General features: G+C 37.5%; 1 long non-coding RNA gene across 1 annotated transcript; it reads left to right on the top strand.

The window, feature by feature from the left end:
- The first annotated feature begins 16,276 nt into the window (after positions 1–16,276).
- On the top strand, positions 16,277–54,630 carry LOC123334245. The gene is made up of 3 exons (XR_006552075.2): positions 16,277–16,543; positions 52,289–52,388; positions 53,999–54,630. It is a non-coding gene; the product is annotated as an uncharacterized LOC123334245 (long non-coding RNA).
- The last annotated feature ends 17,459 nt before the right edge of the window (positions 54,631–72,089 follow it).

The following is a 72,089-nucleotide window of genomic DNA, read 5'->3' as shown; positions in this document are numbered from 1 at the left end:
ATCTATACATCAGTGTCTCTTTTGCTGTCTCATACACAGGGTTATTGTTACCATCTTTCTAAATTCCATATATATGCGTTAGTATACTGTATTGGTGTTTTTCTTTCTGGCTTACTTCACTCTGTATAATAGGCTCCAGTTTCATCCACCTCATTAGAACTGATTCAAATGTATTCTTTTTAATGGCAGAGTAATACTCCATTGTGTATATGTACCACAGCTTTCTTATGCATTCATCTGCTGATGGGCATCTAGGTTGCTTCCATGTCCTGGCTATTATAAACAGTGCTGCGACGAACATTGGGGTACATGTGTCTCTTTCCCTTCTGGTTTCCTCAGTGTGTATGCCCAGCAGTGGGATTGCTGGATCATAAGGCAGTTCTATTTCCAGTTTTTTAAGGAATCTCCACACTGTTCTCCATAGTGGCTGTACTAGTTTGCATTCCCACCAACAGTGTAAGAGGGTTCCCTTTTCTCCACACCCTCTCCAGCATTTATTACTTGTAGACTTTTGGATCGCAGCCATTCTGACTGGTGTGAAATGGTACCTCATAGTGGTTTTGATTTGCATTTCTCTGATAATGAGTGATGTTGAGCATCTTTTCATGTGTTTGTTAGCCATCTGTATGTCTTCTTTGGAGAAATGTCTATTTAGTTCTTTGGCCCATTTTTTGATTGGGTCATTGATTTTTCTGGAGTTGAGCTGTAGGAGTTGCTTGTATATTTTTGATTAGTTGTTTGTCAGTTGCTTCATTTGCTATTATTTTCTCCCATTCTGAAGGCTGCCTTTTCACCTTGCTAATAGTTTCCTTTGATGTGCAGAAGCTTTTAAGTATAATTAGGTCCCATTTGTTTATTTTTGCTTTTATTTCCAATATTCTGGGATTTTGATGTTTGGAAAAACTAATACAATATTGTAAAGTTTAAAAATAAAATAAAAAAAATGAATTAGCACAATGATTTCCTTAACTGATGGGGTGGAATAATTTCTCCATTATTGCCAGACTATATTAGAGGAAAAAAGTTTTTTTGTCTCAGAAATATGCCTAAAAGTAAAGTTTAAAAATAAAAAAAATAAATAAAATAAAAGCATTGCACAGATGGCATCAGATAAGAAATTTGTTTTCCCTAAATTACATATTTTGGGGGGAATTTTGACTTCATATCTCCATTATAAAATAATAATTTGTTCAATGTGCTTTCTTGTCTAATTTGAAAAAAAAAGTGTCAGTAAAAATATTTGTCTCACAGTCTGTTATAACTAAAGAGTCAATCTACTTTGTAAGCTCTGAATAGAATACAAATTGGCCCCAAAGAGTGTGTACAACATAAGACTTTGTATTTATTACTCAGGACTACACTTGTAATTTGTACTTGTGCACAATTTTATATTTGCAACTAAAGAATATTTTCCAAAAAAAAAGAAAAAAAAAGAAAATAGAAATTGAGAGTAACTATTTAAACAATCAGTTCAGTTTAGTTGAGTTCAGTCGCTCAGTCATGTCCGACTCTTTGCAACCCCATGAATCGCAGCACGCCAGGCCTCCCTGTCCACCACTAACACCTGGAGTTCACTCAGACTCACATCCACTGAGTCAGTGATACCATCCAGCCATCTCATCCTCTGTCGTCCCCTTCTCCTCCTGCCCCCAATCCCTCCCAGCGTCAGAATCTTTTCCAGTGAGTCAACTCTTCGCATGAGGTGGCCAAAGTACTGGAGTTTCAGCTTTAGCATCATTCCTTCCAAAGAAATCTCAGGGCTGATCTCCTTCAGAATGGACTGGTTGGATCTCCTTGCAGTCCAAGGGACTCTCAAGAGTCTTCTCCAACACCACAGTTCAAAAAATAGGAGAAAACATAAAAGTAAAAAAAAAAAAAAGATTAAAAAAAATGAGATCATATTTTAAAAGTGAAAAATAAAGATGATAAAATTAGGAAAGATAAATGAAAATCAGTGAAATAAAACATTAATAAAAATGAAACTTTAAAAATATTTAAAAGTAATTAGAACATTATAAAATTGTGAAAATACATACAGAAGATAACATAAAATGAGTCAAATGTGAGGGGGGAAAAGGAAATTGGATGTTAAAATTAAACAGAGTACAAACAATAGGTATATTAAATCATTGTTATGTATAAATAGAACATAGAGTTGTTTAAGATTTATATATTTTATATATAATTGTAGCAATAGCACAAGTTTGCTGAAGTCTAACTCATACACATAATTGATCCTAGTAGACTTCATAGTTTAGAGATACCAGTAGACATGGTCTTCTAAGGCAGAATCATAAAGGAGAAGAGCAGGAAACACCTTCCAATTGTATCCATATTTCAACTTGTTAAATTAAGAGAGGCAGAAATTAACAGACCACCAGGGATGATCACAATTTCAAACGTCCTGCCTGTTTGGAATGCAAATTCTATTGAAGATTCCCCCCAAAGGGATTCTGTGATACATGTTGTTTTGATAAATATCCATGTACAAGGGACCTGAATATGAAAGCTTAAGAATTACAGCGCTCCTGATAGAAAGAGTAGAGGTAAATGCAGATCAGTCAGTCAGTTCAGTCACTCAGTCGTGTCCGACTCTTTACGACCCAATGCACTGCGGCACTCCAGGCCTCCCTGTCCATCACCAACTCCCAGAGTTTACTAAAACTCATGTCCATTGACTCGGTGATGTCATCCAAAAATCTCATTCTCTGTCGTCCCTTCTTCTCCCACCTTCAATCATTCCCATCATCAGGGTTTTTTCCAAGGAGTCAGTTCTTCGTATCAGGTCTTGTACATCCAAATGTTGATTCATGATTCATGTATTATTTAAAGTTATAGGTAAGATTTGAAGGGAGTGCAGCAAGGTCATGCTGGACATTGGCTTGACCATCCTGTTCTATTTCGTACTGTAATGGCGTTAGCATCTAGGATGATGGATTAAAACACATTCTTATTGAATTTTTAGATGACATCAAGGTTGTGAAGAGACACTTATTACATTAAAAAAACAGTGAATTTGATCTTATTCTAAAAGAACTTGGCAATCTTGTGGTATAAAGAGGAGCTTTGTAGGCAAAGTTTAACAGAAATAAACCTGCTGTTTTTAAAATAGTTGTACAATGAAGACATAAAATGTCATATATTTAAGAGAGTTTCTATAGAAACAAATATGTGCCAACTGATTATCTATATTTTAGCTAAAATTTTATTTTAACTTTAAAATTCTGAAAATAAAATTACCTTAGTATTAAGACTAAAGAGACGTTATCAGAATTAACTTATTTATTCATTGTTTCAAATAATAATTGAATGCTTTATATGAACAAGATACTGGACAGGAAATGGTGCAAATAAATAATCCTGTTGTCAAGGGACAAGTGATCCCTTGGAGCAAACCTCAGGGAAAAAGACTAATTACAATATATGACTGAAAGTGCTATTAAAAAGATAACTGTAGACTCTTAGAAATGCCCAAAGTAGGAGAACCCATTAGTGAAGGTTCAGAAAAATTATTTAAAACAAAATTTCATGTAAGCTGATATTATATAAGATGGTTTTCATGCAGAGAGGAAAAAAATGTGAAAACGAAGTGGGAAATGAGCTTACTATGAAAACTACTAGCAGTATGTTCAGTAAAAAATGAATACGGAAAAAAAATGAATACGGATAATTAGATAGAAGAATTACTATCCTGTGTGGTTTCCTGTGGCTCCTGCAACTTCCTTGATTCTAGAAAAGGTAACAAAAATCCTAGTAGTTAGGAAAAAAATTTCCCAGATCTTTCTACTTTTGTCATTGCAAAATTTTTGTTGAACATCCAACTCCCAATATTAAACTATTTTATACTTGAAATACCTAAAATGATGTCTAATTTCCATTTTCTTTACCAAAAGTTTGATGTGATCAGTCAGTTCAGTTCAGTCGCATAGTCGTGTCTGACTTTTGCAACCCACAGACCCGCAGCATGCCAGCCTCCCTGTCCATCACCAACTCCCTGAGTTTACACAAACCCATATCCATTGAGTCGGTGATGGCATCCAACCATCTCATCCTCTGTTGTCCCCTTTTCCTCCTGCCCTCAATCTTTCCCAGCACTGGGGGCTTTTCCAATGAGTCTGCTCTTTGCATCAGGTGCCCAAAGTATTGGAGTTTCAGCTTCAACATCAGTCCTTCCAATGAATACCCAGGACTGACCTCCTTTAGGATGGACTGGTTGGATCTCCTTGCAGTCCAAGGGACTCTCAAGAGTCTTCTCCAACACCACAGTTCAAAGCTTCAATTCTTTGGCCCTCAGCTTTCTTTATATTCCAACTCACACATCCATACATGACTGCTGGAAAAACCATAGCATTGACTAGTTGGACCTTTGTTGGCAAAGTAATGTCTCTGCTTTTTAATATGCTGTCTAGTTTCATCATAACTTTTCTTCCTAGGAGTAAGCATCTTTTAATTTCATGGCTGCAAACACCACCTGCAGTGATTTTTGAGCCAGAAAAATAAAGTCAGCCACCTTTTCAACTGTTTCCCCATCTATTTGTCGTGAAGTGATGGGACCGGATGCCATTATCTTAGTTTTTTCTGAAAGTTGAGCTTTAAGCCAACTTTTTCACTCCTCTCTTTCACTTTCATCAAGAGGTTTTTAGTTCTTCTTCACTTTCTGCCGTAAGGGTAATGTCATATACATATCTGAGGTTATTGATATTTATCCCAACAATCTTGATTCCAGCTTGTGCTTCTTCCAGCCCAGCATTTCTCATGATGTACTCTGCATATACGTTAAATAAGCAGGGTGACAATATACAGCCTTGACATACTCCTTTTCCTGTTTGCAACCAGTCTGTCATTCCATGTTCAGTTCCAACTGTTGCTTGCTGATCTGCATAGTTTTCTCAAGAGGCATATCAGGTGGTCTGGTATTCCCATCTCTTTCAGGATTTTCCACAGTTTATTGTGATCCACACAGTCAAAGGCTTTGGCATAGTCAATAAAGCAGAAATAGATGTTTTTCTGGAACTCTCTTGCTCTCTCGATCATCCAACGAATGTTGGCAATTTGATCTCTGGTTTCTCTGCCTTTTCTAAAACCAGCTTGAACATCTGCAAGTTCACAGTTCACATATTGCTGAAGCCTGGCTTGGAGAATTTTGAGCATTTCTTTAGTAGCGTGTGAGATAAGTACAATTTTGTGATAGTTTGAACATTCTTTGGCATTGCCTTTCTTTGGGATTGGAATGGAAACTGACTTTTACCAGTCCTGTGGCCACTGCTGAGTTTTCCAAATTTGCTGATATATTAAGTGAAGCACTTTCACAGCATCATATTTTAGGATTTGAAATAGCTCAACTGGAATTCCATCACCTCCACTGGCTTTTTTTCGTAGTCATGCTTCTTAAGGCTCACTTGACTTCACATTCCAGGATGTCTGGCTGTAGGTGAGTGTGAGTGATCACACCATCACACCATTCAGATGCTTATATCTTTCCTTTTTTCCTTTGCTTTTCACTTCTCTTCTTTTCACAACTATTTGAAAGGCCTCCTCAAAGAGCCATTTAGCTTTTTTGCATTTCTTTTTCTTGGGGATGGTCTTGATTCCTGTCTCCTGTACAATGTCATGAACCTCCATCCATAGTTCATCAGGCACTCTGTCTATCAGATCTAGTCCCTTAAATCTATTTCTCACTTTTTCTGCATAATCATAAGGGATTTGATTTAGGTCATACCTGAATGGTCTAGTGGTTTTCTCCACTTTTTTCAATTTAAGTCTGAATTTGGCAATAAGGAGTTCATGATATGAGCCACAGTCAGCTCTCGGTCTTGTTTTTGCTAACTATATATATTTTCTCTGTCTTTGTTTGCAAAGAATATAATCAATCTGATTTTGGTATTGTCCATCTGGTGATGTCCATGTGTAGAGTCTTCTCTTGTGTTGTTGGAAGAGGGTGTTTGCTATGACCAGTGCGTTCTCTTGGCAAAACTCTATGAGCCTTTGCCCTGCTTCATTCTGTACTCCAAGGCCAAGTTTGCCTGTTACTCCAGGTGTTTCTTGACTTCCTACTTTTTTATTCCAGTCCTATAATTAAAAGGACATCTTTTTTTGGGTGCTAGTTCTAGAAGGTCTTGTAGATTGTCATAGAACCGTTCAACTTCCACTTCTTCAGGGTTACTGGTCAGAACATAAACTTGGATTACCATGATATTGAATCGTTTGCCTTGGAAGTGAACAGAGATCATTCCGTCATTTTTGAGTTGCATCCAAGTACTTCATTTCAGACTTTTGTTGACCATGATGGCTACTCCATTTTTTCTAAGGGATTCCTGCCCACAGTGGTAGATATAATGGTCACCTGAGTTAAATTCACTCATTCTAGTCCATTTTAATTTGCTGATTCCTAAAATGTCGACGGTCACTCTTGCCATCTTCTGTTTGACCACTTCCAATTTGCCTTGATTCATGGACCTAACATTCCAGGTTCCTATGCAATATTACTCTTTACAGCATCAGATCTTGCTTCTATCACCAGTCTCATCCACAACAGGGTGTTGTTTTTGCTTTGGCTCCATTCCTTCATCATTTATGGAGTTATTTCTCCACTGATCTCTGGTAGTATATTGGGTACCTACCGACTTGGGGAGTCCATCTTTCAGTGTCCTATCTTTTTGCCTTTTCATACTGTTCATAGGGTTCTCAAGGCAAGACTACTAAAGTGATTTGCCATTCCCTTCTCCAGTGGACCACATTCTGTCAGACCTGTCCAACATAATGTGATAGATGGAATTAAATAATTGAATCTAAATAAAATCTTTCAAAAAGTAGGGTGGCTAAAAAAATGGAATGTTGAAAATTGGAGTTAAAGGGATCAATGATTTAATTGAGACAGGACTATGACCTGAGAAGATAATGGAAGCTTTTATTGTTGTTTGTTGTTTTTAAGGGACTAAAGGAACAAAGAAGTGTTAAGGATTATTGCCATGTTTCTCTCAAAGATAGCTGAATGAGTGGTGTGTACATTTGCTGGGCTAGGAACTTGAAAGAAACTACTGCTTTGGACAAAATGTAAAGTGGCAGACAGAAGCTATTGCCATCAGTCTGGAAAAACAATGAATTTAAGGTGTCCTTGGACCAAATATATCTTTAAAACACAGAGAGCTATTCAGGATCCAAAATTCAATAGGAAGGCCAAGGATTAGAGAAATGGAAGAATCATACATAGTTAGAAATTAATGCAACAATGACTGTAAAGCACTCAACAAAAGTATAGAGAGTAAGAATGAAATGGAAATCAGAATTTGAGAGAACTCCAGTAAGAAGAAAAAGCAGAGTTTAGTAGGTGACCTGAAACAAAATGGAGAGAACATAGGAAGAAAATAAGCAAGTATGCTTTCCTAGAGAGGGAATATAGAGTTTAAAGAAGAGGATTTTACAAAGTATAGACTGCTAGTAAGAGAAAAGTGAGTTACAAATTCTCCTTTGGATGGTTAATGGCAAGAAGTTATTGGTGTCTGTGTAGAGTAAAATTTCAGAGATTTTTGTGGGTAGAGGTCAGATTGTTGTAGGGCTGAGAGTGACTGGAAGATGTAGTAGAGGCAGTGATATGTAAAATATATTTAAGAAGTTCAGGTGTGACTTGAAGAGGGAGGGAGAGAGAAGAGAAGTGAAGGGGAAATAACAGGTTGATAGGATGATTTTTATTTCTGATTTTAATTGCATTATTACTAAAATTTTTGAATCATATGAAAAATAAGTATAAGAAGTATAGACAAATCACATTCTCTATATGAAAAACATAAAAATATTTTAATATCAATATGTATAAAACTATTTCAGTTCTTGTATAATAAGCCTTTATGTAAAATTGCAATGATTTACTTACTCAAAGCTTTGTTTTGAAAGACAGATTTTTTTTGCCATTTTTAAGTTGGAAATATGTCACTGGTTGTTCACTTCATTTGAGAGGAGCAATAGCCAGATGTAAAATTGTATACTGTTTCATTGACTGTAGCTAATGATTTGGCTGGATGGTTAGGGACTTGGAAGGGACATGATTGCAAAATTTTTGAGAAGGAAATTTGGGAAAGAGAAATGTTAGTAGACCTCTATGAATGAGTAAGAAATTGGACATAATTGTGTCCCATGTGAGTGTTCACCAAAGGGTGAATTCAAGAGGACAATTATAATAAAGTGGATGGGATGATCAGTCAGTCTCTTTCCCTATCCATCCCTGTCATCACTCAATGAACTCATGAACAAAGTGCCAAGGTGGCAGGGGTGGAGGTTTTTCATGGGCTCACCAACATGGATTTCCACTCACCAAGTGAGTATAGCATTGTTGAGTGCCAATCTGCCAGTAGCAGAGATCAATACTGAATCTCCAATATGGCATCATTCTTTAGACTGGTGAGCCAGCTACCTGGTGGAAGATTTATTGCACTGAATCACTTGTACTTTGGAGGGGGCAGGGTTTTGCTCTTACTGGAATTGACATTTACTCTGTATACAGATTTACCTTCCATACACACAGTGCCTCTGCCCAAACTACCATCTGTGGACTCACAGAATATATCCATTAACATGGTATTCCATAGGAAGTTATTTCTGATTAAAAAAAAACTCATTTTATATCAAATGAAGTGTGGCAAAGGGCTCAGGCTCATGGAATTTACTGGTCTTACCATAAGCAGCTGGCTTGATAAAATTGTCTCTTGAAGACACAGTGACCTGGGTTCCCACCCAGCAGCAGTTAGGTGGAAATACCTTCCAGGGCTGGGACAAAGTTCTCTATTGAATTATCATTCAATTTTATGGTTCTGTTTCTTCTATACCATTATTCATAGGTCTAAGAATCAAGGGGTAGAAATGAAAGTAGCAACATTCACTGTTACTCCTATTGACCCACTAGAAAAATTTTTGCTTCCTGAACCTATGACTTTACACTTTGCTGGCCTAGAGGTCTTAGTTCCAGAGGAGTAACGCTTCTACCAGAGGACAATAATGATTCTACTGAATTGAAAGTTGAGTGTGACCTGACCACTCTCGTCTCAAATGCCTCTGAATCAAAAGTGAAAAAAAAAATGAGTTATGGTGCTGGCTAGGGTGATTGATCCAGATAAGGGACAATTGTACTATTATTCCAAAATGGAGGTAAGAAAGAGTATGTCTGGAATTTAGGAGATCCGTTAAGGTGTCTCAGTATTATTGTGCTCTGTGATTAAGGTCAATAGAAGTCCAATCCAGGTAAGACTTCTAAGTGGTCCAGATCCTTCAGAAATGGAGGTTTGTATCACCCCAACAGATAAAGGACATTGACCAGCTGAGATGCATGTTGAAGGCAAAGGAAATAAAAAATAGGTAGGTAATGCCAGAAGGTAATTATGAATACCAGCTGTGACCATGTGACCAGTTAAGAAATGATTGTAGTTGTCATGAATATTTCTTGCTTTTTTTTGTTATGAATATGTGTGCATATGTGTGTGTAATATATTTTTCTTCTCTCTCTTATTCATTTATCAAGTAATATAAGATGTATTGACTTTATACCATCTCCCTGGAGAAGGATATGGCAACCCACTCCAGTACTATTGTCTGGAGAATCCCATGGACAGAGGAGCCTGGTGGGCCACTGTCCATGGGATCACAAAGAATCAGACATGACTGAAGTGACTGAGCACACACAACTTAATACCAAAGTGTTTAGGTGTTAATTTTACATCATAGTCTTTAAGATACAGATGACTTAGAAGAATAAACATAACTCAAGAGCTTTACCTCCTCTTCTGTGGAAGTGTTTAAAAAGTTGTATACTAGCTAGTTATATCATGTTATGTGGAATTATGGCTTTGTTATAGTCATCATCTTCAGACTAAATACGGTTTAAGTCAATGTATATGGATACCAGTTTACAAAATGTAGATTTGTGATAGCTAATTTTCTGTGTCAGTTTGACTGGGCCAAGGCTGCCCACACAATTGGTCAAACAATCTGGGTGGGCTTGTAAGGGTGCTTCTGGATGGGATTAATGTTTAAATTGGTAGATTGTGAATCAGGTTGTCACTGCCAATGTGGGTCGGGAAACTCCTCTGGCCTTTGAATTGGATTTTTTTTTTTTTTTTTTTGCCTTTAGGCTTGACTTGAAACATCAGTTCTTGCTGGGTCTTGAGCTTGCTGGCCTTTGGGCTGATATTACACCATCAGCTTTTCTCTTCTTAGGCCTTCTGACTCAGACTGCACTTACACTGTCAGATATCCCGGTTTTCCAGCTTGTCAGTTGTGGATTTGGGGATTTTTCAGCCTTCATAATCAGATAAGCCAATTCATTATACCTATCTATCTACTTACCTATCTATCTACTCCATACACACGCAAACGCACTCACTTTTGGTTCTGTTTTTCTGAAGAATCTTGACTAATATAAGCATCTGCTTAGAACTTCACTTCTCTAAATTTTATGTCATTTTCTACAATAATTGTCACCATACCGTGTTTATGCATCAGAAAAAAAAAATGTAGACAGTTTATAGATTTAGGATTGGACTTTTTACAGAGTATAATGCCAGGGCATGGGGACAAAGGAGATGATGGAGGAAAATAATTAGAGGTGAACCAAATCACAGATAATATAATAAAAGTTATACCACATCTGAATAACTGTATTTAGTGATAGATAATGCTCTCCTTGATTCTCTTTCATCTCATTTAATATCTAGATACATCCTCTTTTTAAAATATATAAGAAACATGCATTTACATTCAACATATTTTAACTGTCTCTCATGTCCACAATATATTGGAAAAGGGCACTTCATCTTGCTCAAAACTTCAAATACAATGAAAAAAGTTGTCTTCTTTTTACTTGTATTCCCAACCACTCAAAAATACGTTTGTCTTCTTGAAGTGAAGTGAAGTTGCTCAGTCGTGTCCGACTCTTTACAACCCCAAGGACTGTAACCTACCAGGCTCCTCCAGCCATGGGATTTTCCAATCAGAAATACTGGAGTGGGTTGTCATTTCCTTCTCCAGGAGCTCTACCCCGTCCAGGGATTGAAACCGGGTCTCCCTCAGTATAGGCAGACGTTTTACCATCTGAGCCTCCAGGGAAGTCTTTTGTCTTCTTGGATATTCTCTATCTTTACTGTTGAAAAAGTGAAAGTGTTACTCGGTTAGTCTTTCTGACTCTTTGTGACCCTATGGACTGTAGCCTGCCAGATACTGGAGTGGGTAGCCATTCTTCTTTCCCTGGGATATTCCTAGCCCAGGGATTAGACCTGGGTTTCCTGCATTGCAGATAGACTCTTTACCATCTGAGCCACCTTAATGAATCACTTTTCCTGGTTCTATATCTATTAATAGCTTACAATACAGTTTTAAAAATCTGACTATTATTTAATATATGTTACCTGAATAGTACTGAATTCATCTGCTCTGATTTCAGTTTCAGTCTCAGTCTACTCAGTTTGGAACTATAGCTCCTTTCATAATCTATATCTCAAAATATTTCTAAAAATAACTTCAAAATATCTCTTACACATGCCAAAAATATTCAGTTGATCTGAAAGCAAATAATTCCACAATCTTGAGGTTACTCACCCTAGTGATTGTACCAAAAAGTAATGCCAAGCTCTGATTTGACAAAGCCAGAACCATCACCAAGACTAGTTAAAGGTGGTTTAGAACTCCACCTTATCTAATAGCTTAGCTACATTTTTGACATTGAAAATAGAACAATATCTATACTAAATAAGTGCTTGCATTCCTAACACACTACTAAGTCCATTTGTAAATCCTGATTTTTCCTGGATGCATAACTTTACCAAAGTAAGATGAGAGAAGATAGGTTAATATGGTTCACTCATACTGTAATTTAGAACTACCAGTTATTTGCATCCTTAATTTTTCTGCTATGTCTAACAGCTTTAGGCTCATTTTTTATGGCATTTATTTTTAGGGTTATACTGACCTTCTCTGAAATCTGACCTCTTCAGTTACCCTGTGCTCCCATTTCTGACAAGTATCTAGCTACTTTGTAAATACATGAATCTATACCATGCTACTGCTGCTAAGTCACTTCAGTCGTGTCTGACTCTGTGCGACCCCTGAGACGGCAGCCCACCAGGCTCCCCTGTCCCTGGGATTCTCCAGGCAAGAACACTGGAGTGGGTTGCCATTTCCTTCTCCAATGCATGAAAGTGAAAAGTGAAAGTGAAGTCGCTCAGTCGTGTCTGACTTGTAGTGACCCCATGAACTGCCTACCAGGCTCCTCCATCCATGGGATTTTCCAGGCAACAGTACTGGAGTGGGTTGCCATTGCCTTCTCCAATCTATACCATAGATGGAAGGAATTATGTTACTGCTATGGTGATCATTGTTTACCTGTAGGTACTCTGAAAGAATGGCAATTCTAACTTTTTGTATTTAATCACAACTCTTGCTTTGCATGAATCATAATCAATAAAATTAGCAGAAAACAAGGGTGAACTTATTACTTATTTAATATCAATGTGACTTCCAAGAGAAAAGAGCATTCTAAAGGTCAAGCCAAAGGAGTGAAAGATCCATACATCTGTTTACATAAAGTAGAAAAAAATATGTTTAGTAAAAGATTACCTAAAACTCAAAGGCAATGTGTTGCAAGTGAATATCTGTAAAGCCACAGAGTAGGTAATGGTGAAGATTTTTTATGCTTAATTATTTTACATAATAAATTTTTCATGATAGACACTTAATAAAACAGTTTATATCACTAGTATCCAGATATATACAAATAAAAGTAGTAATTTTACAGAAAGGCAGATTTCAACATTGTGGCAACATTTGTGCATGTGTGTTTTATATGTATATTTCTGGTTAATTTTCATTGTCTAGAAGGAAATACACAGTACTGCTGAAAGTTCAAACTGAAGTTATGTTTTGAAGGGCAATTTAGTGTAATATGTCAGTCTTCAATAAATTATTCTAAGAAATGATTGATATATGTATAAATATATGCATTACACAGAAAGATTTGTAAAAACTGAAAACAATAAAAATTTCTATTATAAAGTAATTGATTGAATAAATTGTGACATAATTATGGAAAAGACTTTGAAGAGCTTTTTGAAGAACAGTTAAAATTATAAAATTATGAAATGTTTAAAAACCAGTTGCTGAATAGAGCTAAATTACATTCACCAGTTCAAAAAAAAAAAAAAAAAGCTGAAAGTTTAAACATCAGTATGTTAACAAAAGACAAAAGGTACATTTGGGACTAGGATTTCAAAATGCTTATAGAAAACAAAACAAAACAAAACAAAATGCTTATAGGCTTTGTGTGTGTGTTTGTAAAAAAAATAAAGATAGATGATAGATGTGTATAATAATTGTCAAGAGAGTGTAATCTCCTTGGTTCTATCTCCTCATAACAAAGATTTGAAGCGATGGACGTTAAAGTCCTCAGTGTATCACAGCTCTCGGACAGTCCGTGTTAGAGTTCTCAGATCAGTTTTATTTAGAAAATAAAGGAAAATACATCCTTGAGGTGTGAAGGCATGCTGACCCAAAAGATGTGAAGAGAAGAGAGAGAGAGAGAGAATGAGTGCGCATGGGAGAGAGACCCCCCCCCACCCCCAAGCCCTTTGGCTCCTCTTTTTATGTTTTTTTCCTCCCTCTGGGCCTGCCCTATGTAAATTGGGCAGCCAGGAGTGCTGTTTGTTCTCCCTGAGGTCCTCACTCCAGTCCTTAGACCTTCCTTTGTTCTATTTTCCAGGGCTTTTCCCTTCCTTGTCTTTTAGCCATCGCCATTCTGGACTCCTGTTTCCTATTCTAACTACCTAACATAATCTTAATAAAATTTTTTAAAAAATGAATTAACTAAAAGTTATGGGTATTTTGTGGAGAAAGGAATGGCAACCCATTTCAGTATTCTTGCCTGGAGAATCCCAAGGACAGAGGAGCCTGGCTGGCTGCAGTCCATAGGGTAACAAGGAATCAGACATGACTGAAGCAACTTGGTTCAAATAAGCATGGGTATTTTGCTAGAAAATTCAGGTCAACATTTTAGCCTGTGTTTTATAAACACCAGAGTAACCACAGAGCAACCGCACGCACACACACACACACACACACATACAGGAATACAAAACTTTGAAAAATTTATAGATTTCAAGATTTTTATCTCTGTACTTGTGAATCTGTAAAGATGTTAGAGATTATGTGCAGACATCTTCACATTTCCTATGAATTTTTAAAGGAAAAATCATGTAAATTCCGAATTTCGTATCTTTCTTTCAGAGTTTCTTTTGTCACTCTGATTGCATCAATATGCTCAACAACTGGCCAATATTCTCCATAGTTGAGGAGTTATTTTTCAAGAATAGTAAAGACTTCCTATTGCAGTACTTCCAGCAGCTGTGAATGTCCTGAGGAGAGCATGAACTGGAAATAATTATTGAGACTGGCATAAAGGAAGGAAGAAAAAAAAATCATGAAGAAGTTTTTGCCTTAGGTATTCATCATCTGGCTCAAAGCACGAAAAGTGATAGGAAAATGAAAGTCATTCAGTCGTGTCCAACCCCATGGACTATACAATCCATGGAATTCTCCAGGCCAGAATACTGGAGTGTAACCTTTCCCTTCTCCAGGGGATCTTCTGGTTTTCCAACCCAGTCCTCCCACATTGTGGGCAGATTACCAGCTGAGCCACAAGGGAAGCCCAAGAATACTGGAGTGGGTATTCTATCCCTTCTCCAAAGCATCTCGACCAGGAATCCAACCAAGGTCTCCTGCATTGCAGGCAGATTCTTTACCAACTGAGCTATCAAGTCAGCCCAATTCTCCCTCTCAGGAGGTCAGGACTGTGGAGAGAATATTCCCCTCCCCTCCCCCATATCCCCTAATACCACTTTAATCTTATTTGATGGTCTGGAAATTGATTAAATATGCTCCATATTATTCAAACTTAAAGCATAGTGTTCTATCTCTCTTTAAAAATTTTACTGCTCATTTACTCTTACCCTTTCCGTTGAAGACAGGAAAGAATAAAACTTTGTCTTATTTAGATTATGCTGTGTTAAAATATGGAGCTGTCTTAATGAAATGACCTGAGGGAATTAGTAGTCACTTCTTACTTACTGATCTTTAGAAGCTATGATGTTTGGAAAAAAGTGCCTCCCTGAATAGTCTTTTGTTTATGTTCCCTCTGTGCAAGGTCAATCTTATCTGCAGGAACAAAAGACTGTTGCCTGTGGTGTAAATTAAGAAAGACTATGAAAAAAAAATGCTCTTCCAATATGATTGGTTTGTAGATCTTCAGAAAAATTTATATACTATGTATTACTTGGGATTAATATGGATGATTAGTAAAATGCAAATGTGAGGCCAAGAATTATTAGCTCATTCACATTTTATAAATTATAAGTGTATAAATCCAAGTAAGCTAGCCAGGGAACAGGTAAAACCTAAATAAATGTAATTCTGAGGAGGTAAGATTTAAAATATATATACTCTATTCGTGAAAGTGGGAAAGTAAAATATTCCTAACACTCTACTGCTGCTTATATGCTTCAGTGTTTCTTTTCTTCTGACTTATCCTTCCACTTTCTTTTATTCTCATCTTTTATCTTTTTCTTTTTTTAATTTTATTTTATTTTTAAACTTTACATAATTGTATTAGTTTTGCCAAATATCAAAATGAATCCGCCGCAGGTATATATGTGTTCCCGTATTCTCATCTTTTTTCACCTCCACTCCTAGCTGCTTCATTCTTTTCCCTGTAATCCTAAATATTTTACCCTTAAAGCATTTCTCCAAAGGCTGTAAAATCTGTTTTGAGGATACCATTTTCTTTCAAATTAAGTGGAAGCTATTTCATTCTCCTATATGATAAGCATCTTCTGCTCACTCCCCACCACTCACCACCACCCCCACTCACCACCCCCCCCCACCTCCCAATATGGAGTGCTTAATGATCACTTGAGGTATCTATGTAAAATTCAGGAGAAGGCAATGGCTCCCCACTCCAGTACTCTTGCCTGGAAAATCCCATGGACGGAAGAGCCTGGTAGGCTGCAGTCTATGGGGTCGCTCAGAGTCAGACACGACTGAGCGACTTCACTTTCACTTTTCACTTTCATGCATTGGAGAAGGAAATGGCAACCCACTCCAGTATTCTTGCCTGGAGAATCCCAGGGACGGGGGAGCCTGGTGGGCTGCCGTCTCAGGGGTCGCACAGAGTCGGACACGACTGAAGTGACTTAGCAGCAGCAGCATGTAAAATTCAGATTCCAGAGTCCTCTTCAGAGAGTCTGATTTAGAAGATTGAGAGTAAGGTCAGGGATTGAGTTTAGCAAACATCCCAGTTGAACCTGATTCAAGGAGTCCTCAGGGTGCACTGAGGAAAGCTGCTACACCTGGCCTGGAGGAGGAGCCTGTGGGTGCGGAGGCAGAGGCAGGGGCTTCTGCAGAAACAGAAAATTGATGACTAGCATGGGTAACCTCGACTCTCCTGACCTGGCGTATCTGTCCAGGCTGCCTTCAAATCTCAGAGGATGATAAGCAGAAAAAACCATTCCTGAAGGTAAGTTTTAGAGCTGGGCAGATTTTCTGCATAGATCTTGGTCCTCACCTGTGGCGGCTTAGCTCTTTTTTGTTAGGAAATGTGTATTAGATTTCAATAATTGTGGTAGCTGTTGGAGTATATTGGAGAGAAGGTAGTAGCATTTTGGCCTTCAAAGGGTGTAATTCATAGAAAATAAATGGTCAATAAAATAATAACAATAAAATGTAAACTTATGGGGGATAAAATGTAGGAAACTTGGGAAATAAAACAAAAAAAAACATAATAATCAAGGAAGAATACCTTTAGGGTATGATATTTAACTCACATTTACTAAAGAAACTTGCTGGCTACCAATGGGCACTTTGGTACTAGCAGAGAGAAAGGAATGTCCTTGAAAGGAAGTTATACTCTATTTAAAAAACCCTAAAAGATATTTACTGTGGTTAATGTGTACTCTGAGAAAGGACAAGGACAAGAGCTCAGGCTAGAGAATACAACAAGCTAGATCAATTGTGTGCACCCTTGTTTTTCATGTTTATGGGTTAATAACTTCATTTTAAGGGAAATAGGGACTGAGCGAACCATATAAAGGGGAGTGCTCTGTCGCTCAGTTATTTCTGACTCTCTTGTGACACCATGTACTGTAGCCCACCAGGCTCCTCTGTTCATGTGATTTGCCAGGCAAGAATACTGGAGTGAATTGTCATTTCCTGCTTCAGGGCATCTTCCCAACCCAGAAATAGAACTGACCTCTCTTGTATCTCCTGCGTTGGAAGGCAGATTTTTTACCACTAGCACCATCTGGGAAGCCCCTACATAGACGGGCCATGTTGATAATTTGCATTTTTGGATGTCTACCTTGATTACCTTGTGGAGAATAGTTTGGAAGTGAGCTAGCTTAATGACAGAAAAACTCTATTTTAATGATAGAAAAAAATTATGGTGAAATTAAGTAGAAACCAATTGTTGCCCAGGTGTAACTAAGTTGGTAAAGATAATGGTAGTAAGAATGGCAAAAATCAGATTAATTTCAGAAGTATTTATGACATTGCATTAACACTACCTTGTGATTTATTGGGCTTTCCTGGTGGCTCTGACGGTAAAGAATCTGCCTGCAGTACAGGAGACCAGGATTCGATCCCTGGGTTGGGAAGATCCCCTGGAGAAGGGAATGGCTACCCAGTCCATTATTCTTGCCTGAAGAATTCCAAGGACAGAGGAGCCTAGCAACCTATAGTCCATGGGGTCACAAAGAGTCAGACACTACTGAGTCACTAACACACATGCATTTATGATGCTTAAATAACTAGCTCTTAAATGAGGGCAATGGATATTCCTATTGAGTGAAAGATAAAATTTCAGTGAATGTCTGCTAGGAAAAAAAATCATTCTGCTTTTCCCAACCCATTAACAAATTATTTGCAATTAATGAGTTTATCCAGAAATTGCATTCATGCTATTTTGGTCTGTGACCCAATATTTATAATAGCCAACGTAGATTAGATTAGATTCATAGATCAAGTGTTCTGTATAAAGCTATCATCAGAGAGGTCAACCTTTGAGCTGTAGTCCCTTAATTAATAAGTTTCATAAGCTACTCACAATCTTGTCCTAAAATCCTCACATATAATACAGCAAAAATATTTAAATGTATAATTGAATGCAGTGTTTGCAGAACAAAGTTGTGAAAGATAACAGCACTCATTTGAATAAGTTGCACACATACTCAGAACACATTATATCTAAATGTTTTGGTCCTGAAGCAGGACCTATTTACTTCAAAATAATTTTTTCTGAAGACTTACTCTTGGAAATAAAGAACATAGACTACATGGAATGGGTTATGTTGTGACATTTTAGTTTTTGTCTTCCTTTTAACTATAAACTTGAAGTATTTTAAAGTATTTTTATTACCTGGCTGTGAACCCTAGTTAAAGCAATATCAGTAATACCTTAATCTTTTGAAGAAATCTATAGCATATCTCCTCTAAACCTATGCTCACCAGCCACCTTTCCAACAGTTATGAGAATTAAATCAAGTTGGTTTTTCTATCAGTACTGTTAAGAGATTCTCTGTGTTACTGACCTTTTCTTGATAATTGCTTCTACTTTTATCATAAATCATCCTGGGAAAGATGATTTCAGCATTCAGTATCCTGGCAAACAGGGCTGTAATTACGGGAATTTGTTTCCCTACTCTCTGTTAAAAAAATATTGAAGTGGTCTATTTCAGCATCTAAATCCTCCCAATGACTTAAGCAAGCACTTATGTGAGTTGCTCATGCAATAAAAGGTATATCTTGAAATACTTGTTCAGTGTAACTATTTAAAATGACATTGTCTTGGTGCACATTCAAATAACAGAAGTAGCTTTTAAAGGGAGAAGGCAATGGCACCCCACTCCAGTACTCTTGCCTGGAAAATCCTATGGATGGAGGAGCCTAGTAGGCTGCAGTGCATGGGGTCGCTAAGAGTCGGACATGACTGAGCGACTTCATTTTCACTTTTCACTTTCATGCATTGGAGAAGGAAATGGCAACCCATTCCACTGTTCTTGCCTAGAGAATCCCAGGGACGGGGGAGCCTGGTGGGCTGCCGTCTATGGGGTCGCACAGAGTCGGACACGACTGAAGCGACTTAGCAGCAGCAGCAGCTTTTAAAGAGCTAAAAAGCAAGGAAGTGAGCATTAAATACTGACAGTTTGGTCCTATTGTTTCTCATTTTCTCATCTAATCTATGATAGTGCCTAAGTATTCTTGTTAAGAAATCCCAAGACAAGACTAAATATCACCTCATGAAGGTGGGCTTCTGAATCTTTGTTCTTTGTTCTTGGGCTCTGAATCTTTGTTCTATGAAGCTACAGGTGTATCTTACCTTTAGGAAGTAATCTTTAGGAAGGGCTGTGAGTTGAAATTAGGATAATATGATTCAGAAGGTGAATCCTACAGAAAGTGAATCCTGACTCTTCTGCTGCTGCTGCTAAATTGCTTCAGTCATGTTCGACTCTGTGCGACCCCATAGATGGCAGCCTACCAGGCTCCCGCATCCCTGGGATTCTCCAGGCAAGAACACTGGAGTGGGTTGCCATTTCCTTCTCCAATTTAAAAATCATTTGGCTCTATTTGTTGAGAAATTATGCTTGAAAAAATAGCTAAGCTCTTTAAAATGTTGAAATCATCCAATTAAATTACAATTCCTGATTCTCTAGAGCTGTGATTAAGTTAAATTCAGTTGCTCAGTCTTGTCCATATTTATGGACAGTGTCCATATTATGCATTGGTATTTATTTGTCATATTTAAATATTTGCATATACTTATATGTGGACATAAATATCTGTCTTAATAGGAACAACCAATTAATAATGACCAGCCTAGACAGCACATTAAAAAGCAGAGACATTACTTCACCAACAAAGGTCCGTCTAGTCAAGGCTATGGTTTTTCCAGTGGTCATGTATGGATGTGAGAGTTGGACTATAACAAAAGCTGAGCGCCGAAGAATTGATGCTTTTGAACTGTGGTGTTGGAGAAGACTCTTGAGAGTCCCTTGCACTGTAAGGAGATCCAACGAGTCCATTCTAAAGGATATCAGTCCTGGGTGTTCATTGGAAGGACTGATCTTGAAGCTAAAACTCCAATACTTTGGCCACCTGATGTGAAGAGCTAACTCATTTGAAAAGACCCTGATGCTGGGAAAGATTGAGGGCAGGAGGAGAAGGGGACAACAGAGGATGATATGGTTGGATGGCATCACTGACTCGATGGACATGGATTTGAGTAGACTCTGGGAGTTGGTGATGGACAGGGAGGCCTGGCATGCTGAGGTTCATGGGGTTGCAAAGAGTCAGACACAACTGAGTGACCGAACTGAACTGAATAGGAAACGAATGGTTTAGCAAATAGCCATTTTGCTTTATTTCCTATAACTCACATAAATATCCATAGAGAGGAAACTTATCCTCTCTCCCAATAATTTTTCAGAGTTTCTCCACATAGACCTCTGATTTTTATCTTTCATATATTTATATTTTGAGTTTGAATAAAATTATGACTTGAAATTTTGCAACAAAGGTCAGAGGAATATAGGCATGGGAATGAAATGATCAATACAAGCCTTGTATTTTGAAGCTATTTTGTGATGGCTCACTCTATTTGAGGAAGAAAGAGACACCATAGATAATGGATTAGATTTTCTCTGCTGTGCCTTTTGAGGGTTGAATTGAGCTGTGCAATATTTTCCATCATACTCTAAGAATATAGAAACGAAGTACAAATTTTGACAAAGATATCTTAAGAGGGAAACAATAATAGTTAACCTAAAGTCAAATGTTAAAAATAAAAAGACCATCAACAGTGTTCATACATGACACAAAGCAGTAGTTATCAAAGCATTTTGAAAATCATCTGAGAAATTATAAAACATAAGCCTGGGCTCCATTCATAGAGATTCTGATGCAGGTGACCTATGGTCAGATCAGATCAGTCGCTCAGTCGTGTCCAACTCTTTGCGACCTCATGAATCGCAGCATGCCAGGCCTCCCTGTCCATCACCAACTCCCGGAGTTCACTGAGACTCACATCCATCGAGTCAGTGATGCCATCCAGCCATCTCATCCTCTGTCGTCCCCTTCTCCTCCTGCCTCCAATCCCTCCCAGCATCAGAGTCTTTTCCAATGAGTCAACACATCGCATGAGGTGGCCAAAGTACTGGAGTTTCAGCTTTAGCATCATTCCTTCCAAAGAAATCCCAGGGCTGATCTCCTTCAGAATGGACTGGTTGGATCTCCTTGCAGTCCAAGGGACTCTCAAGAGTCTTCTCCAACACCACAGTTCAGAAGCATCAATTCTTCGGTGCTCAGCCTTCTTCACCGTCCAACTCTCACATCCATACATGACCACAGGAAAAACCATAGCCTTGACTAGATGAACCATTGTTGGCAAAGTAATGTCTCTGCTTTTCAATATGCTATCTAGGTTGGTCATAACTTTCCTTCCAAGGAGTAAGTGTCTTTTAATTTCATGGCTGCAGTCACCGTCTGTAGTGATTTTGGAGCCCAGAAAAATAAAGTCTGCCACTGTTTCCACTGTTTCCCCATCTATTTCCCATCAAGTGGTGGGACCGGATGCAGGCTGGTAATCTGTGGCTTGTTTCTTTTGTTTGGTTATTTAAAGCTCCCTAGGACAGAGGAGCCTGGTAGGCTGCAGTCCATGGGGTCCCTAGGAGTTGGACATGACTGAGCGACTTCACTTTCACTTTTCACTTTCATGCATTGGAGAAGGAAATGGCAACCCGCTCCAGTGTTCTTGCCTGGAGAATCCCACCAGTGGAGGAGCCTGGTGGGCTGCCGTCTGTGGAGTCGCACAGAGTCGGACATGACTGCAGCAATGCAGCAGCAGCAGCAGGCACTTCTAACTTGGAGACAAGGCCAAGAATTCTACAAGAGGATTGCTGGAGGCAGTGATAGTCCTCCCAGGAAATAATCGAATGGCCCATCATATGTAGATATTTAAAGGTGAGAAATGAAGGAGTGCTTAAGCAACAGGACAGGGCAGTGAACTCAAAATAAGCACATATGTGTCAATGGGAATATACTGCTTGGAGGCATGAAGAATGTTTTCTATTATCGGGTGGAAAAAGTGCTGAAGTTGAGTATGGACATTAGATCATCTCTTGACAGTTGATGATGTTACTTTAGTGCAGGGAATAAGATGCAAATACCATTTCACTGTTCTTCATTTTAATATATTTTAAAGATATCAGTGGCCCTAGGGTGTGCTGCTGCTGCTGCTGCTAAGACGCTTCAGTCATGTCTGACTCTGTGTGACCCCATAGACGGCAGCCCATCAGGCTCCCCTGTCCCTGGGATTCTCCAGGCAAGAACACTTGAGTGGGTTGCCATTTCCTTCTCCAATGCATGAAAGTGAAAAGTGAAAATGAAGTTGCTCAGTCGTGTCCGACTCTTAGGGACCCCATGGACTGCAGCCCACCAGGCTCCTCCGTCCATGGGATTTTGCAGGCAAGAGTACTGGAGTGAGGTGCCATTGCCTTCTCCCCCTAGGGTCTGGTTGCTAATAATAAAATTTTATTTTCAAGCTTTAAATTATGTGTATATATGATGTCATTTAGTCCCTAAATCATGTCCCATTCTTTTGGGACCCCATGTACTGTAGCCTGTCTGGAACCTCTGTACACAGGATTTCCCAGGCAAGAACACTACAGTGGGTCACCAATTCCTTCTCCAGGGTATCTTCCTAACCTGGAGTTTGAACCTGTGCCCCCTGCATTGGCAGACGGATTCTTAACTACTAAGCCAGCAGGGAAGCCCATATTATAAATGCTTGTTGTATAAACTTACATAAACTGTTCATATAGTTTAACATGTTAACATACTTGCATTATTTCTGTATGTCAAAATGTGAGTATTGGCATCGTTATAAAATCCACTCCTCATTGCCATTATAAATATACCATTCATTGGCAACTTACTATGTGCCATTTTCTGTGCTGCATTGTTAAGATACATTCTCTTAATTCTAATAATCTCTGAATTAAAAATGTGTATCTCCCACTTTGCTTGTGAAACTGCAGGGCTCAAAAAATTAGGTCTGTTGCTTGGGAGATTAAAATCCTTGTATTTAACACAATCTATCTGACTACAAAATCTATGCTGTTAAATGCAAATAATTTGTATTTATTTTGACTTATTATTGTTTAAATTCTTAATTTTAATAATTTAACTGTTTTAGTATTCTTTATTTATATATAATTTTAAGCTATTAGTACACTTAGTCTCTTTGTGCTAATATTTAAATTTTATTTTCAGATTTTAGGTTTACCATTTATACTCATATCTTTATTTTTTACACCTTTTATATACTTTATGTTGAATATTGAGTGCATCATATGTATCAACTTTTGTTAAATTCAATTATGAACTTTATGTACATTGTTTTTGTTTTCTAATACTAATTCTTAGATTAAATCAAATTTTCAGAGTTCTTTATAACTGTATAACAAAATTTATCTCTTTTTATTCATTTTTCTTTAGTCACATTTTAATTTTTTTTCTGATGACAGTAAAAACATTTTTGAAAGCATTATAAGATGGAAAGCTTGACAACTAGGTATTTTAGGAGACTATATTCTTTATTTATTCACTTACTGAGTGCCTGCTAAAGAAAATATTAGTGAACAAAGCAGAAAAGATAATTCCCCTCCTGGTGAAGAAAAATGTTACAGTATGTTAGAAAGTTTCATATTTACATATTCTGTAGAAACAATAGAGAGTTATTTGGACATTTTTAAATAGGATAGCAGCATAGGTCTCTTGAAAAAAAGAAATTTGGGCAAGGATGTATGTAAGTGATATTAAGAATACATATTTTAGATGAGGTGTCGGAGGGAGGTGTGCTGGGGAGCTGAGAAATATGAGGTCAAAGAGAGAATGGAGAACCAGATCCACAGCCTGCTTTGTATGTTTGTCTTATAGGCCAATGTAAAAATGTTGACTTTAACTCTAAATGAATTGTGTGTGGAATATAAGGATGTAGAACTTTAAAATAGCTTCATGTTGAAAAAATGGTGTGTCTAGCTGCTGAGCAGAAATAAGGAGATCATTTGTGAAACTATGTATTTCAAATGGTTGAAATCTAGTTATATTTAAGGAAGGATCAAAAGAATTTCCTTCTGGCTTACTTCACTCTGGCCAGAAAGAAAAACACCAATACAGTATACTAACGCATATATATGGAATTTAGAAAGATGGTAACAATAACCCTGTGTACGAGACAGCAAAAGAGACACTGATGTATAGAACAGTCTTATGGACTCTGTGGGAGAGGGAGAGGGTGGGAAGATTTGGGAGAATGGCATTGAAACATGTAAAATATCATGTATGAAATGAGTTGCCAGTCCAGGTTCGATGCACAATACTGCATGCTTGGGGCTGGTGCACTGGGACGACCCAGAGGGATGGAATGGGGAGGGAGGAGGGAGGAGGGTTCAGGATGGGGAACACATGTATACCTGTGGTGGATTCATTTTGATATTTGGCAAATCTAATACAGTTATGTAAAGTTTAAAAATAAAATAAAATTAAAAAAAAAAAGAAAGAAAAAAAAAAAAGAATTTCCTGATGGATTGGATCAGGTGTGTGATAAGAAAAATATAAGTATGCATTAAGTTTTTATTCATTTTTATCCTTCTGCCCAAGCTGATATTCATTATTTCTGTTCTACAGACTGTTTCCAATGAATCACTAGAATTAGTTTTTAGTGTATTAAGTCACTTATTGTTTGGTATATGTATTTTGAATGCCCCTCTATTATAAATAGAGAGTTTGAACTTTAGCATAATCAGAGCAAGTTTATTTCTTTAACTTATTTTATTTTATTCTTTAGCAGTACATTCAATACACATAGTCTTCTTCTATTCAGTTGAGATATAATATTCAACTGTTCCATCTAATACTTCTTTCCAGGCCTGTGGAATTCTTAATGATATGGTTTCTTGTTTTTGTTCAGTCACTACATTTTGTCTGACTCTTTGCAACTCCAAAGACTGCAGCATGCCAGGCTTCTCTGTATTCTCTCTCTCCTGGGGTTGGGTTTTCTCAGATTCATGTCTATTGAGTTGGTGATACTATCTAAACATCTCATCCTCTGCTGCCTCTTTTAATTTGGCCTTCAATCTTTCCTAGCATCAGAATCTTTTCCAATAAGTCATCTCTTTGCATCAGGTGGCCAAAGTTTTGGGGCTTCAGCATCAGTCCTTCCAATAAATATTCAGGGTTGATTTCCTTTAGAACTGACAGTTTTGCTCTCCTTAAGTCCAAGGGGCTCTCAGGGACTTCTCCAGCACCACAATTCTAAAGCATCAATTCTTTGGCACTCAGCCTTCTTTATGGTCCAACTCTCACATTTGTACATGTCTACTGGAAAAACCATAGCTTTGATTTTACAGACATTTGTTGGCAAAATGATCTCTTTGCTTTTTAATTCGCTCTCTAGATTTGTCATAGCTTTCCTTCTAAGGAGCAAGCATCTTTTAATTTCATGGCTTCAGTCACCATCCACAGTGATTTTGGAGCCCAAGAAAAGAAAATATTTCCACTTTTCCCCTGTCTATTTGCCATGAAGCAATGGGACCAGATGCCATGATCTTAGTTGTTTTGAATGCTGAGTTTCATGTCAATTTTTTCACATTACTCTTTCACCCTCTTCACTTTCTGCCATTAGGGTGGTATCATCTGCATTTCTGTGGTTATTGATATTTCTCCTGGAAATCTTGATTCCAGCTTGTGATTCATCCAGCCCAGCACTTCTCATCATATACTCAGCATATATGTTGATTGAGCAAGGTGACAATATATAGTCTTGACATACTCCTTTCCCAATTTTGAGTTTGTCAGTTGTTCCATGTCTGATTCTGACTGTTGCATGTTGGCCTGCATACAGGTTTCTCAGGAAACAGATAAGGTGGTTTGGTATTCCCATCTCTTTCAGGGTTTTTGACAGTCTCTTGTGATCCACAGTCAAAGACTTTAGCATAGTCAATTAAGTAGAAATAGATGTTTCTCTGGAATTCTTTTGCTTTCTCCATGATCCAACGAGTGTTGGCAGTTTGATGTCTGGTTCCTCTGTCTATTCGAAACCTAGTTTATGCATCTGAAAATTCTTGGTTCATGTACTGCTGAAGCCTAGCTTGAAGGATTTTGTGCATAACCTTCTAGCTTATGAAATGAGCTCAATTGTACAGTAGTTTGAACGTTCTTTGGCATTGCTGTTCTTTGGGATTGGAATGAAAACTGACCTTTTCAAGTCCTGTGGCCATTGCTGAGTTTTCCAAATTGGCTGACATACTGAATGCAGCACTTTAACAGCACCGTATTTTAGGAATTTAAATAGCTCAGCTGGAATTGTCACCTCCACTAGCTTTGTTTATAGTAATCCTTCCTAAGGCCCACTTGATTTCACAGTGTCAAGATGTCTGGTTCTAGGTGTTTAACCACACCATCGTGGTTATCCAGGTGGATACATAAGACCTTTTTTGTACAATTTTTCTCTGTATTCTTGCCACCTGTTCTTAATATCTTCTGTTTCTGTTAGGTCCTTATCATTTCTGTCCTGAATTGTGCCCATCTTTGCATGAAATGTTACGTTGATAGCTCCAGTTTCCTTGAATAGATCTCTAGACTTTCCTATTTTATTGTTTTCCTCTGTTCACTTAAGGCTTTCTTATCTCTCCTTGCTATTTCCTGAAACTCTGCTTTCAGTGTATATTCCTTTCTCCTTGGCCTTTCTCTTCTCTTCTTTTCTCAGCTATTTGTAAAGTCTCCTCAGTTAACCAGTTTGTCTTCTTGAACATTTTTTGCTTTGAGACAGTTTTCAGCACTGCCTCCTGTACAGTGTTATGAACTTTTGTCCATGGTTCTTCAGGCATTCTGTATACCAGATCTAATCCCTTGAGTCTATTTGTCACTTCCCCTGTATAATTATAAGGGGTTTTATTTACGTCATACCTAAAAGGCCTAGTGATTTTCCTTAATTTATGCAATTTAGGTATGAATTTTGCTATAAAGAGTTTTGATCTGAGCCATAATTATCTTCAGGTCTTGATTTTGCTGACTGTTTAGAGCTTCCATATAATAGAAGTGTCCATATAATCTTTGGCTGCTAAGAAAATAATCAGATTGATTTTGGTGTTGATCATCTGATGATGTCCATATGTAGAGTTGTCTCTTGGTTTGCTGGAAAAGGATTTTTGCTATGACCAGTGTGTTCTCTTGACAAAATTCTTGTTAGTCTATGCCCTGCTTTGTTTTGTATTCCAAGGCCAAACTTGCCTGTTATTCCAAGTATCTCTTGACTTCCTACTTCTGCATTTCAATCTCTTATGATGAAAAGGATATCTTCTTTTGGTGTTCTACCCCACATCAGTCAATTTCAACTTCTTCAGTATCAGTAGTTTGTCCATAGACTTGGATTACAGTGATGTTGAATGGTTTGCCTTGGAAATAAACTGAGATCATTCTGTCATTTTTGAGATTGCTCCCAAGTACTGCATTTTGGACTGTTTTGTTGACTATGAGGACTACTCTATTTCTTCTAAGGGATTCTTGCCCACAGTAGGAGATATAATAGTCATCTAAATTAAATTCACCCATTCCCTTCCATTTAGGTTTACTGGTGTTGATGTTTACTCTTGCCACCTGCTGCTTGACCATGTCCTTGGACTTAACATTTCCAGCTTCCTATGCAATATTGTTCTTTACAGCATCAGATTTTACTTTCAGCATGAGACACATCCACAATGGAGCATCGTTTCCACTTTGGCGCAGCTGCTTCATTCTTTATGGAGCTATTTGTAATTGCCCTTTTCTCTTCCCAGTAGCATATTGGACATCTTCTGACCAGAGAGGCTCATCTTCTGGTGTTATATTTTTTTTTTACCTTTTTGTACTGTACATGGGGCTTTCCAGGCAAAAATACTGGAGTAGGTTGCTATTTCCTCCTCCAATGGATTACATTTTGTCAGAATTTTTCACTTTACCTGTCTTGGTGGCCCTGCATGGCATGGTTCATAGTTTCATTGAGTTACACAAGCCCATTCACCATGGCAAGGGTGGCAGTTTCTTAACATCTTATGCTGCTGCTGCTGCCAAGTCACTTCAGTCGTGTCTGACTCTGTGTGACCCCATAGATGGCAGCCCACCAGGCTCCCCTGTCCCGGGGATTCTCCAGGCAAGAATACTGGAGTGGGTTGCCATTTCCTTCTCCAATGCATGAAAATGAAAAGTGAAAGAAGTCTCTCAGTTGTGTCCGACTCTTAGCGACCCCATGGACTGCAGCCTACCGGGCTCCTCCATCCATGGGATTTTCCAGGCAAGAGTATTGGAGTGGGGTGCCGTTGCCTTCTCTGTAACATCTTATAGTGTCTAATAATTACAGGGTAAGGAGCACATTCTAAAAGTGATATAGCTGGAAATATTATAAATATGATAAAAACATAAACATATAGACTCAAGAAAGCCAAACTTCAAACAGCAGATAAATTTTAAGTAAAGTACAGCAAGGCACATTATAATGAAACTGCCCAAAATCTGTGATAAAGATATTAAAAGCATCCAAAGACAGAACCACAAAGAAACATTGATGGAAGTGACAGCACATTTATCACTGGAAGCTAGGCAAGCAAAAGGAGAGGAGAACAGTCTCTTTAAACTGTTGGAAAAAAAAAAAAGTCAACATGAAATTTTATACTGGGAAAAAATCATTAAAAATGAAGGCAGAATAATGACTTTTTCAGACTTTCAAAAGTTGTAACAATATATCATGAGCATACCCATAGTTTAAGATGGTAAAAAAAAAAAATAAAACACAACAACCTGCAGGAACATGCAAAATGATGCTTGATAGGAGTATGAATCTGTTCTTAGAGTCAGAAATGATGACTTTACTGGTAAATTCTAAAATTTTCTCAAAATTTAAATATTTGTAAATGATAATGAACTAGTTAAGTGCAGACGATAACAACATATTATGTGAAATGTATGCTACAGCACAACATTTGGTTGGGGAGTTGTGCAAGTATACGAGTATAAAATTACTGAACTATAGGTTAAGTGTCATAATGTTCTTTGAAGGTAAATTGTAAGACAAAGATGTATAAATCATAATGTAATCTCTAAAATAACAAAAAAAAGCTGCTAAACCAGAGATTAGAATTATACAATTTATTCAGTTATTCTGCCCCAAAAGGAAACTGTGTAAGGAAAAATAAAGAAGAGCTAGGATAATCAGAAAATAAAGAGTAAGATAATAGATTTATACCTAATCATATCACTAATTACATTAAATACAAATCATCTCAGTTCAAGTAAAAGACAGAGATTGTTTCAACAGATACACTTTTGCAAAGTGTGAAATAAAGTAAATTTTGTTCTCTGCCTCCAAGCATATAAATTTTTTAAACTCAAAATGAAACATTGAAGTTAATGTAAAATCTAAAATTCTAAAACTTTTGGAGACACAGAAGCATCTTTTGTGACCTCAGATTGGATTAAGCAAATAAATTAGACTTCATCAAAATTAAAACCTCCTGTTCTTCAATAGATACTGTTAGAAGAATGAAAGATAAACCAAAGATTTGAAAAGCACTAATCATTTGTCTGATAAAGGACTTGTATCCTCAGTACCTAAAGATATTTTATAAAAGAGGATATATGTTCAGTGACAAAGTGAAAGTTAAGTTTCTCAGTCATGTCCGACTCTTTGCGACCCCATGGATACCAGGCTCCTCCATCCATGGGATTTTCTAGGCAAGAGTACTGGTGCGGGTTGCCATTTCCTTCTCCAGGGAATCTTCCAGACCCAGGGATCAAACCCAGGTATCCTGCATTGTAGACAGACGTTTTACCATCTGAGCCACCAGGGACAAAGAAGCATATAAAAAAGGCTCAGTAGTACTAGTCATTAAGAAAATACAAATTAAAACCACAATGAGATGCACACCTACTTGAATAGCTACAGTTGAAAAGATTGACTATAATAATTGTTGGAGAGGATAGACTCAAACACTTCTGCTGAGTATGTGAAATATAATTATACTAAATGATGGGATCCAGACAAAAAAGTACAGAATGTGTGGTTCTATTTATATAAAATTCTAAGAAATGCAAACTGTGATACAGTGATAGGAAGATCAATGGTTTCCTGGGGAAGTAGCAGGAGAGATGGAGACATTAAGGAGGAAATGATTACCTAGGGCATAAGAAAAGAGGGGAGTGATGTTCATGTTTAGCAACTTTATATTGTAATGATAGTTTCGTTGGTATACATATGACATAACATCAAACACTTTGAATGCATGTTGTTTCTTACATATTAGTTACACCATAACAATACTGGTTTAATTTTTTTAAATATAAAGTGATTCACCTGCTTTTATTTATTTCTCCAAGTAAAGATAGTATTCTGCCTCCTCTGTCAGTGAGGCAAGATGGCCTATATTTAAATACATACATATATATATATATATATATATTTCAGGTACTTTTCTGATTTTTGTTAAGGAAATGTTTTCAGTTGGATTCTTTGATGTAATTCCACACTCACAGCCATAACATCATAAATGCTTATATTTCTGTTAATTATAGTTATGTATTTAATTTTTTTCTTTTTTAATTGAAGCAGTGCTAAAAGAGGAGAGTGAAAAACTTGGCTTAAAGCTCAGCATTCAGAAAACTAAGATCGTGGCATCTGATCCCATCACTTCATGGGAAATAGATGGGGAAACAGCGTCAGACTTTATTTTTTTGGGCTCCAAAATCACTGCAGATGGTGATTGCAGCCATGAAATTAAAAGACGCTTACTCCTTGGAAGGAAAGTTATGACCAACCTAGATAGCATATTAAAAACCAGAGACATTACTTTGCCAACAAAGGTCTGTCTAGTCAAGGCTATGGTTTTTCCAGTGGTCATGTATGGATATGAGAGTTGGACTGTGAGGAAAGCTGAGCACCGAAGAATTGATGCTTTTGAACTGTGGTGTTGGAGAAAACTCTTGAGAGTCCCTTGGACTGCAAGGAGGTCCAACTGGTCCATCCTAAAGGAGATAGGTCCTGAGTGTTCATTGGAAGGACTGATGCTGAGGCTGAAACTCCAATATTTTGGCCACCTCATGTGAAGAGTTGATTCACTGGAAAAGACCCTGATGTTGGGAGGGACTGGGGACAGGAGGAGAAGGGGACTACAGAGGAAGAGATGGCTGGATGGCATCACTGATGGACATGAGTTTGAGTGAACTCCGGGAGATGGTGATGGACAGGGAGGCCAGGCATGCTGTGATTCATGGGGTCACAAAGAGTCGGACACAACTGAGCGACTGAACTGAACTGAACTGAAAGCGTGCTTATTGATTCAGTTATTCTCAGGTCATATTTGTATACCATCAAACATCAAGTTTAAATAGTCTCATGATATCTAATTGATCCTGTTTAATTCTGAGTAAATTAGTATGTCCTAAAATACCCAAATGTGGTGATACTAAACACTAAGTGACTTTCCCAGTGGCTCAACATTAAAGAATCCACCTGCAATGCAGGAGACATAGGGGACATGGATTTGATTCCCTGGGTCAGGAAGATGCCCTGGAGAAGGGCATGGCAACCCACTCCACTATTCTTGCCTGGAGAACTCATGGAGGAGCCTGGCAGGCTACAGACCATAGGATTGCAAAGAATTGGACATGACTGAAGCAACTGAGCAAGATATATTAAATATTAAAAAGTGAAAGGGTTTTAACATGTAAACCAACTATACTCTGAAGAAAAAAAAGTGAAAGAGTAAAGGATCCTAAATCTCTTTGTGATAAAGCTCCACAAATTATTAGGTCTTCTGTGAGTTACTTGTGCTCATTTTTGTCTGAAAGCCTAGTCCTGTGACTTTTTTTTTTAATACCTTTTTCTGGTAAAGTTTAAAGTATAATCATGCAATCTAAAGCAGCATGTGCTACATCTACCTAAGGAACTCATTTACTGAGCCCTACCATTTGAACAGCAGGGAGCTAAGTTCTCTAAAGTGTCTCTAAGCATCTCAGGCTCACTGAGCCAAGAATAAATAAAACTCAGTTTCTATGAAAACAAATACCTGCCAGATAAAGCTACTAATGGGTGATTAACCATTGACAGTCCTGCCCCATCTCCACGATACTAGTACTTTTTCACGCTTAAATGTCAACTGTAGCAAGCCGTTGTAGGATATTTAGCTTAAAAGAAAAAGTTGTCCCTCAATCATCTCATATTATTGTGTGAGAAGAGAGGATAAGGTAATCCAGTCAGAATATCAATGGAGAGAATGATGAAAAGTGGAAAGAGGAAGCCATCTTCAGATAAAACTACAATTCTTTTCAAATATAGACAGGGGAGCCAATGCTGGCATTTTACTTCAATACTTAAATACTATTCAAAGTGACAAATTAGTTTCACTTAATTGAACCATGCCATTTTATTATAGTTTTTTTCTTTTTTTGTACACAAGAGAATAAAATGCAGAGTAGGAATTCTTTCAATATAAAAGAAGTCTCATTTAGATAGAGTGTTGTGTGGGAAATGAGGTTTTTCCACTAAATAATTTTGTATCCATCGAACAGGAAAGAACATCTAACTTTGCCTTCCTAGGTGGAATTCAGTGAGAGGTCCCTTCCATGTACACATCTATGCATGAAGGGGAAGTGGAAAGCTATCAGGAAAGAGCTGGTGGAGGGTGAGGTTAAATGGAAGAAGGCAGGCTGTAGTCTCCACTTGTCCCTCAGTTTGTTTGAGTCTTCAAATTATGTAATACAGGTTACCATCAATTTCTCAACCCCAAGGGCACAGCAGTTCCATGAGAGTGAGTCTGTCTACTTCTCAGAGACTATATCAGCATGAGACAAAGAAGTGGGTCCATCAAAGGAATGACAACATAACCCTGACAGCTCAGAGTATGTGTAACTTACTTTCCCAGTAATATCTTCAACACAAAAGGATTTATGTCAAACATGATCTACACCAGACTATAGGTTTTTAACAAATGATTGGAGGTCTTCCCTAACAAAGAAGGTAACAAGAGAAGTCAATGATGTTCATCAACAGAGAAGGACCAGGACCTAAGTGCACATTGACCCTTCCCTTACATAACACTGTTGCCCAAAGCTTCCCATGAACCCGGAGTAAAGGAGAGAGAGGAAAACCTTCAAGAAGGGACAACATCCTCTTATAAAGATGAAATTTTCATTTACTAGGTTGTGAACTAGATAATTATTTTTAAAGCCTGAAATTTTTAGTAAACAAAAACAAAAGTAGGAAAAAAAAAAAAAAAGTCACAGAATTCAACTGATACCAGAATGAGTTAGAGCAAATTATCCTAGAATGAGGAGTAGAAAGCAAATATTTTGTTCTTCCATTCTAAGAAAAGCACAGTTCTTGGAATTTTCATATTCTAAATATCTCCCTTATTTGTTCCATTGTTTTACACTCAGAAAATTTCATTAGTTTGGGCTTCTTAAACTCTTCTGTCAGGTCACAAATTCTTAACCTTCAGTCTCAGTTTTTTCAGTCCACTCACTGTTCACACGGGGTTTGGAATTTAGTCATTAAAAAAAAAAATTGCGTTCTTTTAGAAAGTATCATGATTAATTTTTCTTTTTTAATATAATGAATGTTAAGGAATTTACTGAAAGTGAAACTGCAAATGAAAAATCTTTATCTGTATTTCATGCTGAATGTACATTGAATTATGTGTAAAAAACCATTAGTTGAACCCACTACTGGTTTGAAATTCTGTGAAAATTTGAGACATCAGAATAAAGTTTATGTCAACATGAAGAATATTTTTGCTGAGTAAAGTCCAGTTCCTCATTTATTTAACTTAGTTATAAGAAAAATGGCCTATAGAGATATACAACTGCAAACTGTCATTTAAGTATCTGTGCTGTATGTTCATTCATTTAATTTTATTTTTTAAATTTTATTTAACTTTTAATTTTGAAGTAGTTTCAGATCTAAGCTGCAAAATTAGTTGAGAGTTCCCATATGTCCTTCACCTAGCTTTTCCAAACAGCATCTTGTCTAATAGGATTACAGTGATCAAAACCAGGAAGATAGCATTGATATAAAACTACTAAGTAATCTGTAGATCAGATGCAGATCTTTCGATATGTCTCTCTACTGCCTTTTTTTTGTGTGTAAAGGCATTTGTCATGTCGTCTCAGTTTCCCTTATTCTGGAATATTCCTCAGTCTATTTTTGTCTATGAACTTGACATTTCTAAACAGCACCAGCCAGTTATTTTGTACAAATTCTGTTTTTGTCTGTTTCCTCAATTAAATTCATGTTGTACATCTCTGTACCATTTATTATAAAATATTTTACAATACATTCTTTCCATTACTTTATACTGATCTCCTGTCAAGCTGTAGTGGATGAAAAATTTGTGCCCTCTACCTTCCTAGGTTCCCTGACTAGGGCCCTATAAGGTAAACTGAAAAAAGATGGATTAGCAAGAGAAAAACAGATTCAAGTTAATTAGCATGTTCAGTGTGCATTCATATGGGAGAAACACATGCTCAAAGAAGTGGTTAGAACTTGGGTCTTATATAGCAGTTTAAGCATATTAAGAAATGCATTATAAACATTTCAAGAAAGAAAAATTATTTTCTAGAGAAGTGACAAGATGAAAGAAGTTTGAGCTTCTGGGATGGCAAACATGGAAACAAATACATAGAGAAAGCAATGGTAGATCAGGGCTAGTAGGTAACTTTTGTTTGTGTATGCTCTTTTGAGATGTCTAACTTTTGATGATAACATTGTCATCCCCTTCTTAGGCCTGAAAGTGGTGTTAGGGGCTAGACTTTCACCAGGAGAATTTATGTTCTGCTTTCATGTAGAGGTGGGATGGACAGAAAGCTCATATTGGAATTGCTTTCTCAAGTGCCTTCAGCTCATAATAATCCTAAGCCAGAGTAGTTTATTTTTGGGTAGCATAGTCTGAATCCCTTTAAAGCTAATCTGAAACAGTAATAATTTATTGTATTTTAATGTTTCATGTAAATGTGCTTGTTTTTTAAAAGATAGTTACCATAAAGAAAGCACTCTTTTGTGTAATTTTAAAAATATGTTAATTGAAAAAAGAACTGTGCAGTTGAAAGAAATTATTTGTAGTGTATATATTTAGAGATAACTAAGAATCGGTTTATTAATAACAGGAATTTGAAGAACATTCCATGTGTTCTTCATCACATTTTCCACTCTATGGAAAATAAAAGCTGTATTTATATTTTTTATTGATATTTTAAAATTGTTTCTCAACTGCATTTCATTTCTTGCTATTGTAAGTTTGAGATAGAACCTCAATGTTGTAAAACCAAAGGGATATTTGTCTAAACTTCTTGTCCAATAGACTGATCCTTCTTAACCTTATTTACGAAAACAGAAGGTTTGTCAGGCCAGGCTGTTTATTATAATTGAATTAGTGAAGAATTTAAAATATTTTAAATGAATGAAATGCATTTCCAGGAAAGGAGAAATAGTTCAGTTTTTCAAAATACATTTCTCCCCAGCCCGAGAAAGAGGGATCCTCTGTGGAAGTGGGAAAGGAAGAAGCCCTAACACACCTTTCTTCCTAGGTGGCTCAGTGGTAAGGAATCCGACTGCAATGTGGGAGAACTGGGTTGTATCCCTGGGCTGGGAAGATCCCCTGGAGGAGGGAATAGCAGCCCATGCCAGTATTCTTTTGTCTGGAGAATCCCACGGACAGAGGAGCCTAGCGGGCTACAGTCCACTAAGTCACTACTTAGTGTCTAAATAGCAGCAACAACCAATCCTAAAAGTCCTGGTTGAATTAAAGAGCCCACCACATTGTATAGACAGGAGTCAGAAAACCAGACTTCGAATTGGGAGCCAGTGACAACCAGAAACACAAACCACAACGCAATCATTTTTAAAGCAGGTAGAGCAGCAGTGGAGCAGTACCGCGTCCTCAGGGGGGCAGTGGCAGCAGTGCCAGCAAGTGTGATAGATGACTTCCAAAGACAGTGCCTGTGGACAGCACTGCTGCCTCTGTGGGCAGAGGTGGTGTGTCCCCACAGCAATGTCCTAGCGCATAATGTTTGCTGTGCCCTCTGATGTTACCCCTCTTCTTTTGCTTGCACTATTGTTCATGCAAACTTCTTTAGCTTTCTCTGCATTTATGTACTACTATAAGTTGTTTTTTGGAGAAGACAATGGCACCCCCCTCCAGTACTCTTGCTTGGAAAATCCCATGGACGGAGGAGCCTGTTAGGCTGCAATCCATGGGGACGCTAAGAGTCGGACACGACTGAGCGACTTCACTTTCACTTTTCACTTTCATGCATTGGAGAAAGAAATGGCAGCCCACTCCAGTGTTCTTGCCTGGAGAATCCCAGGGACTGGGGAGCCTGGTGGGCTGCCGTCTATGAGGTCGCACAGATCGGAAACAACTGAAGTGACTTAGCATAGCATAGCATAAGTTGTTTTTACTACTTAAATAAGTCAAATTTCTAATGTGCTCAGTCATGAATGCTGGCTATTATCCCACATAAATGGTACAACTGGAAATGTGGTCCTTCTGTTATTTTTTGATGTGTTTCATACAGTGCTTAATTTTCATAGTGCTGTGTATTGTTTTAATCTTTGGCCATCCATAGAGTTGTAAGTTCTCAATATTAATGTAAATTAAATTTACATTCAATTTAATATATAACACTACACATCATATCTACCCACATATATTCTGAAACACAAGTTTTAAACATATGTATCAAACTTCACATCCAATTAAGTGTTAAGCTTAAAATATTTAACAGGGTTAAGAAAACTTGACAGGGTTTTCTGTGTCTTAGGCTCTTGGGAAGTTTTCTCCCACATGTATTTCCTTATTTGTCTTGGCCAATTTCAGTTTTTTCTCTTTGAATGCTTCCTCCTTAAATGCATCTTATTGGAAGCCAGCCATTATGTCATAAAGCATTCCAAGCAACCACGAGGTTTTTTGAAGGGAATCAAGCCTCTGGTCAACACCAGTAATTGAACCCACAGTTGAGTCTAAGACTGCAGTTGCTCTATTATCCCAGCCAACAACCACATGGATCAGAAGAATAGCCCAATAAACCAATGGCATCTTACTAAGAGAGAACATCATTTTGATCCTTAACTTGTTCTTGTTCAGTCACTAAATCATGTCTGAGCCTTTGCAAACCCATGAACTGCAGCATGTTAGACTTCCCTATCCTTCACTATTTCCCAGAGTTTGCCCAAACTCAAGTCCACTGATTCAGTGATGCCATCCAACCATCTCAGTCCCTGTCAGCTCCTTCTTTGCCTGCCCTCAATCTTTCCCAGCATCGTTTCTAATGAGTCAGTTTTCCCCATCAGGTGGCCAAAGTAATGGGGCTTCAGCATCAGTCCTTCCAAAGAATGAAGGTTGATTTCCTTTAAGATTAACAGATTTGATCTCTTTGCTGTCCAAGGGGCTCTCAAGAATCTTCTCCAGCACCACAATTTGAAAGCATCAATGTTCTTCAGCTCTGAGCCTACTTTATGTTCCAGATCTCAAATCTGTATGTGACTACTGGAAAAACCATAGCTTTGGCTTACTAACATTTGTTGGCCATGTGAAGTCTCTGATTTTTAATACGGTGTCTAAGTTTGTCATAGCTTTTCTTCTGTGGCTGCATTCAGTGTCCACATTGATTTTGGAGCCCAAGATACTGAAGTCTGGCACAATTATCACTGTTTCCCCACCCATTTGCCATCAAGTGAGGGGACCAGATGCCCTGATCTTAGTTTTTTGGATGTTGAGGTTTTCTTTGTCTTTTTTTTTTTTAGCCTTCAGTTTTTTTTTAATTAATTTATTTTTTATTGAAGGATAATTGTTTTACAGAATTTTGCTGTTTTCTGTCAAACCTCAACAAACACGAATCAACCATAGGTATACATATATTATTCCCTCCCTTTTGAAACTCCTTATCATCTCCCTCCCCTCTCCACTCCTCTAGGTTGATACAGAGCCCCTGTTTGAGTTTTCTGAGCCATATAGCAAATTCCTGTTGGCTATCTATTTTACATATGGTATTGCAAGTTTCCATGTTACTCTTTCCATACATCTCACCCTCTCCTCCCCTCTGCACATGTCCATAAGTCTATTCTCTATGTCTGTTTCTCCATGGTTGCCCTGTAAATAAATTCTTCAGTATCATTTTTATAGATTCTGTATATATGTATTAGAATACAGAATTTATCTTTCTCTTTCTGATTCACTTCAACCTGTATAATAGGTTCTAGGTTCATCCACCTCATTAGAACTGACTCAAATGTGTTCTTTTATATGGTTGAATAATATTCCAGTGTGTGTGTGTGTGTGTGTGTATCACAACTTCTTTATCCATTCATCTTCTGATGGCCATCTAGGTTGCTTCCATGTTCTAGCTATTATAAATAGTGCTGCAATGAACAATGGGATACATTTGTCGTCTTCAATTTTGATTTCTTCAGGGTATATGCCCAGGAGGGATTTCTGGGTCATATGGTGGTGTTATTTCCTAGTTTTTCAAGAAATCGCCATACCATCTTCCATAGTGGCTGTATCAATTTGCATTCCTACCAACAGAGCAAGAGTGTTCCCTTTACTCCCCTCCAGCATTGATTGTTTGTAGACTTTTTGATAAGGGCCATTCATACCAGCGTGAGGTGATATCTTATTGTAGTTTTGATTTGCATTTCTCTAACAATGAGCGATGTTGAGTATCTTTTCATGTGTTTGTTAGCTGTTTGTAAGTCTTCTTTGGAGAAATGTCTTTTTGGGTTTTTTTTTCCCCACTTTTTTTATTGGGTTGTTTGTTTTTCTGGTATTGACTTGTATGAGCTGCTTGTATATTTTAGAAATTAATCCTTTGTCAGTTGTTTCATTTGCTATTATTTTCTGCCATTCTGAGGGTTGTCTTTTCACCTTGCTTAGAGTTTCCTCTGCTGTGCAAAAGCTTTTAAGTTTAAACAGGTCCCACTTGTTTAGTTTTGTTTTTATTTCCGTTACTTTAGGAGGTGGGTCATAGAGGATCTTGCTTTATGTCATCGAGTGTTCTGCCTATGTTTTCCTCTAAGAGTTTTATAATTTCTAGTCTTACATTTAGTTCTTTAGTCCATTTCAAGTTTATCTTTGTGTATGGTCTTATGAAGTGTTCTAATTTCATTCTTTTACATGTAGCTATCCAGTTTTCCCAGAACCATTTATTGAAGAGGCTGTCTTTTTCCCATTGTATATTTTTGCCTCCTTTGTGAAAAATAAGGTGTCCACAGTTCATGGGTTGATTTTTGGGCTTTCTATCTTATTCCATTGGAGAAGGCAATGACAACCCACTCCAGTACTCTTGTCTGGAAAATCCCAGGGATGGGGGAGCCTGGTGGGCTGCCGTCTATGGGGTCGCACAGAGTCCGACATGACTGACATTGGTCTATATTTCTGTTTTTGTGCCAGTACTATACTGTCTTTATGACTGTAGCTTTGTAGTATAATCTGAAGTAAGGAAGGTTGATTCCTGCAGCTCCATTCTTCTTTCTCAAGACTGCTTTGGCTATTTGGGATTTTTGTGTTTCCATATTAATTGTGAAATATTTTGTTCTAGTTCTGTGAAAAATCCCATTGGTAATTTGATAGGGAGTGTATTAAACCTGTAGATTGCATTTGGTAGTATAGTCATTTTCACAATATTGATTTTTCCTACCATGGAACATGGAATATCTGTCCATCTGTTTATGTCATCTTTGATTTCTTTCATTCAGTCAGTTCAGTCGCTCAGTCGTGTCTGACTCTTTGCGACCCCATGAATTGCAGTGCACCAGGCCTCCTTGTCTATCAGGAACTCCCGGAGTTCACTCAGACTCATGTCCATCAAGTCAGTGATGCCATCCAGCCATCTCATCCTCTGTCGTCCCCCTTCTCCTCCTGCCCCCAATCCCTCCCAGCATCAGAGTCTTTTCCAATGAGTCAACTCTTCGCATGAGGTGGCCAAAGTACTGGCGTTTCAGCTTTAGCATCATTCCCTCCAAAGAAATCCCAGGGCTGATCTCCTTCAGAATGGACTGGTTGGATCTCCTTGCAGTCCAAGGGACTCTCAAGAGTCTTCTCCAACACCACAGTTCAAAAGTATCAATTCTTCGGTACTCAGCCTTCTTCACAGTCCAACTCTCACATCCATACATGACCACAGGAAAAACCATAGCCTTGACTAGATGGACCTTTGTTGGCAAAGTAATGTCTCTGCTTTTGAATATGCTATCTAGGTTGGTCATAACTTTCCTTCCAAGGAATAAGCTCTGTACAGTTCTTTTTTCTCCTTAGGTATGTTCATTCCTAGATATTTAATTCTTTTTGTTGCAATGGTGAATGGGATTGATTGCTTAAGTTCTTTTTCTGATTTTCATTGTTCATATATAGAAATGCATGTAATTTCTATGTATTGATTTTGTATCCTGCAACTTTGCTAAATTCAGTGATCAGCTCTAGTAATTTTCTGAAACTATCTTTAGGATTTTCTGTGTAGAGTATCATGTCATCTGCAAACAGTGTGAGATTTACTTCTTTTCTGGTCTGGATTCTTTTATTTCTTTATCTTCTCTGATTGCTGTAGCTAGACCTTCCAGAATGTATTGAATAATAGTGGTGAAAATGGACATCCTTGTTTTGTTTCTGATCTTAGGGGCAATGCATTCAGTTTTTCACCATTCAGAATAATATTTGCTCTAGGCTTACTCAAACTACTGCACAATTGCACTCACCTCACAAACTAGTAAAGTAGTGCTCAAAATTCTCTAAGTCAGGCATCAACAATACCTGAACCATGAACTTTCAGATTTTCAAGCTGGTTTTAGAAAAGGCAGAGGAATCAGAAATCAAATTGCCAACATCTGCTGGATCATGGAAAAAGCAAGAGAATTCCAGAAAAACATCTATTTCTGCTTTATTGACTATGCCAAAGCCTTTGACTGCGTGGACCACAACAAACTGTGAAAAATTCTTAAAGAGATAGGAATACCAGAACACCTGACCTGCCTCTTGAGAAATCTGTATGCAGGTCAGGAAGCAACAGTTAGAACTGTACATGGAACAACAAACTGGTTCCAAATAAGAAAAGAAGAACATCAAGGCTGTATATTGTCACCCTGCTTATTTAACTTATATGCAGAGTACATCATGAGAAATGCTGGGCTGGAGGGAGCACAAGATGGAGTCAAGATTGCCAGGAGAAATATCAATAACCTCAGATATGCAGATGACACCACCTTTATGGCAGAAAGTGAAGAAGAACTAAAAAGCTTCTTGATGAAAGTGAAAGAGGAGAGTGAAAATGTTGGCTTAAAGCTCAACATTCTTAACACTAAGATCGTGGCATCTGGTCCCATCCCTTCATGGCAAATAGATGGGGAAACAGTGGCAGAATTTATTTTTTTTGGGGGGGGGGAGTGGCTCCAAATCACTGCAGATGGTGATTGAAGCCATGAAATTAAATGATGCTTACTCCTTGGAAGAAAAGTTATGACCAACCTAGACAGCATATTAAAATGCAGAGACATTACTTTGCCAACAAATGTCCATCTAGTCAAGGGTATGGTTTTTCCAGTAGTCATTACATGATGTGAGAGTTGGACTGTAAAGAAAGCTGAGCAGCTAAGAATTGATGCTCTTGAACTCTGGTGTTGGAGAAGACTCTTGAGAGTCACTTGGACTGCAAGGAGATCCAACCAGTCTGCCTGAAGAAAATCAGTCCTGTATATTCATTGGAAGGGCTGATGTTGAAGCTGAAGCTCCAATACTTTGGCCACCTGATGCAAAGAGCTGACTCATTTGAAAAGACTCTGATGTTGGGAAAGATTGAAGGTCGAAGGAGAAGGGGACGGCAGAGGATGAGATGGTTGGATGATAACACTAATTCAATGGGCATGAGTTTGAATAATCTCTAGGGGTTGGTGATGGATAGGGAGTCCTGGAGTGCTGTAGTTCATGGGGTCACAAAGAATCGGACACAACTGAGTGACTGGACTGAACTGAAATTTACTGAGGTTTGATTTGTGACACAAGATGTGGTCAGTCATGGATAAATTCCCATGTGCATTTGAGAAGAAGGTGTATTCTTCTGCATTTGGATGGAATGTCCTGAAGATATCCATGAGGTCCATTTCATCTAATGCGTCATTTAAGACTTGTGTTTCCTTATTAATTTTCTCTTTTGATGATCTGTCCATTGGTGTGAGTGGGTTGTTAAAGTCTCCTATTATTATTGTGTTACTGTCAATTTCTCCTTTTATGTCTATTAGTGTTTGTCTTATGTATTGAGGTGCTACAATGTTGGGTGCATAGATATTTACAATTTTTATGTTTTCTTCTTGGATTGATCCCTTGGTCATTATGTAGTGTCTTTCCTTATCTCTTGTAATCTTTTTTATTTTAAGGTCTATTTTGTCTGGTATGAGGATTACTACTCCAGCTTTCTTTTGCTTCCTTTTGCATGGAATATATTTTTCCATCCTCTCACTTTCAGTCTACATGTGTCTTTAGGTCTGAAGTGAGTTTCTTGTAGACAGCATACATATGGGTCTTGTTTTTGTATCCATTCAGCTAGTCTGTGTCTTTTGGCTGGAGCATTTAACCCATTTATACTTAAAGCAATTATTGATATATGTGTTCCTATTGCCATTTTCTTATAGTTTATGGTTGATTTTGTAGATTTTTTTTATTCTGTTTTATTTCTTGACTATATAAGTGCATTTAACGTTTGTTGTAAAGCTGGTTTGGTGGTCCTGAATTCACTTAACTTTTGCTTGTCTAAAAAGCTTTTTATTTCTCCATCAATTTTGAATGAGATCTTTGCTGGATACAGTAATCTTGGTTGTAGAATTTTCCCTTTCAGTATTTTAAATATATCCTGCCATTCCCTTCTGTCCTGCAGAGTTTCTGCTGAAAGATCAGCTGTTAAGCATATGGAGTTTCCCTTGTATGTTATTTGTTGTTTCTCCCTTGATGCTTTTAATATTCTTTCTTTGTGTTTAGTCTTTGTTAGTTTGATTAGTATGTGTATGTTTTCTCCTTGGGTTTATCCTGTATCTGACTCCTTGTGCCTCTTGGACTTGACAGGCTATTTCATTTTCCATGTTGGGGAAATTTTCAACTATACTCTCTTCAAAAACTTTCTCATAACATTTCTTTTTCTCTTCTTTTGAAACCCCTATAATTTGAATGCTGATGCATTTGATATGGTCCCAGAGGTCTCGGAGACTGTCCTCAGCTCTTTTCTTTTTTTTTTCTTTTTTTTTTTAAATTTTATTTTATTTTTAAACCTGAAACACTGTATTAGTTTTGCCAAACATCAAAACGAATCTGCCACAGGTATACATGTGCTCCCCATCCTGAACCCTCCTCCCTCCTCCCTCCCCACACCATCCCTCTGGGTCGTCCCAGTGCACCAGCCCCAAGCATCCAGTATCGTGCATTGAACCTGGACTGGCAACTCGTTTCATACACGATATTACACATGTTTCAATGCCATTCTCCCAAATCTTCCCACCCTCTCCCTCTCCAACAGAGTCCATAAGACTGTTCTATACATCAGTATCTCTTTTGCTGTCTCGTACACAGGGTTATTGTTACCATCTTTCTAAATTCCATATATATGAGTTAGTATACTGTATTGGTGTTTTTCTTTCTGGCTTACTTCACTCTATAATAGGCTCCAGTTTCATCCACCTCATTAGAACTGATTCAAATGTGTTCTTTTTAATGGCTGAGTAGTACTCCATTGTGTATATGTACCACAGCTTTCTTATCCATTCATCTGCTAATGGACATCTAGGTTGCTTCCATGTCCTGGCTATTATAAACAGTGCTGTGATGAACATTGGGGTACACGTGTCTCTTTCCCTTCTGGTTTCCTCAGTGTGTATGCCCAGCAGTGGGATTGCTGGATCATAAGGCAGTTCTATTTCCAGTTTTTTAAGGAATCTCCACACTGTTCTCCATAGTGGCTGTACTAGTTTGCATTCCCACCAACAGTGTAAGAGGGTTCCTTTTTCTCTGCACCCTCTCTGGCATTTATTGCTTGTAGACTTTTGGATCACAGCCATTCTGACTGGCGTGAAATGGTATCTCATAGTGGTTTTGATTTGCATTTCTCTGATAATAAGTGATGTTGAGAATCTTTTCATGTGTTTGTTAGCCATCTGTATGTCTTCTTTGGAGAAATGTCTATTTAGTTCTTTGGCCCATTTTTTGATTGGGTCATTTATTTTTCTGGAGTTGAGCTGTAGGAGTTGCTTGTATATTTTTGATTAGTTGTTTGTCAGTTGCTTCATTTGCTATTATTTTCTCCCATTCTGAAGGCTGTCTTTTCACCTTGCTAATAGTGTCCTTTGATGTGCAGAAGCTTTTAAGTTTAATTAGGTCCCATTTGTTTATTTTTGCTTTTATTTCCAATATTCTGGGAGGTGGGTCATAGAGGATCCTGCTGTGATGTATGTCAGAGAGTGTTTTGCCTATGTTCTCCTCTAGGAGTTTTATAGTTTCTGGTCTTACGTTTAGATCTTTAATCCATTTTGAGTTTATTTTTGTGTATGGTGTTAGAAAGTGTTCTAGTTTCCTTCTTTTACAAGTGGTTGACCAGATTTCCCAGCACCACTTGTTAAAGAGATTATCTTTAATCCATTGTATATTCTTGCCTCCTTTTTCAAAGATAAGGTGTCCATATTTGTGTGGATTTATCTCTGGGCTTTCTATTTTGTTCCATTAATCTATATTTCTGTCTTTGTGCCAGTACCATACTGTCTTGATAACTGTGGCTTTGTAGTAGAGCCTGAAGTCAGGTAGGTTGATTCCTCCAGTTCCATTCTTCTTTCTCAAGATAGCTTTGGCTATTCGAGGTTTTTTTGTATTTCCAATCAAATTGTGAAATTATTTGTTCTAGCTCTGTGAAGAATATCATTGGTAGCTTGATAGGGATTGCATTGAATCTATAGATTGCTTTGGGTAGTATACTCATTTTCACTATATTGATTCTTCCAATCCATGAACATGGTATATTTCTCCATCTATTAGTGTCCTCTTTGATTTCTTTCACCAGTGTTTTATAGTTTTCTATATATAGGTCTTTAGTTTCTTTAGGTAGATATATTCCTAAGTATTTTATTCTTTCCGTTGCAATGGTAAATGGAATTGTTTTCTTAATTTCTCTTTCTGTTTTCTAATTATTAGTGTATAGGAATGCAAGGGATTTCTGTGTGTTGATTTTATATCCTGCAACTTTACTATAGTCATTGATTAGTTCTAGTAATTTTCTGGTGGAGTCTTTAGGGTTTTCTATGTAGAGGATCATTCTTTTTACTTTATTTTTCCCTTCAGAAGTTATTACCAACATTTTATCTTCCAGCTCACTGATTCATCCTTCTGCTTCAGATATTGTGGTATTGATTCCTTCCAGAGTGTTTTTAATTTCAGGAATTGTGTTGTTTGTCTCCGTATGCTTATTCTTTAATTCTTCTGGCATTTTACTAATTGATTCTTGCATTTTCTCCATTTTGTTTTCAAGGTTTTTGATCATTTTTACTATCATTATTCTGTATTCTTTTTCAGGTAATTTTCCTATTTCCTCTTCATTTCTTTGGACTTCTGGCTTTCTAGTTGTTCCTTCATTTGTGCAGTGTTTCTGCCTTTTCAATTTTTTAAAGTTATTTTGTTTGATGTCTCGTTTTCCCGGGCTTCAAGGAAAGTTGAATTCTTTCCTTGAAGAATGTTGAATTCTTTTTTCTTTTTGGTTTCTGCCCTCCTAAGGTTGGTTTTAGAAAAGGTAGAGGAACCAGAGATCAAATTGCCAACATCTGCTGGATCATGGAAAAAGCAAGAGAGTTCCAGAAAAACATCTATTTCTGCTTTATTGACTATGCCAAAGCCTTTGACTGTGTGGATCACAATAAACTGTGGAAAATTCTGACAGAGATGGGAATACCAGACCACCTGACCTGCCTCTTGAGAAACCTGTATGCAGGTCAGGAAGCAACAGTTAGAACTGGACATGGATCAACAGACTGGTTCCAAATAGGAAAAGGAGTACGTCAAGGCTGTATATTATCACCCTGCTTATTTAACTTCTATGCAGAGTACATCATGAGAAACGCTGGACTGGAAGAAACACAACTGGAATCAAGATTGCTGGGAGAAATATCACTAACGTCAGATGTGTAGATGACACTACCCTTATGGCAGAAAGTGAAGAGGAACTAAAAATCATCTTGATGAAAGTGAAAGTGGAAAGTGAAAAATTTGGCTTAAAGCTCAACATTCAGAAAACTAAAATCATGGCATCCAGTCCCATTACTTCATGACAAATAGATGGGGAAATGGTGGAAACAGTGTCAGACTTTTTTTTTTTGGGGGGGGGGGGGCTCCAAAATCACTGCAGATGGTGGCTGCAGCCATGATATTAAAAGACGCTTACTCCTTGGAAGGAAAATTATGACCAACCTAGATAGCATATTCAAAAGCAGAGACATTACTTTGCCAACAAAGGTCCGTCTAGTCAAGGCTATGTTTTTCCTGTGGTCATGTATGGATGTGAGAGTTGGACTGTGAAGAAGGCTGAATGCTGAAGAATTGATGCTTTTGAGCTGTGGTGTTGGAGAAGACTCTTGAGAGTCCCTTGGACTGCAAGGAGATCCAACCAGTCCATTCTGAAAGAAATCAGCCGTGGGGTTTCTTTGGAGGGAATGATGCTGAAGCTGAAACTCCAGTACTTTGGTCATGCGAAGAGTTGTCTCATTGGAAAAGACTCTGATGCTGGAAGGGATTGGGGTCAGGGGGAGAAGGGGACGACAGAGGATGAGATGGCTGGATGGCATCACTGACTCCATGGACGTGAGTCTCAGTGAACTCCAGGAGTTGGTGATGGGCAGGAAGGCCTGGAGTGCTGCAATTCATGGGGTCGCAAAGAGTCGGACACGACCGAGTGACTGAACTGAACTGAACTGAAAAGTTGATCCAATGGTTTATGTGAGCGTCATATGGGGTGAGATTTGTGCGGAGTTTTTGTTTGTTTTTCCTCTTATGGGCAAGGCTGAGTGAGGTAGTACACCTGTCTGCTGATGATTGGGTTTGTATTTTTGTTTTGTTTGTTATTTAGATGAGGCATCCTGCACAGGGTACTCCTGGTGGTTGGGTGTTGTGGGGTCTTTTATTCAAGTGGTTTCCTTTGTCTTAGTTCTCACTATTTGATATTCCCTAGAGTTCAGTTCAGTTCAGTTCAGTCATTCAGTCACGTCCAACTCTCTGCAACCCCATGAATTGCTGTATGCCAGGCCTCCCTGTCTATAACCAACTCCTGGTGTTTACTCAAACTCATGTCCATCGAGTCAGTGATGCCATCCAGCCATATCATCCTCTGTTGTCCCCTTCTCCTCCTGCACCCAATCCCTCTCAGCATCAGGGTCTTTTCCAATGAGTCAACTCTTCGCATGAGGTGGCCAAAGTACTGACGCTTCAGCTTTCGCATCAGTCCTTCCAATGAACACCCAGGACTGATCTCCTTTAGAATGGACGAGTTGGATCTCCTTGTAGTCCAAAGGACTCTCAAGAGTCTTTTCCAACACCACAATTCAAAAGCATCAATTCTTTGGCATTCAGCTTTCCTCACAGTCCAACTCTCACATCCATAAATGACCACAGGAAAAACCATAGCCTTGACTAGATGGACCTTTGTTGGCAAAGTAATGTCTCTGCTTTTGAATATGCTATCTAGGTTGGTCATAACTTTCCTTCCAAGGAGAAAGTATCTTTTAATTTCATGGCTGCAGTCACCATCTGCAGTGATTTTGGAGCCCCCAAAAATAAAGTCTGACACTGTTTCCACTGTTTCCCCATCTATTTGTCATGAAGTGATGGGACTGGATGCCATGATCTTCGTTTTCTGAATGTTGAGCTTTAAGCCAAATTTTTCACTGTCCTCTTTCATTTTCAACAAGAAGCTCTTTCATCCCTCTTCACTTTCTGCCATAAGGGTGGTGTCATCTGCATATCTGAGGTTATTGAGATTTCTCCCAACAATCTGGATTCCAGCTTGTGGTTCTTCCAGCCCGGCATTTTTCATGATGTACTCTGCATAGAAGTTAAATAAGCAAGGTGACAATATACAGCCCTGACGTACTCCTTTTCCTATTTGGAACCTGTTTGTTGTTCCATGTCCAGTTCTAACTGTTGCTTCCTGACCTGCATACAGGTTTCTCAAGAGGCAGGTCAGGTGGTCTGGTATTCTCATCTCTTTCACAATTTTCCACAGTTTATTGTTATCCCACAGTCAAAGACTTTGGCATAGTCAATAAAGCAGAAATAGATTTTTTTCTGGAACTGTCTTGCTTTTTCGATGATCCAGTGGATGTTGGCAATTTGATCTCTGGCTCCTCTGCCTTTTGTAAAATCAGCTTGAACATCTGGAAGTTCACGGTTCATGTATTGCTGTAGCCTGGCTTGGAGAATTTTGAGGATTACTTTACTAGCATGTAAGATGAGTGCAATTATGTGGTGGTTTGAGCATTCTTTGGCATTGCCTTTCTTTTGGATTGGAATGAAAACTGACCTTTTCCAGTCCTGTGGCCACTGCTGAGTTTTCCAAATTTGCTGGAGCTAGTTCTCTGGTGGTCTAGGGTCTTGGAGTCAGTGCTTCCACTCCAAAGGTTCAGGGCTAGATCTCTGATCAGGAACAAAGTTTCCATAAGTGATTTGTTATGGCATTAAGTCAGAGTAAAACAAATATCCAAAAATGAGAAACCAAAGATGAACCCCACACCAATGGCAGTTACAAAATCAGGCAAATAATAAGTAAAATAATGGAATATACACATATACACCCATGAGCAAAGTGAAAACAGTCCACCAAAAATTAAGTACAGTAGATTGATCTGGCGAACAATGGAAATCAAAAATTATATTTACCAGTTAAGAACAAAACTAACTTAAACTGAAACTTGAAAAAAAAATTAAAGCAATGTGCCAAGTGGGGAATAAAGCAATGAAAACAAAACTAACAAATATGTTGAGAGAAAAGGAAAGAAAGAAAGAAAGAATACATATGCAAACTTAAGTAGAGGTAGATGAAAATCATTTATACATTAAAGATTAACTGCAAGGGAAAAAGAGCAGTAGGAAAGATAAATGAAGGTATAAATGTAGAAAATATAATAGGTTTAAAAAATTAAAAATTTTAAAAAAAGAGTAAAAAAAATGGAAGAGGAAAGAAAAAAGGAGAAAAAAAAGGAAAACTCTACAGAACTGCAAAACCCCAATGTAGAGGCAGAGGTTTATAACAGCAATAGAATGTGTGACTGAGTATACTCATGTGATATACACCCATAAGCAACACCAAAACAGTCCAACAAAAGTTAAGTACAATTGATTGACCCAGCAAACAAAGGAAACCAAAAATTATATCTACCAGAATAAAACTAACTACTGGACAAACTGGAAAAAAAACTAAAGCAAGGTGCCAATTGAGGAATAAAGCAATGAAAATAAAAGTAGCAATTATGTTGAGAGGAAAGGAGAGAAAGAAAGAATAGATATGCAAAGTTAAATAGAGATAGATAAAGGAGATTTATATATGTTTAAGATTAACTGCAAGGTGGAAAAAACAGTAGGAAAAACAAATGAATGAATGTAGAAAAAATAATAATAGGTTTTAAAAATTAAAATTTAAAAAAAAAAAGAGAGAAAGGGAAAAAAAAAAAAAAAAAAAAACCCAGAGGAAAACTCCACAGAACTCCAAAAGCTCAAAGTAGAGGCAGAAATTTATGACAACAATAAAAAATGTGACTGAGGAAAAAAAAATGCTTTAAAGCTTAATTGGATTTCTTAGTGCCAATAAATTGACAACTACAACAGAGGGGGAAAAAAAGGAAATAAAATCCAAGAGTCTACAGAGTAAGTAGGACCCTGGGGTCCTACTCTGCAGTTCAGTGCATCAGGCCTTTGATGGGCCACTCTTTCTGTTGTTCAGCTGCCGATGCTGGTGTGTGGAGAGAGAGAGGCTGTGGTGATGGCTCCACCCACTATGCAAGACTCAGTAGTATCACCTTGCTTCCATGGCTGCTTAGCTTTCCTCCACAGGCCTTTCCCACCATGATGTCCTTCCTCGCATCCCCTCAATCCGTCTCTCCACAGTCAACATCAGCCCTGGCACTGGGATTGCTCCACAATCCCTAAACTCCAGGTCCCAGCTGCCGCCCCTTCCAGGAGGCCCATGTTCCTGCCTGGCATATATATGGCTGCAGCAAGGACTATCTGATTGTCATTCCATTTAGGCTGCCACAGGTCAGCTGTTTCACTCTCAGCCTTAAATGTTTCTCCTCTTACACAGACAATTGCCCTGCTGTGGGGATTGGACCCCTGCTTCAGTTCCCCCATCCACCGAGGGTAGGTCCAGTCCTACTAATACTCCTGCTTTTCATCTTAGTTCCTTTGTCCTACAGAGTTTTTTATCAGTCTATATATTCTTTTCCACTGGTCAGGTCCCCCTGTCTGCTCTCAGTTGGTGTTCTGCATGCACTTCTGTGTATTTCTGATGTATCCCTGGAAAGCGATGTACTCCATGTCCACCTACTCTGCCATCTTGTTCTCCTTCGGATGTTGAGTTTTAAGCCAGCTCTCCTTTTTCATCTTCATCAAAAGGCTCTTTAGTTCCTCTTTTCTTTCTGTCATTAGACTGATATCATCTGCATATCTGATGTCATTGATATTTCTCCAGGCAATCTTGATTCCAGCTTATGATTCATCCAGCCCAGCGTTTCTCATGATGTACTCTGCATATAAGTTAAACAAGCAGGGTGACAGTATACAGCCTTGATGTACTCCTTTCCCAATTTTGAACCAGTCCGCTGTTCCATGTAAGTTTCTAACTGTTGTTTCTTGACCTGTGTACAGGTTTCTTAAAAGACAGGTGAGGTGGTCCAGTATTTCCACCTCTTCAATAATTTTCCACAGTTTGTTGTGATTCACACAAAGGCTTTCGAGTAGTCAATGAAGCAAATGTTTGTTTGTTTTTTTCTGGAATTCCCTTGATTTTTCTTTCATCCAGAGGATGTTGGCAATTTGATCTCTGATTCCTCTGTCTTTTTAAAATCCGTGTTGTACACTTGGATATTCTTGGTTCATGTGCTGCTGAAGCCTAGCTTGAAGGATTTTGAGCATTATCTTGCTGGCATGTGAAATGAACTCTATTATGTGGTAGTTTGAACATTCTTTGGCATTGCCTTTCTTTGGGAGTTGGAATGAAAACTGAGCTTTTCCAGTCCTGTGACTATTGTTACATTTTCCATATTTGCTGACATATTGAGTGTAGCACCTTAACTGAGCCTTTATAGGAAATCCTTAATAGGAATAAGATGGTTCTTACACAACTGAAGCAACTCTTAAACTTTGATTGGTTAAAAATTAATAGGAAAATATTTAAGGAAATTGCATTTTTATTTGCAGATTTTGTCTTTACATTCTTAGTTATCTTTTGCATTACAAAGTCTTTTTCAATTATTTTTCCTAAATTTATTATATTTTCTCTAGAAGCACTTTAATTTTTCAAAAAGTAGTATCTATTCTACCTTTATTACTAACATTTACTATCAAAGGTTTTCCTAGCATCTTTCTTGTGGGTGATTATAACATTTTTGGAGTAACTGAAAAAGGCAATACAAACCAACAAACCAATGTCTTAATAATTTGAATTAATATATTACTTTTTTAAATTTTAAAAATTAAGAAAGTTATTACATCATGATAAAGTAAAATGGCTTTTTTCATCTTTGTTTTCATATTCTTTTCTTCCTTATCTAACCAAAAAGACAACTATTAATTTAACCGTTAATACAGAGAATAACAGTACTTATTTAAAAGTTATCACTTTGACAAAAAGAAAAGGCATAATCTGGAGAATACCTTCAAAGGTTTTAAATGTTATATTTACTAATGTGAACACTGATTCTTTCTGGCTTTTTACTTCTACTCCTGGCAATTACTTTTTAGGTTTCACATGGATCACTTAGAAACACACACACACACACACACACACACACAAAACAATAAAAAGCATTGCTCTACCACCAACATAATTATAGCAATACCTATAGCTTTAGGTATTACTAAGTAATTTTATTCCTGGCTTTATAATCTATTATACTTCTCATTCTTTGAAGGTCCTTGACTATTTAAAACTGTGAAGAGCAAAGCTACAGATGATCCAAAGCAAAATTCTAGTTTAAAAAAAAGTGCTTCGGTTTTTCCACCAATGACCAAGTAAATTTTTTATCACTTGTCTTTTTGTAGTATTTGTAGCCTTACATCAAAGCATGTTTCCAGCTGTGCTAAGTGACACTTTAATGTATCTAAATCTGAATAAGATTTATTCTGTGCCCTTATTTGCTAGTCTTACCTGACCTTTTCCATTTGAGTTTGCAGTTGCATTATTACCACCATGCTGACAGCTCCAATCTGTTTCTTTATCTGTCATTTTCCCAACAACATTACATTAGTTCTTCAGATTGGCCTAGTCTTTCTGCCAAATAATCCTAGTACTGGTTGGGTTTTTCTTTTTACAGAAACAACATGCTTAAACATAAATATCAGGATTATCAAAACAATAAATATTTACAATTTACTTCAACAAAAATTTTAATAGCTAATTTAAGTAATGTAATCAGATGAATTTACCTTTACTTACTCAGTCAAATATCCAAGCAGATTAATTTTTAGGCTGCTGAAACTTTGTGAGAAATTCCTACAGTAATTTAAAAATATTTACTAACCAAAGTCGTCATGTATGGATGTGAAAGTTGGACTGTAAAGATAGCTGAGCACAGAAGAATTGATGCTTTTGAATTGTGGTGTTGGAAAAGACTCTTGAGAGTCCCTTGGACTGCAAGGAGATCCAACCAGTCAATCTTAAAGGAAATTAGTCCCAAATATTCATTGGAAGGACTAATGCCAAAGCTGAAACTCCAATACTTTGCCCAACTGATGCAAAGAACTGACTCATTAGAAAAGACCCTGGTGCTGGGAAAGATTGAAGGCAGGAGAAGGGGACAACAGAGGATGAGATGGTTGGATGGCATCACTGACTTGATGGACGTTAGTTTGAGTAAGCTCCAGGAGTTGTTGATGGACAGGGAAGCCTGGCATGCTGCAGTCCATGGGTTTGCAAGGAGTCAGATACAACTGAGCAACAGAACTGAACTAAAATGTTCAATTTTTGTTATCAAAGAATAGAGTTTGTTTCTTGTAATATACCAATAAATTACATATATTTAAGCATACTGAATATTTTCTCGAATTTTTATAACTTGAAGTTGTGTACTCAATTATGCAATTTTGTCATTATTTGTGCCATGTAATATCTATAAACAAAACCCAAAATTATATGTAGAAAATAAAACTCATGTAATAAATTGCCAGGTAATCTTGTAAATCAGGAAATTAAATATCTGAATGCTGAAAAACTGGTCACAATATTGCACACATACCATCATCTTTATTTTCTGTGCATTTCTCTATACTGTGCTTAATTCCTTATAAATTAGATTTTGTATAAATAATCCATTAAATGAGATAGGTTGATCATTAAAGGAAATTTTTTATACAATTTATCCTTTGAATCATTCTGCTATTTATGCAAAATAATTTAATATATTTATAAAGAAAGACATATTTTTATGTGTTTCTTTTATTTTTGCTATCAATTTGCCTCAGTATTTTGACTCCAAGTATCATAATAATTAAACATTGTATCTGTGTGAGCTCAGTCATGTCCAACGCTTTGAAATCCCAGGGATTGTAGCATGCCTGGCTCCTCTGTTACATGGGATTTTCCAGGGAAGAATACTGGAGTAACTTCCTATTTCCTCCTCCAGGGCATCTTCCTGACCTAGGGATGGAACCTGTCTCTCCCACTTGACAGTCAATTCTTTACCACTGAGCCACCCAGGAAGCCCCAAACACTGTATACAGAAAGAATATTTTGTAGCATGGTTACTTTTTTCTAAGTCCATGTATCTACTTACTATCTATAGTTATTATTACTTTATTAGTGGAAAATAAATTCTTATATTTCTTAGATTATACTTATTGATCAAAGATCAGTTATAAATTTTGTGTCATAAAGTGTTAGTTACTCAATTGTGTCTGACTTTTTGTGACCCCATGGAGCCTGCTAGTTCCTCTGTCCATGGATTCTCTAGGCAAGAATACTGGAGTGGATTGCCATTTCTTGTCCAGGGGATCTTCCCAGCCCAGGGATTAAACCTGGGTCTTCTGCATTGCAGGCAGATCCTTTATCATCTGAGCCACCAGAGAAACATTTTCTATAATATAGGCATATATAATATATACATTATGTTCATGTTACATATGATGTGGTGCCGAGAGCCACCATGGGAGATCCCACCCATGACAAAGGTCATGCGGGAAAGACCTGACAGGCAAAAGCAGATCAGGACTCGAGGGATTCCCTGGACCTGCTTGAACATCTACCCCAAAACCAAAATTTGTCTACTGTTTACTATACTATGCCTTTCAACCACTCTTCTGATATTAGCAGGGGGCTATCCCCAACCACCTTTCTCTAGAGAAAATCAACTTAAGGCTCTAAGTTCATAAGTCTCCTGGGCATCAAAGGAATATTTCTATTCTAACCCCTCTGTTGGCATTCTAGCTTGCTTGACAGGTTTTTCCTTACTCTTACAACTAACGCACATGATTGTTAACAACTTCCCAACCATGAAAGGCATGGGAAGCCTAAACAATCTAAAAGTCCTAATGGGCATAGAACTCTCTAAGGGGTGAAAATTTATTAGAAAAGTACTGGTAAAGGGCTTCATTATTGGGCTAATGCTTGCTGCCAAGTTCCCCTATCTCTTATCCATTGTGCACCTGGGAGTGAGTTAGTTAATGTAGTTGGAATGTAAGAAAAACAAGTAGTAGCCTTGGTATTAACCACATCAGACCTTTGAGCTAATAAGTTCTTTCTTTGTTGTGACCCACTGCACCTTTGCTCTGTGAGAATGTAACTCTGTTTAGTACTTTCTGAGGCTGACACAGATTAGAAATAAAAAGAAAAAACACTTCAAGGAAAAACAAGTTTTCTGGTTGATCAACCTTTATCAAAAAAGGGTCATAAAATGTCAATAGGCCTCCAGGCCAGAAGATAATGTACATAGCATAAGACCCTTGTTTATGGAAAGGCATACAGAAAAAAATCCTGGTTTTGATAAGGACAAAACTGCTGGAGTGTTTGGGCTGACTCTGTATGACCTTGCATCTTATATTTCCCTCTGTGTACAAGTCAGGGTATAAAAGCTCCTTTTGAAAATAAAGTTACGGGCCTCACTCACAGAAGCTTGGCCTCCCTGTGTCATTCATTCGCTGACGCCGTTCATCCTGAGGGTACACTTGGATCCTACTGGAGCTGGATCCCGGCAATGTGGGTAACATAATTTATGTGCATATGTGTATACACATATAACAAGATCAATGGACATCATGAGAGTTGATATCCTTATTTGCTACTAGGGTAGTATCATTCTGTTTTTTACCATTAAATAAATTTAATTATTTAAATAAATTAAATAAATTATATAAATAAATTAAAGTGGCAGCTGTGGATTTCTCATATGGCTTTTTATCTTGTTTAGGAAGTTCCTTTCTAGTTTGAATAAATCTTTGATCAGGAATGGTTGTTGTATTTTACATACTTATCTTTTCAGTTCTAATCAATTGATCATTAAGTATTTCAGGTTGATCTGTAAGTATTTTATATTTTGAGGTTATTTTGGTGGTATTATTTTTTTTTTAATTCCAATGACCAAATGTTTGTTGGTAGTAAATAGAATGAAAATGACTTTAATAAACTAACTTTATATTATACAACATCACCAAATATAATTACTTGTTCTAGTAGATTTTTTGTACTTTCCATTGGATTGTCTACACAGATAATGATATAGGTACCTTGACACATTTTAATGCTTTTCTTTCAAATCAGATGCTTGTTTTCTTTTTCTTGCTTTACTGCACTGGCTAAAATTCAGTACATTGATGAATAGATGTGGTGAGAGCAGGCACCCTTTTTGTATTGTGATTTTAGCAGAAAAACATTCAGTCATTTATCGTTTTGTCTGATCTTAACTCACAGATTTTTTTTTTTTTTTTTGGTCATGTAAAAGAAGATCACTTCAAATTCTAGTGCGCTGAGATCTTTTATCAGGAATGAATGTTGGATTTTGAAAAATGTCTTTTCTACCTATTTTGTGAGGAGCATATGGTTTTTCTTGGTAAATTTTCAACATGGTCAATTGTATTTTTCTTTGGTCAATTGTATTTTTCTTTGGTCAATTTTTATTTCTTGATTTTAAATGTTAAACAAACATACCAATTCTCTGAGAAATCCCAGTTCCAAATATATTTCCCTTTTATACATTGGTTCATTCAAGATGTTAAGAACATCTTTAGAAATTTTGCACAAGTGTTATGAAGATATTGGTTTGTAGTCCACTTTTCTTGTTTGGTATCTGGGTAATTCTGACATTTTGGGATAACTACCGAGTATTCCTTCCTTGTCATCTCTGGAAAAATTTGCATAGATTTCATACTATTTACCCCTCAAATACTTGGCAGTATCAACTGGTGGCAACATCTAGGTGTGAAGTTTTCTTAGTATGAAGGATTTTGTTAAAATTTCAATTTCTATAGTAGATATGAGGCTACTCATGCTATATGTTTTTTTCTTAGTAAGTCCATAGGTAGTTTGGATCTTTCAAGGAGTTTCCCCATCTTATCTAAATGATAGAACATATTCTTTAAAGTTGTTTGTAACATTTACTTATTATCCTTTAATTAATGTAAAATCTATGCTGTTTCTCATCCCTTATGTAGGCTTTCTAGTCCTGGAGTTTTCTTTGTTGGGAAGTTTTCATTATTGATTCAAATTTCAAACTGTTTTTTGACCTGTTTATATTTTCTGTTTGTCCTGATTAAATCTTAGGAAACTGTACATTTCATGGAACTTATCTATTTCTTCTAGGTAAATTTATTTACTTCTTCTCTGATCTTTTGTTTTTCCATGTACTAATTTTGAGTTTCTTCTTCTTTTTCTAGTTCCTTTAAGTTTAAGGTTAGACTATTTACATTTTTTTTTGTTTCCTGATGTAGACTTTTATTGCTGTAAACATCTCTCTTGGAACTGCTTTCACTTTTTGTCTCATAGATTTTGGACCCTTTTGATGTCTTTTTCACTTGCCTCCATGTTTTCTTTTGATTTTAATTCTGTCTTCGATTTCTTCAGTACCTTATCAGTTGTTTATCAGCCTCTGCATGTTTGTGTTTTTTGCATTTTCCCCCCTTATAGTTGAATTCTAATGTCACATTGTTGATAAGTTTAAATTTAGTGAGACTTGTTTTGTGGCCAGCATTCATCTGTCATAGAGGTATCCATGTACACTTGAAAAGACTGCATATTCTGCTGTGTTTGGATGGAATGTTTTATATACATCTATTAATTTTTCCTGATGTAATGTGTCATTGAAAGTAGGTTGTATTCACTTTCTGTCTGGATGATCTGTTCCTTGACATAAGTGGGGTATTAAAATTCTTAGCTATTATTGTGTTACTGTCAATTTCTCAATGTTTGTTAATATTTGCTTAGTATATAGGTATACTTTTTGGGGTTTGTATATATTTACAATTGCTGTATCTTCCTGTTGGATTGATCCCTTTATCATTATGCCATGTCTTGCTTTGTCTTTTGCTATCGTTCTATAGTCTATTTTGTCTTTTAACTATTACTACCCTATTTTTCTTTCATTTCCATCTTGTATAATGTTTCCCATTCCCTAGTTTCAATATGTGTATCTTTAGATCCGAAGTGAATGTCTTGTAGAAAGCATATTTATGTGTCTTGTTTTTTTAATCCAATCAACCACTTTGTCTTCTGATTGGAGAATTTCAACCATTTACACTTAAAGTAATTATTGATAGGTACTGTACTTTTGTTAAATGTTTTGTGACTGGTTTTATAGTTTTCTGTTTTTTTTTTTTTTTTCCCCACTGTCTTCCATTGTGTTTTCATAGTTATTCTTAGTGGTGTTTGGATTCTTTACTCTTTCCTTTGTATCTACCATATATTTTTGGTTTGTTGTTACCATGATATATAGATAGATAGATAGATAATCTTAAATTTTACTTTGCCCATATATGTAATGTTTTTGGCATCATATTTTACAATTTCTGTGTATCCGTTTACTACTTATTGTAAATAAAGATGGTATTACTACTTTTGTCTTTGTAAATATTTATATTACTATTGGCTTTATAAATAGCTGTTCTACTGTATTTTGTCTTTAACAGTGAGACTTTTTTCTTTAATAATTTTGTTTATCTAGTTGTAGTATTTTTTTTTTCTGCTTAGAGAAGCCACTATAACATTTCTTGTAAAGCTGGTTTAATGGTGCTGAACTCTTAGCTTTTACTTGTCTATAAAAGCATTTCTCCTTCCATTTTCAATGAATTCTGAATTGAATTCTGAATTCATAATACTCTATAGCCTTTCTGGGTTGTGTATTTTTATTTGTGGGTTTTTCCCTTTTATCACTTTCATGGAGTTTATGCTGAAAAGTTGGCTGATAGTCTTTTGGGAATTTCCATATATGTTACTAGTTGCTTTTCTCCCACTGCTTTAAGAGTCTATATCTTTAATTTTTGCAATTTTAATTATTATGTGTTTGATGTAGAGATCTTTGGTTTCATCTTGTTTGGTTCTCTAAGTGCCTCCTGGGCTTGGAGGCACTTCCCAAGGTTAGGAATTTTTTTAGAACACTTCAAATAAGTGTTCTCTCTCTCTCTTTTTCCTTCAGGACTCCTGTAATGCTAATGTTAGTATGTTTGATGTTGTCCAGAGGTCTTTAAGACCATGGTTTTTTTTTTAAGTTTTTTTTTTTCTCCAGTTCAGTTTAGATAATTTCCACTACTTTGTCTTCCATATCACTAATCTGTTCATCTTTGTCTTCTAATCTACTGTTGATTCCTTCTAGCATATTTTAAAATTTCAGTTAAAGTATTAGCTCTGTTTGGATCTTTGTTGAGCTAGTGGTGAAGAATCCATCTGCAGTGCAGGAGACCTTGATTCAATCCCTGGGTCAGGGAGATCCCTTGGAGAAGGGAATGGCAACCCATCCCAGTATTCTTGCCTGGAGTATCCAATGGACAGAGGTGCCTGGAGGGCTGCAGTTCATGGGGTTGCAAAGAGTTGGACATAACAAGCAATTTGACTCCCCAAAAAGCAATCTTCTATATTTTATGCTTCTTTATTAAACATCTTGTTATGTTCATATATTCTTCTCCTGGGTTCATTGAGCATCTTTTAAAATCATTTCCTTGAACTGTTTATCAGGTGGATTGCTTATCTCCATTTCAAATTGTTTTTTCTTCTAGGGTATTGTCTTATCTCTTAATGTGGAACATATTCTTCTTTTACCTCAGTCTCTCTTCATTTTTATGTATAAGGTAATAAGTTACATTTCCCAATTTTGGAGGAGTGGTTTTATGTAGGAGATGCACAATGGGACCCAGCAACACACTCTCGTCTGTTCACCATAGATATATGCTCTAGTGTGCCCCCATGTAGGCTGCATGGACCCTTCTGTTGTGACAGGGCTGACTACAATGGGCACAGTTGTATGCTGGTTGCCCCCAGCCCCGTTGGTTGCCAGGCCCTACCTCAAGTAGTGACTGCCTGTACTCTGGTGGGCAAGAACTGATCCTCAAACAGCTGGCTGCAGTTTTGGTCATCTTGGGGCTCCTGCTAGCCTGCTAGTGGATGGGTTAAGTTACTGACACTAATAAGCTAGAGGGAGGACTCCAAAATGGTGCTTTCTAGACAAGTGTCCTTGTAGTAGAATGAGCCTACCAAAATTGCTGCCATAAATGTCTGTGTCCCCAGGAGGAGCACTGATTGCCTCCTGCTTCTCCAGGGGACTCTCCAAGATCAGCAGGTGTTTCTGACCCAGACTCCTTTCAAATTACTACCTCTGTGCTAGGATCAGAGGATGGGAGATTTTGCATATGCCCTTTAAGAGTGGAGTTGCTGTTTAGCACAGCACTCTAGCTCTCTCATATGAAAGCCCCGCTGGCCTTCAGGGCAAGATGTTCTGAAGGCTCAGCTTCCTAGTTCAGGACCCTGGGGTTAGAAGCCAAATGTGGGGCTTGGATCTCTCACTCCTTGGGAAGAACCACTGCAATTGTGATTATCCTTTGTTTGTGAGTTGCCAGCTTGAAGATACGGTCTTGACTATACCACATCTCTGCCCCTTTTACTCATAGTATTGTGGTTCCTTCTTTATATCTTTAGCTGTGGAGAATCTTTTCAGCTAGTTTTTAGGTCATTATCATAGATATGCACTCTGGAAATAGCTGTAATCGTGGTGTGCCCACAGAAAAAGGTAAACTCAGGGTTTTCCTACTCCCCTGTATTGGACACATTTTCAGTTTTCTTATTATTGAATTAAAAAAATAATAATTAAAAGTTGAAGTATTTGAGTCAAGAAACAGTGTGCTTCAAAATCACCATAAATTGACAATGAATTTACATCAAAAATATTTAAAAAATTGTATCAATAAAAATTTCAAAATACAACAGTAAAATGAGCAAAACTTGAGAACAGTCATTTCATGAAGTAGAAAAATTTGTTGATTAAATATATAAATGTTTATCCTCACTAGTAACCAGAACAATATTGTAAAATGAGATATAATTTTAATCTTTTTCAGCTGACAAAAAGTGAATACATTTGTGAAGCTAAATGTTGGTGAAATTATAGATCCCCATGAATTTTGTATACTACATCATTGATAGAAGTATAAATTGGTGTAGACACTTAGGAAAACAATTTGACCTCATAAAGTTGAACATGTATATAATTTACATTGAATGTCACTCTTTGGTTTATATTTATAGAAATTATTGGTTATGTGATATAGCAAACATGCATAAGGATGTTTATCACATTGTTTATAATAGCAAAAAATATAATCAAAAACCAAAAACAGCTTAGTGTCCATCTAAAATTTTCTTGCCATGAATTGGCTTGGTGTTTTGGCAAACACAATTGCATGACACATAGATTTTAAATTATGGGTTAAGTGCAAAGTTTATGACCTAAATAAAGTACTTCAGAAGATACCACACTGAGAGGTATTTTAATTAGGTCTTCTTAACTCTTTAGTGTCTAACAGTGAATAAGCATGCAGTAGTAACGTTATTATTTAGTCTGAGTCATATGACATTTCCTGTAAGAAGGATAATATTTGGATGACTTAAAATATTTATTCAAACTTAAAAACACAATTTGGATGTTAGTGGAGAAGGCAATGGCAACCCACTCCAGTACTCTTGCATGGCAAATCCCATGGATGGAGGAGGCTGGTAGGCTGCAGTCCATGGGGTCCTTAGGAGTCGGACACGACTGAGTGACTTCACTTTCACTTTTCACTTTCATGCATTGGAGAAGGAAATGGCAACCCACTCCAGTGTTCTCGTCTGGAGAATCCCAAGGACGGGGAAGCCTGGTGGGCTGCCGTCTATGGGGTCATACAGAGTCGGACACAACTGAAGCGACTTAGCAGCTTAGCAGAGATGTATTTTACTTGACATCTATGAAAAATATCCAGAGTTTACATTGCTTTGCTATCTTTACCACCCTGACTACAAATAGACAAGCAAAGATTTGTGTGAGAGTGACGACTAATCACAATTACAGTACCTCTTAAACACATTTGGTACATAACAATTATTATGAAGAAATTAGCAATGATTATTTTCATATGGAATTAACAAAATATTTCATGAAATTAGCTTAAATATATGACATACTTTCTTTTCTTTCTTCCTAAATTTCCACTTAATTTTTTTTTCCTTTCATTGAACACTTAATTGTGGACTTACTGTTAGATATTATAAAAATAGATTTGTAGCTTGTAAATAAGTTTTTATTATCTAATCACTTTATAATTTTGATAATGATTGTACTTATTTAAACCAGACTAAAAACAATAGCATATTATTTATCTCTGTTTGGACAGAATACCCCTATTAAAATCACATTTATTAAAGCACTCATGAGAAAAAAACTATCTTGTAAGGTGGGAAGATGAATGAGTTTAGGATTAGTTTTACTTCAACTCCTCTCCCCTTATCCATCTCATTCAGCCAGTGATGAAGAAAGCTTTCAGTACTGGATTACCAGTGTCAGGTACCCTAGTAGAATTGCATGCTGAGGGATTTGAAAGTATATGTATGATGTGCCAAGCAAATAATTGACTTGGGAAATACAAGCAAGTAGTTGTGGTAGAGATAAAACTGTGTTATCAGAGGAATAAAAGCATGATAAAATTGTATCTCCAGTTACATTGGCTGCAACATTGAGGACAGTAACAACTTCCTTTTGTAACAAATGCCTACCAAAAACAAATATTATGTAAAACTGAAAATAACTCCTGAATTTTTCATGATTTTTTATGCTATCTGTATCATAGTCTAAATGATAAAATTTGATGTTTATAAGAGGATATATTTGATTTTTTGTTTTAAAAATATTGATTTGATATTTATTATAAATTCTACATTGGAATTCAGGTCTCTATTAATTAAAAAATTTTTAATGTCATTCAGTTCAGTCACTTAGTCGTGTCCGACACTTTGCGACCCCATGAATCACAGCACGCCGGGCCTCCCTGTCCATCACCAACTCCCGGAGTTCACCCAGACTCATGTCCATAGAGTCAGTGATGCCATCCAGCCATCTCATCCTCTGTCGTCCCCTTTTCCTCCTGCCCCCAATCCCTCCCAGCATCAGTCTTTTCCAATGAGTCAACTCTTCCCATGAGGAGGCCAAAGTACTGAAGCTTCAGCTTTAGCATCATTCCTTCTGAAGAAATCCCAGGGCTGACCATCTTCAGAATGGACTGGTTTTATCTCCTTGCAGTCCAAGGGATTCTCAAGAGTCTTCTCCAACACCACAGTTCAAAAGCATCAATTCTTCCACACTCAGCCTTCTTCACAATCCGACTCTCACACCCATACACGACCACAGGAAAAACCATAACCTTGACTAGACGAACCTTTGTTGGCAAAGTAATATCTCTGCTTTTGAATATGCTATCTAGGTTGGTCATAACTTTCCTTCCAAGGAGTAAGCGTCTTTTAATTTTATGGCTGCAGTCACCATCTGCAGTGATTTTGGAGCCCCCCAAAAATAAAGTCTGACACTGTTTCCCAATCTATTTCCCATGAAGTGATGGGACCGGATTTCATGATCTTCGTTTTATGAATGTTGAGCTTTAGGCCAACATTTTCACTCTCCACTTTCACTTTCATCAAGAGGCTTTTTAGTTCCTCTTCACTTTCTGCCATAAGGGTGGTGTCATCTGCATATCTGAGGTTATTGATATTTCTCCTGGCAATCTTGATTCCAGCTTGTGCTTCTTCCAGCCCAGCGTTTCTCATGATGTAGTCTGCATAGAAGTTAAATAAGCAGGGTGACGATATACAGCCTTGATGTGCTCCTTCTCCTATTTGGAACCAGTCTGTTGTTCCATGTCCAGTTCTAACTGTTGCTTCCTGACCTGCATACAAATTTCTCAAGAGGCAGATCAAGTGATCTGGTATTCCCATCTCTTTCAGAATTTTCCACAGTTTATTGTGATCCACACAGTCAAAGGCTTTGGCATAGTCAATAAAGCAGAAATAGATGTTTTTCTGGAATTCTCTTGCTTTTTCCAGGATCCAGCGGATGTTGGCAACTTGATCTCTGGTTCCTCTGCCTTTTCGAAAACCAGCTTGAACATAAGGAAGTTCACGGTTCAAGTATTGCTGAAGCCTGGCTTGGAGAATTTTGAGCATTACTTTACTAGCATGTGAGATGAGTGCAATTGTGTGGTCGTTTGAGCAGTCTTTGGCATTGCCTTTCTTTGAGATTGAAATGAAAACTGAGCTTTTCCAGTCCTGTGGCCACTGCTGAATTTTCCAAATTTGCTGGCATATTGAGTGCAGCACTTTCACAGCATCATCTTTCAGGATGTGCATTTGCTCAACTGGAAATTCCATCACCTCCACTAGCTTTGTTCGTAGTGATGCTTTCTAAGGCCCACTTGACTTCACATCCCAGGATGTCTGGCTCTAGGCGAGTGATCACACCATCGTGATTATCTGGGTCGTGAAGATCTTTTTTGTACAATTCTTCTGTGTATTCTTGACATCTCTTCTTAATATCTTCTGCTTCTGTTAGTCCATACCATTTCTGTCCTTTATTGAGCCCATCTTTGCATGAAATGTTCCCTTGGTATCTCTAATTTTCTTGAAGAGATCTCTAGTCATTCCCATTCTGTTGTTTTCCTCTATTTCTTTGCATTGATCACTGAAGAAGGCTTTCTTATCTCTTCTTGCCATTCTTTGGAACTCTGCATTCAGATGATTATATCTTTCCTTTTCTCCTTTGCTTTTTGCTTCTCTTCTTTCACAGCTCTTTGTAAGGCCTCCCCAGACAGCCATTTTGCTTTTTTGCATTTGTTTTCTATGGGGATGGTCTTGATCCCTGTCTCCTGTGCAGTGTCACAAACCTCATTCCATAGTTCATCAGGCACTCTATCTATCCGATCTAGGCCCTTAAATCTATTTCTCACTTCCACTGTATAATCATAAGGTATTTGATTTAGGTCATACCTGAATGGTCTAGTGGTTTTCCCTAGTTTCTTCAATTTAAGTCTGAATTTGGCAATAAGGAGTTCATGATCTGTGCCACAGTCAGCTCCTGGTCTTGTTTTTGTTGACTGTATAGAGCTTCTCCATCTTTGGCTGCAAAGAATATAATCAATCTGATTTTGGTGTTGATCATCTGGTGATGTCCATGTATAGAGTCTTATCTTGTGTTGTTGGAAAGGGTGTTTGTTATGACCAGTGCATTTTCTTGGCAAAACTCTATTAGTCTTTGCCCTGCTTCATTCCGTATTACAAGGCCAAATTTGCCTGTTACTCTGACCCCTAAAACTAAAATAAGGCTTATATTTGGAAAATCATAAAAATAGCAATACTTGGAATTCTTATGTTCTCTTACCCATGGATGACATGAACATTGTTATTTTCGTAATTAAGTTTCTCATGCAATAGCTTGGCAAGGTGAGAATGTCTATGTACCTAATATCCTTATGGATATTGTATCCTAAATTTTTATATAATAGCATTTCCCATAAATAAGAGAGCTGATAGGAGGCAATTTTGTTCTGTCTTTCAGTGAAAAATTAATACAGTTCATGGTATTAATTTCCTATAATTAGGAAATATATAAACAATTCTCTTTGTTTAAAATTTATCAAAGAAATACAACATCTGAAGATGTTTCTGAAGAAAAGAAAATTTTATTAATGAATATAATGAGAGCTTTCACATGCAATAGATATTAAATATATAATTAAATACATCATGTAGTGAAGTGTTTATTAGATATTAAGCTGTCTTCCTTATAGTTTTTTGTCTTAAAACTCTGTGTACACCTATTTGCTATAGCAGTAATGCACTCAATATGCCAGCAAATTTGGAAAACTCAGCAGTGGCCACAGGACTGGAAAAGGTCAGTTTTCATTCCAATTCCAAAGAAAGGCAATGCCAAAGAATGCTCAAACTACTGCACAATTGCACTCATCTCACACGTTAATAAAGTAATGCTCAAAATTCTCCAAGCGAGGCTTCTGCAATACCTGAACAGTGAAATTCCAGATGTTCAAACCGGTTTTACAAAAGGCAGAGGAATCAGTGATCAAATTGCTAACATCCGCTGGAATATCGAAAAAGCAAGAGAATTCTAGAAATAACATCTATTTCTGCTTTATTGACTATGCCAAAGCCTTTGACTGTGTGGATCACAATAAACTGTGGTAAATTCTGAAAGAGATGGGAATACCAGACCACCTGACCTGCCTCTTGAGAAACCTGTATGCAGGTCAGGAAGTAACAGTTAGAATTGGACATGGAACAACAGACTGGTTCCAAATAGGAAAAGGAGTACATCAAGGCTGAATATTGTCACCCTGCTTATTTAACTTCTATGCAGAGTACATCATGAGAATCGCTGGGCTGGAAGAAGCACAAGCTGGAATCAAGATTGCTGGGAGATATCTGAATAACCTCAGATATGCAGATGACACCACCCTTATGGCAGAAAGTGAAGAGGAACTAAAAAGCCTCTTGATGAAAGTGAAAGAGGAGAGTGAAAAAGTTGGGTTACAGCTCAACATTCAGAAAACTAAGATCATGCATCTGGTCCCATCACTTCCTGGGAAATCGATGGGGAAACAGTGGAAACAGTGTCAGACTTTATTTTTGGGGGCTCCAAGATCAGTGCAGATGGTGATTGCATCCATGAAATTAAAAGACATTTACTCCTTGGAATGAAAGTTATGACCAACCTAGATAGCATATTAAAAAGCAGAGATATTACTTTGCCACAAAGGTCTGTCTAGTCAAGGCTATGGTTTTTCCTGTGGTCATGTATGGATGTGAGAGTTGGACTGTGAAGAAAGCTGAGTACCGAAGAATTGATGCTTTTGAACTGTTGTGTTGGAGAAGACTCTTGAGAGTTCCTTGGACTGCAAGGAGATCCAACCAGTCCATTATAAAGGAGATCAGTCCTGGGTGTTCATTGGAAGGACTGATGCTGAGGCTGAAAATCCAATACTTTGGCCAACTCAGGCAAAGAGTTCACTCAGTGAAAAAGTCCCTGTTGCTCAGAGGGATTGGGAGCAGGAGGAGAAGGGGACGACAGAGGATGAGATCGCTGGATGGCATCATTGACTCGATGCACATGAATTTGGGTGAACTCCGGGAGTTGGTGATGGACAGGGAGGCCTGGCATGCTGTGATTCATGGGGTCGCAAAGAGTCAGACACGATTGAGAGACTGATCTGAACTGAATGCATTAGCATTGGATATAGCAAAAGTTATTACAGACTTATTACTATGTGCAGATCATGAAAAATAAATAGATTCATAGGACATATTCATTACTGTTAAATTTCTTACAATCTAGAGTAATATTTACCATTAAATAAGTAAATAGTAAAAACATATATTCAGGAATAACAATTTTTTTTTCTGTATGTGCTGATGAAGGAAAAAGTCCATTCTGCCTGTATTGTTTCATTGAGGAGGTAATATTTGGTAGTGGCTTTGAAAGATAGTAACATACCATTATGTAGCAAGTGTAGAAAGGGACACAGGAAAAAATAGTAAGGTGTATAAACAAACAATTGCCCAATCACAGTGTCTCTTTTATAGCAAGGACTAAATAAGTATCATCTCATACTAAAATGAACGTTTAATGAAAACTGGGGACAATTTCATTTTCTTTCAAATGAGCTAATGAAGATAACTGCCCGATTGTGTCTGACTCTTTGCAGTGCCATGAACTGCTGCCCACCAGGCTTCTTTGTCCATGGAATCCTCTACTCAAATATATTGCAGTGGCTGGTCATTACCTTTCCAGGGAATCTTCCCTACCCATATATTGAACCAGAGTCTCCTGCATTGTAGGCAGATTCTATACTGTCTGAGCCACTAGGGAAGCCCATGTATGGATGTGAGAATTGGACCCATAAATAAGCCTGAGTGCTGAAGAATTGAGGCTTTTGAGCTGTGGTGTTGGAAAAGACTCTTGAGAGTCCCTTGGACAGCAAGGAGATCAAGGAAATCAACCCTGAATATTCATTAGAAGGACTGATGCTAAAGCTGGAGCTCCAATACTTTAGTCACCTATTGCAAAAAGGCAACTCACTGGAAGAAACCCCGATACTGGGAAAGATTGAGGGCAGGAGGAGAAGAGGGCAACAGAGGATTAGATGGTTGGATGGCATCACTGACTCAATGGATGTGAGTTTGAGCAAGCCCCATGAGATACTGAAGGACAGCAAGGCCTGGCATGCTGCAGTTCATGGGGTATCAAAGAGTCACTCACAACTGAGTGACTGAACAACAACAAAAAATATAATTTATCCTAATAATATTTAAGTGTGTATTATTTAGTAATAGAACAAGAGAAAATTGCATTTAATTTTATGTATTGAATCAATACAGAAAAAGTTTGCTAACGATTACCAAACAGTGAGAAAATTTATCATAGGCATTGAAAAAAGTTTGTCAGATAAAACTAATGAAACAAAAATAATTTGGGGATGAATATAATTAATAACTATTATTTTGCTGTTTTTTTAAAAATATATTTTCTCAGGGCCTCAAATTTGAGTTTGAATTCATGATTTACATCTTAAGCTACTTAACAAATTCTTTAGGCTGGTTCAGTTTTCTACAGTACCAGATATGTGCTTGACGACCTCAACTTTATAAGCTGCCATGTTCTTTTTGTCTGAAAGCATTATCTCCTGTTTATAAGTAACAAGATAATAAATTGGTTCATTTTTCTTTCATTATTTTAGTTATCCACAAATAATTTTGTACATATGATATGTACCAGGCAATAATCATGAATATGCTGGAAATATATTTCTCACGTAGAAACCTGCATATCCACTAATCAAAATAAAAAGCAACAAATTAATATACAAATAATCATATATGGAAATAAATATTCAGATAGTAATATGGCAAAGAGGGAAAAATGTTATTTGAAAACTAGTTTCTGGAAGGAATGCCAGCAATAAGTACAGCAACTAGATATACTTCATGGGAAGTGATTACAGTGAATCAGCATGAAAATATCTGGCAGAACATTTGAGGACAACACTGTCCAGTGGGATTTAGCAAGGATGAAAATGTTCAAAACGTGCTGTCTAAAATGGAAGCCATTAGTCATGTGTAACAATTGGCATTAGCAATATGGCAATTTGGCTGAGAAAATGAATTTTAATTTTTTTAGATTAATTTAAAATCAAATTGCCACAAATGGTTGGTACCTACTCTACTGGAAAAATATGACTGTGGTTCTCAGGAATAATAGCTTTTTGGGTGGGAATTGGTTTGCCAAATTTGAGCAAGAGAAGGAAGATCAATGTTAGTAGTGTATAGTGAGCATGTTTCCAAACATAAGTTTGGAAAAGAATAGGACACATCTGACAGAGCATTCTAAACCATGCTGAAAAGATTGCTTTTAGACATAGAGAAAAGACTTAGGGACTCAGTGGAGGAAATAGAAGGTGGGATGAATTGAGAGAAGAGTATGGAAACATATATAATACCATATGTAAAACAGATAGCAAGTGGGAATTTACTGTGTGACACAGGGAGCTCAACCCAGGGCTCTGTGACAACTTAGAGGGGTGGGGTAGGGTGGGAGATGGGAGGGGGATTCAGGAGGGAGGGGACATATGTGCACCTGTGCTGATTCATGTTGATGTATGGCAGACACCAACACAATATTATAAAGCAATCATCCTCCTATTAAAAAATAAAGAAAAAGGAGTATGCTTTTATTTTAATTGAGATAGCCATAGGTGTTTCAAAAATTAATTTTATTGAAGTGTAAGACCTACAGGAACCAGTGTAAGGCAGAGGAACCAGAGATCAAATTGCCAACATTCATTAGATCATGGAGAAAGCAAGAGAATTCCAGAAAATATCTACTGTTTCATTGACTGTGCAAAAGCTTTTGACTCTACTGATCACAACAAACTGTGGAAAATTCTTCAAGAGATGAGAATACCAGACCCATCTTACCTGTCTCCTGAGAAACCTGTATGCAGGTAAAGAAGCAACAGTTAGAACCTTACTGAAACAACTGACTGGTTCAATTTGGGAAAAGAGTAAGACAAGGCTGTATATTGTCACCCTGTTTACCTAACGTATATTTGGAGTGCTGTGCTGTGCTAAGTCGCTTCAGTCATGTCCACCTCTTTGTGGCCCTATGGACTGTGGCCCACCAGGTTCCTCTGCCCATGTGGATTCTCCAGGCAAGAATACTGCAGTGGGTTGCCATGCCACCCTCAGGGGATTTTCCCGACCCAGGGATCAAACCCGTGTCTCCTGCATTGGCAGGCGAGTTCTTTACCACCAGCACCACCTGAGAAGCATCTTCCCTTAGTGTCTCTTCACTAGTTCCATGAGCCAGTATATGCATTTCCTCAGGACACAGGCTCCATCTCATCTCCCCTCAAAATGACTACATCATATGTGGAGTACATCATGCGAAATGCCAGGCTGGATGAGTTACAAGCTGGAATCAGAATTGCTGGGAGAAACCTCAGCAACCTCAAATATGCAGATGATGTCACTTTAATGGCAGAAACAAAAGGAAATAAAAAGCTTCTTGAGGTGAAGGAGGAGAGTGGCTAAAAACTCACCGTTAAAAATAAACTAAAATCATGGCATCCTGTCCCAGGAAAAAGTGGAAGCAGTGACAGATTTTCTTTTCTTGGGCTCCAAAATTACTACAGCCATGAAATTAGAAGACAGTTGCTTCTTGGAAGGAAGTGACAAACCTAGACAGCATATTCAAAGCAAAGACATCACTTTGCTGACAATTTTATAGTCAAAGCTATGGTTTTTCCAGTAGTCCTGTGAAGATGTGAAAGTTGGACCATATAGAAGGCTGATTGCAGAAGAATTGATGCTTTTGAATTGTGGTGTTGGGGAAGACTCTTGAGAGTACCTTGACAGCAAGGAGATCAAACCAGTCAATCCTAAAGGAAATCAACCTTGAATATTCATTGGAAGGACTGATGCTGAAGATCCAATACTTTGGCCACCTGATGCGAACAGCCAACTCATTGGAAAAGACCCTGATCCTGGGAAAGATTGAGGGCAGGAAGAGAAAAGGGCAACAGATGATGAGGTGGTTGGATGGCATCACCAATATTTAGTTGGATATTAGTTTGAGCAAACTCTGAGAGATAGTGATGAAGCATAGCCTGGCATGCTGCAGTTCATGGGGTCACAAAGAGTCTGACATGACTTAGCAACTGAACAAGATATATATAGTAAACCTGCGTCTCTTAGAATCAGGGTTCATTTTCATGAAGGTAAAACCACTGACTATTTTAAGCAGAAAGAATAACTATATACAGAGGTAAATTTACCAGGAGGCAAATAAGTTTCAGAAGCCCGTATTTGTACCGATTGTAAGACTTTGGGAGAGAAGTTTACATTACATTCTTTTTGTCAAATATTTTTAATTTTTTCAAATAAATACATTTAATATACATTTTAATACTGTTGCCCCTCTCTGTAGTTCCTTCTTTCCCCTCCTTGAACATAGAGATCTATCTATGGAAAAGCTGAATTCAGTTCAGTTCAGTCGCTCAGTCGTGTCCAACCCTTTGCCACCCCTTGAACTTCAACATGCCAGGCCTCCCTGTCCGTCACCAACTCTTGGGGTCCACCTAAACCCATGTCGATTGAATCAGTGATGCCATCCAACCATCTCATCCTCTGTCGTTCCCTTCTCCTCCTGCCCTCAATCTTTCCTAGCATCAGGGTCTTTTCAAATAAGTCAGCTCTTCGCATCAGGTGGCCAAAGTATTGGAGCTTCAGCTTCAAAATCAGTCCTACCAATTAACACCCAGGACTGATCTCCTTTAGGATGGACTGGTTGGATCTCCTTGCTGTCCAAGAGATTCTCAAGAGTATTCTACAATGCCAAAGTTCAAAAGCATCAATTCTTCAGTGCTCAGCTTTCTTTATATTCCAACTCTCACATCCATACATGACCACTGGAAAAACCATAGCCTTGAATAGATGGATCTTTGTTGACAAAGTAATGTCTCAGCTTTTTAATTTGCTGTCTATTTGGTCATAACTTTCCTGCCAAGGAATAAGCATCTTTTAATTTCATGGCCGCAATCACCATCTGCACTGATCTTGGAGCACAGAAAAATAAAGTCAGCCACTGTTTCCTCTGTTTCCCCAACTATTTGCCATGAAGTGATGGGACTGGAAGCCATGATCTTAGTTTTCTG

This window comes from Bubalus bubalis, chromosome 6, assembly GCF_019923935.1.
Source record: "Bubalus bubalis isolate 160015118507 breed Murrah chromosome 6, NDDB_SH_1, whole genome shotgun sequence".
In the NCBI taxonomy this organism is placed as follows: Eukaryota; Metazoa; Chordata; class Mammalia; order Artiodactyla; family Bovidae; genus Bubalus; species Bubalus bubalis.
This window is presented reverse-complemented; position numbering and strand designations above follow the sequence as displayed.